This window comes from Coccinella septempunctata, chromosome 3 (assembly GCF_907165205.1).
Source record: "Coccinella septempunctata chromosome 3, icCocSept1.1, whole genome shotgun sequence".
Taxonomy (NCBI): Eukaryota; Metazoa; Arthropoda; class Insecta; order Coleoptera; family Coccinellidae; genus Coccinella; species Coccinella septempunctata.
Window position 1 is genome coordinate 1,384,991 of NC_058191.1, and position 72,089 is coordinate 1,457,079.

At 35.0% G+C, this 72,089-nt stretch overlaps 4 protein-coding genes across 4 annotated transcripts; all 4 read left to right on the plus strand.

Annotated features, from left to right (window-relative positions):
• Nucleotides 1–30,769: 30,769 nt before the first annotated feature.
• Nucleotides 30,770–32,778, plus strand: LOC123310140. Its single transcript, XM_044893541.1, has 2 exons — nucleotides 30,770–30,926; nucleotides 32,063–32,778. The coding sequence occupies exons 1-2, from the start codon at nucleotides 30,882–30,884 to the stop codon at nucleotides 32,675–32,677; spliced, it is 660 nt and encodes a 219-aa protein (XP_044749476.1). The 5' UTR covers nucleotides 30,770–30,881; the 3' UTR covers nucleotides 32,678–32,778.
• A 2,051-nt stretch (nucleotides 32,779–34,829) lies between these two features.
• On the plus strand, nucleotides 34,830–37,062 carry LOC123309249. The gene is made up of 2 exons (XM_044892249.1): nucleotides 34,830–34,984; nucleotides 36,262–37,062. Exons 1-2 carry the CDS (start codon nucleotides 34,943–34,945, stop codon nucleotides 36,940–36,942), a joined length of 723 nt encoding a protein of 240 aa, XP_044748184.1. The 5' UTR covers nucleotides 34,830–34,942; the 3' UTR covers nucleotides 36,943–37,062.
• Nucleotides 37,063–39,596: 2,534 nt separating this feature from the next.
• LOC123310087 lies at nucleotides 39,597–42,509 on the plus strand. Its single transcript, XM_044893466.1, has 2 exons — nucleotides 39,597–39,751; nucleotides 41,838–42,509. The coding sequence occupies exons 1-2, from the start codon at nucleotides 39,707–39,709 to the stop codon at nucleotides 42,420–42,422; spliced, it is 630 nt and encodes a 209-aa protein (XP_044749401.1). The 5' UTR covers nucleotides 39,597–39,706; the 3' UTR covers nucleotides 42,423–42,509.
• Nucleotides 42,510–42,548: 39 nt separating this feature from the next.
• Nucleotides 42,549–44,795, plus strand: LOC123310086. Its single transcript, XM_044893464.1, has 2 exons — nucleotides 42,549–42,751; nucleotides 44,147–44,795. The coding sequence occupies exons 1-2, from the start codon at nucleotides 42,674–42,676 to the stop codon at nucleotides 44,789–44,791; spliced, it is 723 nt and encodes a 240-aa protein (XP_044749399.1). The 5' UTR covers nucleotides 42,549–42,673; the 3' UTR covers nucleotides 44,792–44,795.
• Nucleotides 44,796–72,089: the final 27,294 nt, after the last annotated feature.

Here is a 72,089-nt window from a genome sequence, read left to right on the forward strand (position 1 = left end):
GCAAGGGGTAAAGTTAAAAAAAGATTATTCAAAATATCTTCAATTTTTGTGCAGAAACGTTGTTTATCTGATGAATAACTCACAGGATGTGCTGCAATACTTTCACAAGTTAGCAGAGTTAATGGAGAAGAATGAAATAATTCAAATTCATTGCACGGCGGCACCTAAATTCATGTGTGCTACGTCAATACGAGCTCAATGTCATGGAATGCACTAGGATGACAAGACCCGAATATTTTCGATCTCCTTTTGCACATCCTTTGCTGTATCTTTTTGGATTTCTGTGAAAATTCATAATCTATAGTCCATTCATTTTTATAAAAACTCTCGAAAGCAGTCGGTTGGCCTTGGAAATTTGACAAATTGCCCACTGTATAGCATAAAAATGTGAAGTTTTGACGAAAATACGAGGATATATTGAAAAATTCTTAGCCTACTAAAGAACCAAACAAAATTTCAATTTCCAAATCATTTATTACTTAACATATTCTCCTCTTAATTGAATACATTTATTACAGCGAATCTGCAACGTCTCTAGAACTTAAAAAAAAAATGTTTCTTCTTGCTCTTTATACCGCCTCGTTAGAAGAAAATTTACGACCTTTTAAACTTTTTTTCAGTTGAGGAAAGAGATGATAGTCAGATGTAGCCAAATCTGGTGAATAAGGGGCGTTTTCCAGTAATTCCAAACCTAAATCTCGAATTTTTTGCATGACAACATGAGATTTGTGTGCAGGGGCTTTGTCCTGCAAAAACAAAACACCTTTGGATTGCTTTCTGCGTCTTTTCTCTTAAATTTTTTGCCGTAGAATGGTCAGTAATATCGAATGCTAATCTCCGGTTTTTTTTTACCTTTATCCAAAAAGTCAACCATGATTACTCCATGGCAATTCCAAAAAACTGAAGCAAGAACTTTTTTTTTTGGATACGAAACATCTTAGACCTTGGAGAGCTTGAGTGTCTCGATTCCATCGATTGTTGCTTTGTTTCTGGATCGTAGAAATGTACCCAAGTCTCATTTATAGCAACAATTCGGTTTAAGAAGTCTACATCGTTTTCAAATCGAGCACAGATCGAAAGCGATGCTTCTACCCTTGCACGCTTTTGGTCAACATTCAAATATTTGGGGATCCATTTTGTAGCAATGTTTCTCATATCCAAATTGACGTGAACTATATGATGAACGCGTTCGTATGAAATATTCAGTGCTTCAGATATCCGTTTTAGCCCAATTCGACTGGCTGATAAAATCATGTCATGAACTGCATCGATATTTTCGAGGACTGACACAGAAACTGGCCTTCCCGATCGGTAATCATATTCAATGGAAAATTTACTTCTTTTGAAGCTTGCAGTCCAATTTTTCACGGTCACATACGAAGGACATTGTTCTCCAAGGGCATATCTTCGTGAATCTGCTTACCTCGTAACCCTTTTGAATACAGGTACTTGATGATGGCTCAATATTCCAATTTTTCGATTTTCACAATTTCGGTGGACATCTTCTTTCTTTTAATTGAGAAGTATATTTATCATCGCAATAGAAGAAAATTGAATTATCAACACATTTTTTGCATCATATTCTTGAGAAGAGTTAATGTTAACTATCCTTTGGACAAAGAAAAGTTACCTGCATCAATTTTGGTGAATATATCTGACTCATGTCCGAGATTTTCATGCAAACATTTATATTGTGAACATTTTCACAAGAAAATAGTTTTGGCTGCGATGATATGCTTTTGTTTACATGAAACATAGTGGACGATTCTGAAGTGTTCTTTTTCAATTTATATTTGTGAATTTGTCGTTCCGGATCTTTTCTGGAAATGAAATCCTCAAATGGATACATTTTTTTTTGGGTCTCTCAATAGTATCTATCTTCTGATGATTGTGGAAACATGAAACATAATATCAATTTACCTGTATCGAATATATTTGATGCAGTCTGATGAATCATCCATTTAAAATATCAACGTTTTTATCAGAATGAGCAGATTTAAATTCAAAATAACAGTGAATTTTTTCTGCGTTTTAGCAAACTAGGAATTGGTGAATGATTGTGGAAACTTTAAACTATGATTATTGTGTCCTTCACGGTTAAACCAAAGAGAAATCTTTTAGTGGGTACAAGGACAAACACCGAAAAACTCTTAGACTATATTTGGCAACGTTTCGTAGATTTTCATCTACTTCATCAGGCCTGAAAACATTAAGAATGACTGCACAAATATACACAACAATAGTATAAATATTACCTCTGAACCTCTGTAAATTAGAGTTTTTAAAAAGCATTGAACATAAATTAAAGACAGAGTAGAATTAAACAACACAAATATGATATTAGAGACATTTAGAATAGTGAAAGGACATCTTTGTGTTCCCATTATTTCAAAGATGAACACAAACTTGATTTTTCTAATGTAAAAATATTAGATAACGAGCAACATTTTAAGAAAAGAAACATCTTGGAGATGATACACATTAACATCAATAACTCTGTGAATTTTAGGTCTGATACTGAACACCTAAGCAGATTTTACAATTTCATCCTGGCTATATACACGAATTTGAGATGAGTTCATCGTTGTGGTTGTAATATAGAGAATTGGTGTTCCGTGGTTAGTAGCTGACAGTTCATGACTGGGCCTCTTTGAGGTTGATATTTTCCGTAACCCTTGATTCTGGAATTTTCTAACCTTGTTTGTTTAGGTGTGCTTTTATGTGATGGATTTTATGATTGATGACTGATGTTACCTTTTAATTTATGTTCAATGCTTTTCAAAATCTTTAATTTATAGAGGTAATTTTTATACTATTGTTGTGTATAGTTGTGTAGTCATTCTTAATGTTTTCAGGCCTGATGAAGTAAAAGAAAATCTACGAAACGTCGCCAAATATAGTCTAAGAGTTTTTCGGTGTTTGTCCTTGATCCCACTAAAAGATTTCTTTTTGATTGTGGAAACGTTTGGATATTAACGACATTTCATATATGCTAATCTTACTCCTTTTTTGTTACAAAAGCTTGAGAAAATTGTTACATGGTTAACTGACTGCATTTAGAAAAATATCATCGTTTTCCAAATAACCTGAACCTATTTTGTTTACCAATTCTATGATCCTTATTCTCTTAGTTTTATTTACTGATAATGCGTAATATTATGTACTGATGATAAGTAATACTGCAGCCCCTGTAACTTCAGAACCGTTTGTAACATTATGTAAAGGACCATTTTTGTCCGCAACCCTATGCAGCAGAGAAAAATCCAACGTCTCTTGGTACTTATCTTTTCCTACGGTGGGAGATATTCCTTGATTCTAGAGATTTATTAGAATCTTCGACAGGCACTATTCGTTGATGAAGTGGTATTTTATACGGCTCATAAATGTACAATTATGCACATGATATCTGTGAATGAAATGATTGAAAATTACAGCAGACAAACTGTAGAGAAAGTCACTTTACGCGTGAGTCGAAAACTTAATTTTTTCTAGGACCTTATTTCAGTTTCTGTTTTATCACTACCCGTTTCTACTTCAATATTAAGAGGGATCTACACCGTTTTAGTGGTAGTTCAAAAATAGAAAATGAATATCTTACGTCAGAAACTACTAACTTATATGGGGTTTTCATTATAATTCAATTCAATAAGTTTGACAACTCGGAAAGTCAGAAATTTTTTTATTCTTCAAACGGAAAAAAAAAACAAATTTATTTCACTGAAGAGCAAATATTCATTCATGTTATTAACTTTGCGAGGCGGAATTATCTCTTCTATAAATTTCCAAATGAAAACATTTCTCGAAAAGCCTCACCATTGGCTACAATTCGTATCCTGCTGAAATTAAAAGTGGAAACTATTGTAATATTCCACTTATCGTTTAAGTGTTCTGGTCGCAGCCCACATAATTCCAAAGCAAAGTTAGTACAAACATTCAAATTAGAAAAGTTGAGAGTAATTTTGATGAAGCTGATGCAAGAACCAAGAAGAGTAACATACAATGCGTTATGCTTGGCTGTCAAGCTTCATAAAAGTCATTCTTTCGTCGTTAAAATATTTTCTGTATATATGAGGAATATCCAAGATTTACCCTGTACGTGTAATGCAATGGGTTAACAAGAAGTTGCAGCAATCGATGTCATATCCTTTCAAATACGATATATTGTTAGAGAAACTCATTTTCCCATCAAAAGATATTCCGGAACCCCGAGGCAGTATTCACCGTGAAGAGCAGCGCAATTGTTGCCCATCAGGAAGTGAACCGCATCATCTACTCCTGGACATGCCAGAAGTGGCAAGCGGCTGGTTCATCATAACACTTTCTTGTCCCGCCCCCCCAAGCTCATGAATTGATAATAAGCCAGTCAGATGGGCAATTAAAACACGCCCCCTCGTCATATCCGACCACGGTAAATCACTGCACGGTTCACAATAAGTGGCCGTCATTAACCGAGGCTATTTTTTACCACGGTCTCAAAGGTACCGTGACTTCACTTAGAGGCGACTTCAATCAAATGAATTAAGCAGGCCTTGAAACAATAGCCGCCTACTGTCTTGTCTGTGGTCGCTCGTCTTAAATGTCATGAGTAAACAATTTCGATCTGTACGAGATGGGCCGAGATGAAAGCGTATCAACAACCCCTCATTATTTTAACACTTGAATCGTGACGAAAGTGTTAGCGGTTCGTCTTTCCGTTTTTTTTCTCGCTCTTGGTTTTGATTCGAAGACTAACAGACCTTTTTTTCAACCATTTATTGGACGCTTGGATGCACTGACAGAGCTCTCCCTTATCCAAGGCAATATGCACGACATATTTCGATCTGGTAATCTTGTATGTCAGTTATTGTTATTGTTGATCTGTTTCTGATAGGTTGAAGTACACGCGAATCTCAAACAGCATACTCATTGGTTAAACCATCCCTCCGAAGTAGAGAAACTTTGGGTTTAGGGGTGCGTATTCTCTGAATAACTTTTGCATATAACAGTGAAAAACAACAAAAAAGACATAAAAGTCTAAACTGAAGAACGTTCTTTGTCAAATAGCGAAGCGGATTCTGAAAGAATCTGCTATATCCCAGATGACCAGTCACATATCTGTTATGTCTTCTTGAGAGATCTAATAAGGAACTTTGTTATGTGATATTTCTTATGTAACCATTACGTGTCCGATACGATATTTGTGGGATGTGCCCGTGCTATATACTATATCCACATTTTGTGAATATCAAGTTTTCTCTCCATGATGTCCACGTAACATACTTGTAACTTTGTTCTATATTTGAAATGTCTCAGTTTAAGATCATGGAGAGAGTATGACATCATTAACGTTTCACCTACCGTCGAGGGCGCTTCAAGACATAAACAAATATGTAGGATTGTGAGAAATGCTAACACCTTTGCCTTTACTAATGGATTTGTCTTTATTATCATTTATTTTTTTGAGATATATTTTTTCAGTTGAACAGTGGATTACGGAAATGGAAGTGCAGATATTTAACATTTAATTTAATTTAGTTATTTGTGTGCCTCAGGGATATTTTCGTCGTGAAATTGGAAAGCGTGAAAAGGATCTGCCATGGATGTCGAACTCTAGGTCGACAAATTATTCCCTGTGTTTTCATATCAGTCCATATGAGACAGGCTTCAATTCTATTATATATCTAGCATATAAACATTATATTTGAATATATGATGAGCTGTTTGGTGCAGAATAGATAGGTTATATCTTCATCTACTGCATATAATTTGTACAAATAAATGACTAAATCTTATCTTTCGAATTTTTTCGAGAAAAATATACATAAGTATATAGTATTCTACTTTTTCTCACATAACATAGGCACAATTTTTCTGAAAACTCTATTACCTTTACCAACATATTAGTGAACTGTTGATTAGTGTTTTTATGGAATGCATGAAAGTGCAAGGATTTGTTTTAATTTTTCTTTGATAACGGTTATAAACCCGGCATGATGTGATATATTCTTTCTGGACCTATTACATTGTGCACTAATCTTTTGTCATAAATTTTTTTATCTGAAACGTATGAGAAGGTAGTTTTTGAACATGAGTCATTTCGGTTACATACCTCACGTAACTGATGTTAGATGATTTGGAATTTTCTTTTCAACACATTGTTAAAAACACACAAATTGAAGATACAAAATTCGAGTTCAATATTATAGCAATAGTGGATAGGTATTAATTTCCATAATTCGATTTGTTTTTGTTGAAGCGTTCTAAAGAACACTTTTTTTTTCGTATCACATTAATGATTCACACATTGATCTCATATGGAACAAATATTTGAATGATCCATATTTGAACTATTCATGCTCTCTTCAGAAAGGAGATGTGTTCCTTGTTGAGGTGGACACAGTAGCATAGCATATAACTAACTGTTTTATATTTGTGCTCTTCATGCTATGTTTAGGTTACAAAACAAGGAACACTGGATATATTTCTGCTATATAGCTGCTCAGTAAAGTGGTCACCTGGGATGTTTTCCTTGAAAGTTTATTAATATCGCTCAATTATGCTTTAAGTTAACGTAATAAATGATATAACACATTTTCCACATTTGCCGAATGTGGTGTTACAAGCTAAAAATTATTGACGTTTGCATACAGAACATGAAAATCAACTTTCAAAATTCAATGATTCACGCGGCTATGAACGAGAGATATAGAGGGAAGGCTCAGTAGCAGATCGGAGGTAGTCAGTCGCACTTGATTTTTGTCACACTCTACGTCACTATTTCCAATCGGCTCTGAACTGAATTTCTCCTCCTTTCAACATCTTCCAGTACAAAGATTATAGACATCTTTGCTTCCAGTAGGTAGTCAATGCTAGCGTCACTTTCGAACGCATATAATGCGACATGACAAATTCAGAAGTTCAGGAATTTTGAGACTGTTTCCAATTTTCCAAATATAAGACATCTAAATTTCACTCACTTATCTATTGATATCCATTCTTTTGCCTATTTCGCTATCAAATTTATAGTTTCAGGTGGAAGTTTATTTTCAGTATTTGTCGTACCTACGACAACAGAACAGTGAGGAGTTCGCAATTTACAAACATTCAAAGGACAGTTCATTGAGTACCCCTCACTGCCTGAATGATCAATGCTATACAAGATATCTACCTATAAAATATTTCGGGGTTAAGTCACATACAAATTTCTAATAGTATAATAATATTAAGCACCGGTTTCGCATCACAATACCCTATGTATCATCAGACCAAATCTGCATATGCTTTTACTATTCTCATCAATGTCTTCGATTCCAAACAAATATCCAAACTTAAGCACAAATATTTAACTAACTAAGTTTAAGCTCTAACCTAACGTCAAAACGACAAGAACTTGCCTGAAACTGTAAAAGTTATAAAACGAGGAGCAATAAAAATCAGTAATAATTCTTGTCCACCAACTGTTGGACAATGAGAATGAAGAAAAACTTGAATGAAGAAAAGAAAAATTTTTGAAACGGTCACAAAATTCTGAAACTTTCTTTTGTGAATTTTTATCTTTTAAGGGATTGTGTTTAAGGCATTAGACCCAAAGTACAGTTATTTTTGAGAGAAAATTCAATGTTCATTTTTAGAACAAGCATAAAAAAAAATCATTTGATACCGTCTAATTACTCATCATAATTCTGTTGGATTGATTACATCCCTAAATCAATAAGAGCAACTGAAGCTGATTCAAATCCTTTAGAACACAGGGAGATACCTATCCAATTAGATATCCTCCAAAAATAATTGTAGAAAATCCAACTTTCCCACACATAAATAAGCTCTCTGACGGATGAACGTTACAACTTCCCTCGACTCTTTCATCCATTCTTTTAGCGGTAAGTACACAATTAATTGAATTGTTTCTTATTCATGATTGGCTCGAGATCTGCTGGATGTGAATCTTGGGAATGAACATACACACCAGGATTTGCAGTACGGTGGTTCTACGAATTTGACAGTTAAGTAGTGAAATACTCATCCTAAATGTTAACAACATTGAGATATGTAATGAAGAAAGAAGGAGCACAAAAAAAACTTTGACCAGTACAAATGTTCTAACAGTAGATTCTTGGGGTCAAAAGAAACACTGAATCGGCTCAGTTCAAAAGACATATAGGCAGTTGGAAAACCATCAAAAACGCTATTTTTAGTTCTGTTTTACGAACAGATTTATCGAATGAAATGAATTTCGAAATATAGTTTTTTATCTTTTTTGATTAATCTTTTTTGAACATAAGATATCACCCACGTCTTCCACTTTCCTCATTATGACCATTACGTACCATAAAAATATCCATAGTAGTTTGTTCGAAAATTAAAAATATTTGTAAAATTTGAAAAATTGGGTACTGAATTGAATAAAACTGTGTTTGAAAGATCCACAAATGACTAGTGTCACAGATAGAGCTTGTTATTCTTTAGGTATTTTTGTCTTTCCAGGGGTGGCACAGCTTATTATGAGAACTCAAAATGGATATACCTGTCTATCAGAGCCGAATCGGTAAAATGGTATACAAAAAAAGTGTTTCTTTTGACCTCAAGAATCTAATATTAAAATATTTGTACAAGTCAAAGATTCACCCGGTATAATTAGCACTGGATTGAGGAAAACTGCAAGGACGATTTTTTGAAGATATTGAAACAAAAAATTTATAGATAATTAACATAAAATGCGGGTAGCCTACCAAAAAGCAAATATATCCAAATTTCACACCTTTGACAGTATTTGAAAAAAATGGAAAAACATTTCGAGTCATTCTTAAAACAAGTAGGTACGAATGTTTCCATTAGTTTTACGTAGGCGTTGTCTTTCCCTGTTGAAAATGATCTAAAATGTGGTAAACCAATATTTTCACTTCGAGCTTCACCAATTTCATTGCTTCTCAACTTCTGTACTATCTCAACTCTTCTACTATCAACTCTGCAGTTCCCTTTCACGATACAAAAAGTTTTTCGAGTGGTTCCAAAATGAAGAAATTTTAGTGATTCAGACTCAGGCAGTCTTCAGGTATCAAAATTGTAGGAAATGTAGGAAAATTTCCATCTGCTATCCGTGAGAGTTCAGAAATAATGGTCTTATTTCGCAAACAAACATTCAATGATTGTGAAAATTGCTTCATTCAGTTTGAGGGTTTTTTGCAAAGTGTAATTCTGTTTTCTGTTGCTTCATTCCTAAGCAAAATATAGTACGTGAGGTTCTCATTATTTAGGAGCCACAAAAAATCTGTTTTCGAGGTATAATCTTGCACCTTTGAAGCTTTTACCTGTTGATAATAATTGGGGTGAATCAAACAGAACGAGAAGTACGATAGTGTGTGGAAGACCAACCAATCGCATTGTTTTCCGTAATAGGTGGACATCGATGCGAAATCCTCGAAGCTCACTTGATTTCTCGTTAACATCGACATTAATTACCTACTCGTTGAGAGGTATTTATACCTTCTGTCAAATGTTCGAAGTAATCAACGGTTAACAACTTCATTTAGCAATGATCGTAAATAAGTAACCAAAGTTCTTGTTTCGGTGAATGGCAACAATGTAATAAATATCGATTTGATCGTACACCGCCGTGTTGATTTGGAGTGAATCGATCGAGAATGTTCGATATACGAAAGGATTAAAATCGCTGTCGAACATTCAGTTTATATTCCGATTTCCCTAATGAGACTGGATGGGAACGAACGATTCTGTTTTGTTGCAACAAAACCGTCCGAAAATGTTTGGATCTTTGGCGAACGACGCATACTTGATGCGATTCAACTTTCACCTGAGGTGCGTTCCGCCGGGAATGAAATATTTTATGATGTGAATTTACTGCAAGTTATTCAAAGCTCGAATCTTCTTGTTTCATCATTGTTCGATCATTGTTTGATTTGATTTGGATACAAATACACTATGTATAATGAACCAATAGATTTGAAAGGAAGAAGCTGAACTACTTCGAGTCATTTAGATCCCAAAAAGATGGGGACAGCTGAAGTTTCGCCAAAACTGAACTGGGTAAGATTTTCATCTTGGAAATGGCATTTTTCAAAAATTGCGAATTTCACTTGAGAATTCGTCAAGACCGAACGGTGGCGCCGAGATGGATGAAATCTTGAGATTTATTACAAGAAGTGTTGCTCTTTCAGAATATGTATAACATTCGGATCTACGATCATTTATTTGGAAGATACGCGACTCGGAATTTGAGCTCCGAAAAATTCCCAAAAAGATGGGATGAGGCACAATCAATCCTGGATCGCCACTGCTTACGGTTCATATAATCGGTCAATATGATATGGTTTCGAATCATAGCCATCATAAATTATTAAATTATACGAGGATGCTGCATCAAAATTTGTCACATACCTAAATGGAAAAATTTGAATTTGATTTCGCTACCTATACTTCATTCAAATTTATTTTAGCAGTCGGTTGGCCATGAAATAATTTTCTCAAGTTTTTGTAACTAGAACGAAGTTAGGTTGGCACTCATGAAATGTCGTTAATGTCATAACGCCGTTGCCACAACTAATATCAATTTTTATTACGAAAATGCCGAAAGTGATTGAAAAAAGAGACAGGGTTTCAGGAAGTGCTATTTAGAATTCAGGTCCGCTCATTCAAATAGTTATACCCTGATATTCTAAAATCCACAATACGTAAGATGATATCGAACATATTCAATGTAAGAGAATTTATATTTCAGCTGGATATTTCCACAATCAGAAAGATTGTGAATGAAGAGGATGACAAAGAATTTCCTTCTATTGGGAGACCCAAAAAAGTGGTGGCATTTGGGAATTTTATGTTTGAGTGAATTAATGCGAAAAGTTTACTACAGGATTTTCGAATGTCATCGTAGAATAATCTTCCGAAAATTGATTTTTCAATTTTTCATTTGACTTGTCCTATACAATGTAAATGTCTTAAGGTACTAATAAATACCTAATTATTATAATTACATCAATGTATTAAGATGAATAGCCACAAATACGCGCGAGTTGCCCTGTTACTTGTTTATTCATGTGAAATTTTTGTTCAACGGTGAAGTTGCATCTTAACTTGAAACTTCCTTCAACTACTTTTACTTATATTGATGCAAGATGATTTTTGTTGAAGAATTTAACATTCTTGTAATTATCTGTTAATTCCTTCGGGAGATACCCATTCCCAACCACTGCATCATATGCATTTCATCTTCGGGTTAATATTTTTAAAATCTACAATCTCCAAATGATGTAAGCCAAAGAAGATAACGAACATTAACTCTCCTCAAGCTAGTGCATATTATGATATTATACTGATCTCTTGTATTTTCCATGCAAATAATTGGATTTGGTATGTCTTCAATCAGTTTGTATAAACTTCAATTATGTTCGTCACATATTTTCCGAAGAGATTCGACATTGTGATAAAATACGTAATAACAGAAACTTTTACGTAGAACGGGCAACAAAGCGTTGATTTAAAACCCAAAAATGTTTTGACAAGCTTCATAACCCCACATTTTCGTACTATACAGAGTGAAATGTGTCAAATTTCCATGGCCAACCGACTGCTAAAATAAAGTTGAATGAAGTATACCTATCAAATTTCAAAACTTGGATAGTTCAAAACTTGAGATTTCGCACATATTTCAATTTGAAGTGAAGTTGATGCATAGTCATAGAGAAGTTAAGTGGAAAGATGACAGGGAGAAACAGAACGTCAGGCTAGCTAGTTGTCTTCATAGACATATAAACATGGACTGTGCCTTCCCTTTTTATCTATGCATGAAATACGGTCAAAAAAAGTGACAGAGAGAAACGCATGTCGGGAATGCAGTTGTCTCTTTCTAGAATATTGATTGGTCCACACTCACCTCTATGTGAACAAAAAAGAGAAGGTAAATGCCCGACCATCATTTCTCTCTTTCTATAAAAGAAGCCAATTTCATGCTCACATTGCTCAGTCCATGTCTCTATGTCTATGGTTGTCTTGTTCTAAAATTTAGATTGGTCCACACTCACGTCTATGTCAACAGAAAAGAGACAGGTATGGGCCTGCTTGCTGAAGAATTTAACATTCTTGTAATTATCTGTTAATTCTTTCGAGAGATACCCATTCCCAACCACTGCATCATATGCATTTCATTTGGGGGTTGATTTTTTCATTCAAACTTTAGCCAAAGAAGATAACGAACATTAACTCTCCTCAAGCTAGTGCATATTATGATATTACACTGATCTCTTGTATTTTCCATGGAAATGGATTTGGTATGCCTTCAATCAGTTTGTATAAACTTCAATTGTGTTCGTCACATATTTTTCGAAGAGATTCGACAGAAACTTTTATGTAGAACGGGCAACATAGCGTTGATTCAAAACCCAAAAATGTTTTGACAAGCTTCATAACCCCACATTTTCATACCATACAGAGTGAAATGTGTCAAATTTCTATGGCCAACCGAGTGCTAAAATGAAAGTTAATGGAGTATAGGTATGATGCAAAGTAGACATACAAAGCAAGTAAAAATTGAGTTACTGACTCCGCACCATCAAAGTTGATAACTAGAAAATTTAGCTTCTTGCAAAATGGAAGCTTTGGTCTTGATATCTCTATGTCCCACATATCCCAATTGCCGTAATATCGGCGTAAAAAATGGAAAAGGCCGAATCGAACTAATTGACACCAACTTATGCCAGAACGTAAACGTCTTCCCTAGGGGGAAGTAAAGAAACTTGAGTAGCACGAAATGGTACATCTCCACCTCGAAAATTGTTCTTACACGACTTCATTGCTTTCGGTCAGAATCAAAAGCGTAACATACAGCATCCGCCTCATACGGAGCGCAATTCCAATAACATATCGATATTTACAGTTATCGACGTTTTGAGTCCTGTTCGGCAAGGATAGGAGCATCTTGAGTTATTTTTATTGGGAGTTTCAATATGTCAAGAGCTAATGTCGTTTGGCTGGTGGTACGGAGCTTAACAGAAATTATTGCGGGCACCAGTTTTAAATAAATGCCAACCGCTAACGAATTTATTCTCATTCCAGTTGAAATTCAAATCAGATGCTCTCTGGCTACCGATCTGAGTCCGATCTTTCTTACTCTCTCGAATAAACCAGCGGTGATTGGATATAAACAATGCTATCCTTGATTAGGGAATAAATACTCGTTGATCCGAATACGTTTGACTTGTAGGTGGTCTTTCATCTAGAGACAATTCAATTAAGTGGGTTCAAACGTCGCTTTTTCATCTCGTATGTATGTGGCCAAAAAAGCGACGTGACGTTCTCGGGGGAAGGAATTGAGATGTCCGCTGACTTTGGGGATAATTTAGTGGCAACTGTTCGCCTACTTGATCGAAATGGAGGGACAAGTTGCTATCCGACTTCAATGGACTAATGAATTGAGTTGGGAAGAGGCTTGAACGGTCTTTCCCAGAAATCATTACGTATCGTCGAATTGGTTTCATATTGATGACGCAAGTTTATCTTCTTCTCTGATCGAAACGATTCAAATGTGTATTGAGGATTCCTCTAAAGCTTACCGATGACTCCTACAACAAATAAGTCAGTTTGACATTAGAAAAACATTCAGTATTGACAATTTCTCTGAATAAAAATTTGAACTCTCATTGTATAGTCCCTTCAATGTTGTAAAAGTAGTCGGTTATCCGTAGAATAATTTTTTACCTAGAAAGGAGTAAGGTTGGCACACATGAAATATCGTGGTTGTCAAAACGATGTCTAAACTATAACTAAGATGTCTAAAAACATGGTGTATGCACTGATTAGCTTTTTTTGTTTTTCCATTCTTGGAAATAAGATATAAGTTTCGTTTTTTCCACTGTAGGTAGCGCTGTTTAGAATTTGACAGAGAAATGTCAATTGATATTTGAAAATAATTTGAATACATCTCCACGACTTGGGAATGTGCTGCATTTATAAGCGATTATTGGTATGTAAAAATGTATTAGTTTCGAGAAAGGGTGTACAACATTCATTTATTCAACATGTCGTTCAGTTTTCTGTATGGACAATCAAGAACTACAGCTAAGAATTCATGTGTTGTTGGACCATCACCCTTTGTTGTTGGAATTTAAGGCAGAACAAAATCAGATGAACGAACATTTGGGACGGCTACAACTAAGAGTTTTACGGCAAATTCAGTGATATTCAATCAAAGGAACTGTATTGAAAATATGTAATGTGAATTGTGAGCATGTATTAAGAAACAGAAGGAGATGAATCTATTCGAGTCCATTCTCCAAATATTCTTCACGAGTATACTGAAAATTCCGTTTCCGTCAAGTGAATATATTGGATATTTCAATTAACTGTGTTTTATTGAAATGTTGAATTACTTATGAATGCAATTTGTCAAACAGATATTATCTTGAAGTAGAATAGTAAGTACTCCTTCGAATCCTTCGATAGTGTTGAAATATCTGCAGATTCGTTTTTACAATTCAAGTGTAAATCTCAAATATTCGTTAACAGCTGACATTTGACAAAATAGTCCAGTTCATTTTTTTTGGATTCGTTGATCGATCGGGAACATAGATTACTGTAATTTGTGATCGATATCAACGCAGAACAAAATAAAACGAGACAGTATCATAAGACCTTCTTTGATAGAAGAAAGATAGAACATGGTGGCGCCGCCACGAAACAAATCTCTTATTTTCGATTTGGACTAATGTCATTGCATTCAAAAATTGACGAGTGCATTCACTATGTTTTTAGACATCTTAGCCATAACCATTTTTCCACTCCCATTTGTTTACACTGCAAAACAGCAAAAAAAGCTTGTCAAAAAACATATGAACAGCTATTTTGAATTGAAATATGCTCAGTCCAATAGTAATCCTGATATTTTTGAATCGACGTTTTATCAGACGGTATATCCAGAAAATATTCGATGTAAGTAAATTTCATCTGAATCTGACATTTAAGCTACAGGTTTCCCTAATCCCAAATACAGTGAGTATATAGAGAGGATGAAAAAGAATTTTCTTTTATTGGGAGAACCATAAAGATTGTGACAGATGGGTATTTTATTTTCGGAAATTATCTGCCATAACAAGTTTTTAATTATAGTTTGAAAAATTAGCACATCTTGGAATCAAGTCATTAAAAATACAAAAGAGTAAACGAAAACGACAGCAAGTTGTTGCAACAAAAATTACTTTCTTGATAAAAATTTTATAATATTTTGAATGAGAAGAATAATTTTGTGTACCTTGATGAAATTTGGATTTACCAACACTTAAGTAACGTCTTCTAGTCCTAGAGGATAACCAACATTAATATTCAAGCATGTGCATATTATGAGAGAAATAATTCAAATTTCTTTCATAGTAAAAATACATACATACAGGGTGAGTCTTTGCCTCGTACAAATATCTCAACAGTAGATTCTTGAGGTCGAAAGATACACTTTTTCCTTTACCTTTTTTTTTTCGATTCGGCCCTGAAAAACTATTCTAAATTTTCATTATGAACTATGCCACCCTTGTAGAAACTGGAGGAAGTGGGTGATATCTTGTGTTTGAAAAAGCTTCATCAAATAAATTTAAAACTACATTCCGAAATTCATTTCATTCGATTAAACCGTTTGTGAGATCAAACTAAAAATCAAATAGTAATAGGCACTCGAATTTGGACACCCTGTATGTCGATATATTACTGACATCTTCAAGACAAAATAAGCGTGTACTTGTGACAACCTGTATATAGTTTCATCAGATACTGTGCGTTCAAAACTAGAGAAAAACAGTTTCAGAACAAATACCACAGGGTTTCTTATGTCATCATCTGCAGCCTACTACAATTAATCGCAAGAAAAAAAGAATAAGGTAAAATCCAATTAATATGACACATGAATAAAAGATATTCTAAACAAGTCAGCAAAACTAACGAATAAAGAGAAATTTATATCTGATCCCTATCAATTCTTGAGCAGTGTAATAAAAGCCTGCATTTATCTGATAAAATTTCGATAGAAAAAAATATGACCAACACCACATAATGGAAAATTCTAAGTGGCCAATTGTAACCATAACTCGGTGATGACAGGAGTTAACTCAAAATCTCCAGACCACCTATAGTGTATGATATTGCAGAAAGTTCATAAATCGTTTGGACCGGATAAAGGGAGCGTAGTAAAAATTCAAATTCGATGACGATGAAAAGGAGATAAAGTCTTATTAGTCAGTATGAAATGAAATACAAAGTCAGATCCTTCCGTCGACGCAGTGTGTCCTATTAATCATAAGTCTCCAGGATCTGTGGAGACTTCCCAGCAGTTGATGCCTGAGTTAAGATCCTGTCGATCGGGAGATTCTGACGATGCTCCACCTCGATCATTTCAGTGACACATCAACATTTGCTGCAGGTCCGTAACGTTGATTTTCTCTCTACGCGAGCTTATCCTGATGCTTTTTGCAGGTATGAATTCTTCATCAACCATCGTGAATGATGGTAGATTGCTATAATCCTTCAGGTAACACCTACGACAGTCGACAAGAGAAACCTGAGGAATAAAATCCAGAATTTCTGGAACCTCATTCAGAAACATCCTGTATATTTGACCAATCCAATCACTAATTTCGAGTTCTCGATTTTTCTCCTTATAGTGCATGAATTAGAAGCATTTAATTTCATATACAAGCCTTAGATGACTTTTCTGAGCTCTCTCAAATTTTGAATTGTATTGTGTGCTGTTAGGGTGAATAAATTAAATTATTTCGACAGAAAATTGGAAGTTCTATACGTATGCTTGAGAGATAGTGGGATAAATAATCACTCATGAGGCAGTAGTCAGGCACGCCAAAGGTTAGAACAACATTAGGAAAACCGTCGACAAAGTACAAAGACTGGCATATCTGTGTACTGTAGCTATGAGAACATAGGGCACTCGAGGTCATTACAGAACTCACACATCTTCATGTAGTCATAGACATACGAGGATATATTGAAAAATTCTTAGCCTACTATAAAACCAAACAAAATTTCAATTTCAAAATATTTTATTACTCAACATATTCTCCTCTTAATTCGATACAATTATTATAGCGAACCTGCAACGTCTCTAGACCTTTCAAAAAAAATGTTTCTTCTTGCTCTGCAAACCAGACCTGTACAGCTTTTATTACCTCCTTGTTGGAAGAAAATTTGCGACCTTTTAAACTTCTTTCCAGTTGAGGAAAGAGATGATAGTCGGATGGAGCAAAGTCTGGTGAATAAGGGGGGTGTTCTAGTAATTAAAACCCTAAATCAAGAATTTTTGCATGGCAACATGAGATTTGTGTGCAGGGGCGTTTTCTTGCAAGAACAAAACACCTTGGGATAGCTTTTCGCGTCTTTTCTCTTCAATTTTTTCCCGTATAGTGATCAATAATGTCGAACAGTAATCTCCGATTATTGTTCTACCCTCCAAAAAATCAATCATGATTGCTCCATGGCAATCCCAAAAACTGAAGCAAAAACTTTTCCTGCAGATTTTTGGACACGAAACTTCTTAGATCTTAGAGAACCAAAGTGTCGCCATTCCATCGATTGTTGCTTTGTTTCTGGATCGTAGAAATGTATCTACCCAAGTCTCATCCATTGTAACAATTCGGTTTAAGAAGTCTACATCGTTTTTAAATCGAGATCGGACGTAATGCTTTTACCCTTGCACGCTTTCAGTCAACATTCAAACATTTGGGGATCCATTTTGCAGCAATTTTCCTCATTTCCAAATAGAGGTGAACAATATGATGAACGCTGTCGTATGAAATATTCAGTGCTTCAGATATCCGTTTTAGCCCAATTCGACGGTCTGATAAAATCATGTCATGAACTACATCGATATTTTCGGGGACTGGCACAGATCGGTCATCATCTTCAATGGAAAAGTTATCTCTTTTGAAGCGTACAGTCCAATTTTTCACGGTCGCATTCGAGGGACATTGATCACCAAGGGTATTAACTTAATCTGCTTATCTCTTAACCCTTTCACCTTCACACTTCTAATGAGTTATTGTTCGTTACTATGGTAACGCAATATTTTTTATGGCATGGAACTGGTCTAGGCTAACTAGATATCAATACATTCTCGTATGTGAGAACATGAGATGGAGTTGATTTTTCGAATTAGGAAAAATTTCCCTTGAAGCTTGAGAGGCAGCTGTCAATTTTTCACCCTCCGGACTCTCAAAAATTCCTCTTGAACTTCTGGATCTACTGATTTTGAAGGAATATTAGAATCTCTGGAGACATTCCGTGTAGGTCCAGATCTATCAAAACATCCTCGTATTAACGAGTACATTCTCAGGATATCTGAGGAAGGTACAAGTAAAGAGAGAATTTGAAATCAGACAGCCTGGTCCTCTCTGACTACCAGCGAATCCAGTGATAAAATATTCGGCAAAAAGCATCGAAACATCTTACAAGCAGCGGAGTACACACACATATTGAAAAATAGATTACTATTACAAAAAAATAATATAATCAATAGCAAATTCCGTAGAAGTGGCAATCTTTAAATCAGACTTAATTTCAAATTCCTGATATTCTAACAAGTTGTTCTTCGATTATCTATGAATTTGTGACTGCCATTTGACCATTTCTCGAGATGATTTCCTTCTGATAACATCTGATCCTCACTTAAATTATGCTTTTTTACGAATTAACATGAATGAAACTCTTCATTAAAAATCGAGAACATATCTCTTCCGAATGTGAGAATATAAATTTTGAAGGGATACCTCAATAGATCCAGCCGAGATAACGTTAGTGACGAAATGAAAGAATACATTAAAAATGGGTAGTCTTGTCCATAGTAAAGTTCACCGAGCTTCTTCAGTAATCAAAACGTTTCAACGCTCACAGCATCACGTCTGGAACGCTGTCTTGACTAGTGGTAGTTTATGATTGATGACTGAACTGAGACTTATGCCGTTCTTTCGGCATCAATTTAGAATTCGAGTGGAAATTATGGGAATATTACGAGGTTTATGATTTTAATATTCTCTCATATAATTGACTGTTTATTTTGATTTATGAGGAATAGATCTCAAACATTACTCATACATTTTATTCAAATGATACTGTATATGAATAGAGTCCTGAATACCACACTTACACTGAATATTTACATTAGTCAAAACGTTTTGATAAAGACAGTAACAGAGAATGTTTTCTAAATGTTCAGTAAATTATGACCAATTCATCTTTGTGTCAATTTAATGACAAAATTTGAATATGTATATAGATGTTGAAAAAGAATGATTTTTATTCGTGAGATAGTAGGAAAACTATCATTATTTTTTTTATTTTTATTCTTCGTAGAATCCAGCGAAGTCATAGAAAATTAGGGTTCTGATTTGAAAACGGAAAGCTGTGGGCAAATCTTGATCGCAATTCCAAAAATTTGGAACACCCTGTACCAAAATTCAGGAAATGAACAATATTTCCATTTTCTTTAACTTAAAAATGTGAAAGCGGTTTGTGCTTAAGATATTTATGATAGGAATGACGAATATAATACTGAATACGCATCACTTTTTTCTTAGTTTTTCTCGAAATTTTGAAAACCATTTGGACGAATGCAATGATTTGATATATATTCAGAATTGAATTTTTGAAAGATTATAATTTTCATTCCCTGTATACCTGAAAGTGCTCAGGCTTCGAGAATATTTTAGCTCAGTAAAGAATTTCGAACAATATCATAATCACAATTTTCAGATTTCAAATATGTCTAGTTCTCCAGAAACGTCTATTAGGCACTCGAACTTGGGACACGCTGTAGAAGGCGAAAACTAAGTACGGAAAGTTTCATATAAACAACATTTTCCATCAATGCACTCGAATGAACTTTCAATTTAAAGCTACCGTTTCACCGTTGAATGTTTCTGCCAGGTTTGTTGAAAAATTCGTGATTCTTTTCGATGTTGCGATATCCACGTCTCTCCTATATGTTCAACTGACGCCTTCATTCGATTAAAAACCGAAGTAACCAAGAGTATTACCAACCGAACCGGCCGATTTTCCTATACAACGTCAATAAATCTCTTCCCTATCAGCAGATAAACAGAATGGTTGTAATACACTCTTAATTTTCGATTAAGAAATAAATTGCGTTTTAATTTAAATCACATATCGATCGCCTCGGGGCTTAAAAAATATATCATTACCTCCTTACCAGCTCAAAGTACGTACCATCGATACCTGTAATAAACGTTCTTCACTCGCGCTACCAGTGATTAAAACAGTAGATGTAGATCACTGATAAGATTGTGGACCAAGGGAAGCGTTTCTAAATGCAGAGATGCCACTGCAAGTGTCGAGATGAAGAAGAATAACTTGCTACTTGTCAAATTACATCGGAAAAATTTGTTGAGTCGTTTCCGAGAACGAGTAGGCGCTAAAAGCTGAATTAGGGTTTATATTACTATACTATACTATATATATATATAAAATAGGTACTTAGGGTCAGTCGATACCAATATTAGTGTGAACTTCTCTGAGTATTCAAACTTTACGAATTTTAATATACAAAAAAATATTGTCAACTGAGGTGTGTTGCATACTTATGAATTGCGAATGGGCTGAACACATACATGAAGCTACTATATTACACTCACTTTTATTTTAGCACTAGGTTGGCCATGGAAATTTCACTCTATATAGTACGAAAATGTGGGGTTATGAAGCTTGTCAAAACATTTTTGGGTTTTAAATCAACCTCATGTTGCCCGTTCTACGTAAAAGTCTCAGTAATTACGTATTTTATCACAATATCGAATCTTTTCGGGAAATGTAAGGTATCTGTTTTATATACCCCTGTATGTAAATAAATATTGTAATTATCATATAGAATGATAGGCGCATGTCTGTTGATATTGTGAAGACCTCGCAGATATTGTATGATCAGATGAATAGAAATTGCTATCGAATAAACATTATACGCTGTGAATAATAATTGATTTTTCTAATAAAACTGAAACTATTACAGAAATATGTGACGAGCATAATTCAAGTTTATACAAACTGATTGAAGGCATACCAAATCCAGTTATTTGGATGGAAAATACAAGAGAACAGTATAATATCATAATAATATACACTAGCTTGAAGTGAGTTAATATTCGTTATCTTCTTTGGCTAGTTTGTATACGTTACATCAGCCGCATTTGTGGATAAAGGGAGTGCTCCTTCTTGAAGACAATGCACCTGATTGCAAATCAATGAAAATGATGGCAAAATTGCATGAATTGGGCTTCAAATTGCTTCCGCACCCACCGTATTCTCCAGATCTGGCCCCCAGCGACTTTTTCCTATTTTGAGACCTCAAAAGAAGTTCTGCGCCGAAGAAGAGGTTCACGCCGAAACTGAAGCCTATTTTAAAGCTAAAGACAAATCCTACTATAAAAATGGTATCGCTTGCTTATGGACTTTTCAGCCCCACGGAATAGAATAAATGAAATATTGGGAAAACCGCATTTTCTATTTCAACATTAACTAAAAACTAACATGTGAACACTGCATCTCGCTTATGCTTCGAAACGAGGTATACAGGGTTGGGCATGAATCTGGAATGAAATGATCATTTCTTCAACCAATAACTAGAAATGAAAACTCTGAAACCCTTGAATTGACATTAATAATTATCCTCATTTCCTTGTGATAAAATGGAGTGTTTTTTTTTAGCTATTAGTCACAACCCCATACAAGTTTTTATTAAATAGGCTCAAATTTGTACCTATTATCATGTGGAGGCTGTGAAACTGACGAAAAATGGAATTTCACCATCATTCTTTTACTATTTTCGTTGTTGAGTAGGGTTACAGCTAAAAGGTTGGAAAAAATTATCAATTTTATTGCCAAAAAATTAGTACAATCAGAAACCAATTGACGTTTTTGATTCAATTCAAATTATTTATTGGGAAACTATTAATTGTATTTTTTTATATACCTACCTTCTTGTTTCTTTCAAAAATGAACAAAATGAAAAGAATAAACAGAGGTAATTGTGGGATTCCATTTTCTGTGAGCTTTCCATTGAGCCCACTTATGGTATATGTTTCAATTTGAAAAACGTACGTTGGATGGCGCTTCGGTTAATGTGTCAATTTAATAGCAATGCAGGAAAATACCTGTATGAATTACATATCACGAAAACTGAAATAAGAATCCAGAATGCCATTTCCTGTAGACCCACAGTTCAGGAAACTTAAAAAATTTAGGTATAGAGTGGTATTTAGGAGTATTAATTCCAGTTAAGCAAATGTCAAATCTCATTTAATATTTTTTAAATAAGGAAGACTCAGGCGTTTTTGAAGGTAGTCTAAGTAATTCTCACCTCCTCTTCTCGATACTAAGTCCAAGACTTTGTATCCAGATTTACTGGATGAAATGAAATGAAGATCCATTTCAAAATCCTTAGGAAAATTGAGTGATTATTCATGATTTTCGCATTATGATCAGTTCCTATATTCATGGTTAGTTATTTATTATCAAAGAAGGTACAAATTTCAGATCGATACTTGATATTATGTCTGATATGCGAGAAATTAAATGCAAAAATAGAGAATCATGTTATTTCATTTAAATTTTAAAGAACTCATGCCGTTGAACAAAACTAGTGAAATAAGCATAAATCTGTAGATCCTTATATTGTCTGGGTTTCCCTAAACACAACAAGAGAAATAAAAAACAGACTCGTACTCGAAGAAAACATAATTTCTAAGAATACAATAATGTTTATAAACAAGGCAATGCAACTTCCTATCAATCATTGGGTTATTACCTATATGTACTCCACAATAAATGAGTCAGTGGATTTCAGTTCGAAAATGGAAATTAGATGGTTTACTATTTCTGGCGAATCGAACCCTGCACAGTTATTTCAGATTCTAGATCTATCCGTTTAATATTTCTGCTTCAAATTTCAATCAGAATTAGAATCGGTGACCACATAAATCAAAACTAGACCATATATGTTCCATTATATCTTCGATAATTTGAACAACTTCCAAAAGAGAACTATTTAAATATTTCTGCATGGTCAACGACAATAATTCTTTAACTGAAGCAAAAACGCTTCAGATTAAACATGACCATTTCAATTTTTTCCAGTTAAAATTCAAATCGAGATTCACTATGTCAAATCAAAAAAAACAAAACAACTACTTGGGAGGATCAAAACCAGGAACTCTATTAAACGGATCACTAACAAATTCTGGCTCGAAAATAGTGCACGTATTCCATTCAGACTGCCAAATATCCTTGTTCGAATTAAGGGAAGAATTAGGGTTTACGCGACTTCAGTCTGAGAATAATATTTTGTGGAATACAGAACAGAATTGGAAATGTGTCTGGAAAGGAGTGAAATTCATTCCAAAAATTTACAATTGCACTCTGTCGACGAATATGGGGCGGAACAATGTTTGAAAGTACTGTTAACCATTGATCTGAAAGTTCCAGTAATAATTCTCATAGAAAAATTTAGCTGTGGGTCACTTTTTACACTATTAACACAAACGGCACAACAATATTCAGCAATATTATGCAAGATATTATTCCTAGTTTTCAGCTTCGAAAGCATATTTTCCAAATACGCTTTGAAATTCAGCGAGGAATCCAGCTTAACTCCTAGATATGTTGGATTAAAGTTATGTTAAAAAAAACTGAAAATGATTATTGAAATAGATCCTTATACGACCCTAGATCGTTCGTAGCTGAATAAACGCAAAGCAGTGGGAAAAAATTTATATTCTGATTCGACCATGTGGTTTCGTTTAGGATATTGGCTCGTTCGATATTTACGTGGTTATGAAAATGGAAACATTGGATTGCCTAACTGTTCTCGTTATTTTTTAGTAACTCACACGATTTTATGAAATGGCTCATTTCGATACCAACTGACAGAAGAGACTTGGGACACAAGTGTGAAAAAAAAAGAATATTATTCAAAATCTCACCAATAAAATTCGTCTAAATTATTTACGAATTTTTTCACAAAGGGCATCACAATTTTCTTGTTCGAACATTCCACCAATCGTCGTAAAAATGATATGGGGGATGAAATGGGAAAACATCCCAGCACTTTTTCAACATAACTAACATAAGCACTTTCAAGAAACTGCCTCGATTTTCTACATTTTTTTTTTACCCTGAATTGTACGATACGATAATTATGATCCTCTCAAAAGTGACCTGATGTATCTAATCCGATGAACTTGGTACTGAACCATTTGTGGTCCAGCCATATGTTTATGTTTTGTTTCGTTTTTGCGATACCGTCACCTTCCACAGTCACTTCTGTCAAAAAAAAGCCTCACCTTCGAAAACACCCTGTATAATTATTATTAATATAAAATATTTCTGAGCACTAATGAAACGAACAAATAGCACATTGTGCTCAAATGAAGCATGTTTGGAAAATAATCTTCACCACTGCAAACAATTAAATCTATTTAATTGCTGCCCTCAAACAAAGTGATCGAGAAGTGTCAGATCGGGTGATACAGCCGGCCTCCTTTGGGATAATCCCCCAGAAAGAATATTGTTCAAAAATCATTTTACATTATTAGACCCCAAATTGTCAACATATATTTCATGAAACAGACATTCATACAAGGGGAAGGAATAAATATCGCAAAAGGATTCGCTCATTCATAGCTGGGAAGATCTTATTAGAATTGGCAGATTTTAAAAGTTCTTCGAAGCGATGAGAGGGAAGATAAGTCGTGTATAACAATATACAAAAATCATTTGAGTGCTTCCCTTATATCTACCTAAGTAAAATCGTCCGTTTCCTGCTCACCCCATAGCATAAACAACAATGAGGAAAAATTCTCCCATAATTTTCTCCGAGCAAACTGGGGAATTGACACGTGTACCACCAAACAGAAAGTCGCTCTATATTGCATCGGCGGCGATGACATAAAACGCTAGAATTACCCCGTGCATACGCCCTGTGTAATTACATTTGTGGATGCACGTGCGGTGTTAAATGGGCAGCTACCGAGTAGCTCACAGAGCGAAACCCAGACAAAATTGCTTTGTTTTGGCGCTAGACGGTACTTGACCTCTCGCTGACCATTTGTAATAATAGCGTAAAGTTACGCGTTCGTGGCGTGTTACCTTGTTTTTTGTTTTGTTACGAAAAATCGGAACCATCACTTAAGGTACATGCCGAACCTGAAATAATACAGCGCCGATTGATGAGATGTTCTGTTACAATGAAGAGCAGAGTTCACATTATCTGGTTATTCTGTTAGTAAGTTCCCAACAGGTATCTGGAATGCCTAAGTGGTGAAGAAGTAAAGAGGTAAGGTAAATGTCCTCATTTTGGTCATGTTCAGGTCCTTAAGGGGAAGTAATACCTCAAGAATCTCCATTGAAAAACGGCATTTACTAGTTCTTAATTTACTCTTTCAATTTTGTACGTGAAGCCTTGATTTTTTTTATTGGAACTTTAATGTCTATAAAACCTGATTTCACAATCATCATTCGGCAGTTTCTCAACATATTTCGATATAAATAGCGGTGGGGAAAAACGGCATTTACTAGTTCTTAATTTACTCTTTCAATTTTGTACGTGAAGCCTTGATTTTTTTTATTGGAACTTTAATGTCTATAAAACCTGATTTCACAATCATCATTCGACAGTTTCTCAACATATTTCGATAAAAATAGCGGTGGGGAAAAACGGCATTTACTAGTTCTTAATTTACTCTTTCAATTTTGTACGTGAAGCCTTGATTTTTTTTATTGGAACTTTAATGTCTATAAAACCTGATTTCACAATCATCATTCGGCAGTTTCTCAACATATTTCGATATAAATAGCGGTGGGGAAAAACGGCATTTACTAGTTCTTAATTTACTCTTTCAATTTTGTACGTGAAGCCTTGATTTTTTTTATTGGAACTTTAATGTCTATAAAACCTGATTTCACAATCATCATTCGACAGTTTCTCAACATATTTCGATAAAAATAGCGGTGGGGAAAAACGGCATTTACTAGTTCTTAATTTACTCTTTCAATTTTGTACGTGAAGCCTTGATTTTTTTTATTGGAACTTTAATGTCTATAAAACCTGATTTCACAATCATCATTCGACAGTTTTTCAACATATTTCGATAAAAATAGCGGTGGGGTGATATCGGCGATTCAATTATTCACGAATTGCAAAAATTTTCATAGTGATATATACCAAAATTACGCTGAATTTCAGGAATAACTGAAAATTATTCAATATTCCTAATATCACCTCCCGCGTGGTTATTTATATTTTTCAACTGTATTAGTACGTAATTCAGGCTAATGCTCAAAGATGTGGCACATTTCCGTATTTGGGGTAGCATCCGTAAAGCAACCAATGCCCCTTAAAATATTCAATTCAAACTTTGATGAGCTCTAGTAAATAGAACATTGATTCGTCGATATAATGTTCCCAACCGTGTTATGACTAATTATTAGGCTACTAATTGAACAAAAAAGCAGTTCAAATAATGACAAATTTAATTCCTGGACTTGCTGATGAATAAAAATGGATTTCTGAAAGATCAAAATTAAAGGAACGTTAGCCAGTTTGAATGTATGATACCCCAGTAATATTAATTTCTTTTATTTAATCGAGATAATAAAAACTGAATACAATGTGGTCACATGAAAACTTAACATCTCGATTTTCCGACTTCAAAATGAAAATTTGGAAAGAACCTTTTAAACTTTTTTTCAGTAGAGGGAAGAGATGATAGTCGGATGGAACCAAATCTGGTGAATAGGGGAGAGTTCTAGTAGTTCAAACCCTAAATCACGAATTTTTTGCATGGCAACATGAGATTTGTGTGTAGGAGCGTTGTCCTGCATAAACAAAACACCTTTGGATAGCTTTCCGCGTCTTTTCTCTTTAATTTTTTTCCGTAGAGTGGTTAGTAATGTCGAATAGTCCGGTTATTGTTCTACCCTTATCCATAAAATCAAGCATGATTACTCCATGGCAATCCCAAAAAACTGAAGCAAGAAATTTTCCAGAAGATTTCTGGACACGAAACTTCTTAGTTCTTGGAGAACCAGAGTGTCGCCATTAATCGATTGTTGCTTTGTTTCTGGATCGTAGAAATATCTCATCCATAGTAACAATTCGGCTTAAGAAGTCTAAATCGTTTTAAAATCCAGCACAGATCGAAAGCGATGCTTCTACCCTTGCACGCATTTGGTCAATATTCAAACATTTGGGGATCCATTTTGCAGCAATTTTTCTCATGTCCAAACTAACTATATGATGAACGCGTTCGTTTGAAATATTCAGTGATTCAGATATCCGTTTTAGCCCAATTCGATGGTTTGATAAAATAATATCATGAACTGCATCGATATTTTCGGGGACTGACATAGAAACTGGCCTTCCCGATCAGTCATCAACTTCATTGGGAAATTTACATCTTTTGAAGCTTGCAGTCCAATTTTTCACGGTCGCTTACGAAGGCCATTAATCACCAAGGCTATTAAGCACATCTGCGTAAATCTGCTCACCTCTTAACCATTTTATATACAGATACTTGAGTATGGCTCGATACTCCAATTTTTCGATTTCCACAATTTCGGTGGACATCTTCTTTGTTTTAATTTATTGCGTAACTCTGGTTTACTTTTTTGACCTCAAACTTCACACTCACACTTCTAATGAGTTATTGTTCGTTGCTATGGTAACTCAATGTGTTTTTATCCATGGAACTGAACTAGGATAACTAAATATCAATACATCCTTGTATTTAGTGGTTATCTTGTTAATTTTTTGTCCAAAAAAGTAGACACATTGTATATACAACAATACTTTCTGTATCAACCAGGACATACCTTCAATACCTAAGTCTACATTGTTTTCAACTTTTTTCCCCAAAACCAAGTGCAGAATCCGAATAATACATACCTACTATTCGGACTGTCTGCATATTAGACCAAGTGTCGAAATTCAAACCACAAATCCAATTTGCTCAAGAGAGAGCTTAAAACCCGCAAGAAAACTGCTAGTATTACACATATACAAAAAAACACAACATATACAATGAACATTCTGTCGGCGATGTGTTAACTGACTGAAGGGAAGGAATGTTTCGTTGTATTTCAGCACGTCATTCATAACTTGCACAATCTGAAAAGATTTATGCGCTTTTGTACTTCTGGAAGCCATTATTTCTGGGATTTTGTGGTCAGCGTCTGAAATACGAAGCGGTCAGTTTCATCGGGTATAAAGTCTAAAATCTGACCTGCAGATAACTTTTCATATTATTCATTCGACGAATCTTTTGTGTGTGAATGTAATTCCTCATGGACGGTTGGTTCGTATTTAGGTTATGATGAATATCTTTACAGATATTGGGGTGATTGTGGTTGGGATCCGTTGCTATCCAGCGCTTCGAGATCTCCTCGGATTCTGCGATAAGATTGCAGCTATTTCGTGGATGGGAACAAAAGAAGTTTGGTAGGTATCATAACTAACCAGTCAACAGTAGAAGCAAATCGCTGAAAACCCCAAACAGAAGTGTGACATGACAACTTTCATTACACTTTATCAATAAAGATATACCTATTTTTCAAAAAAAAATGAGCAATTGTTAGAAAGGCTGATTCGTTGATAAGCAGGAATCAGGGCAAGAAGGTAAAAAAGAATTATAACTGAAAAAGGTAGTTAAGCAACCCCTGAAATTTATTTTGCAAGAAAGTTGTTTTTGATAGCATTATTCATTTTGAACAAATATGGTCTCTTGTAATTTCTTGCTAAGAGCAATTGTTACTAACAACACTTACTAAATGAACTCTTATAACTATGAGACTCTTAGATGGGCTCTAGAATCCCAAATTATGTTCAGAATTTTTTCTCAACTTCAAAATCCTAATTCAAAATGTAGGTAAGATCTACATAAGCATTCGAGAAGTGAGGGAACATAAAATAATTCCTTTCATAGTACCGACAATACTATAAATTGCTGTTCAAATCAACCAATGAAACTCCAAGTTTTCCCTTCATATATATAGATACAGAATGTTTTGATCTGAAAAAATAACATATCCTCTTGGGTAATATGAAAGTTAATAAATATTTGAAATACTATAAATCAAAAATGCAAGGCAAATATTCATGATTAACATCCATTGTTCTGTTTATTTGAATGCTTACATTTTGTTTAGAAATATTCAGTATTGTTACGATTAGAACTTATAATTTGATCAGTCCGATATCTTCTTCATGATACACAGTTAAAAAACTCATTTCAATGAAAAAAATTCAGGGGATAAAATATACAATTTTCGAATCTTTTAGCTTCGTCCTCTTAAATTCATTTAATTCTACCTACACAAGCAAGATCTTATATCGACATCATTCTGTTTCATTTAATTAATTTTCAGATTTGCTAAATTAGTTCAATATAACGCAAAAAAAATCTTCAGCAAAAATTACACTTTCAGTTACAATTAACAACATATTTCGCCGTTAGATTCGCATAAAAATGAACCAAACCAAGATAAATGGGTCAAATTTCGTTTGAAAATTTCAAAAAACGAAAAATATTATGATTTATCAAAATATCATTGGAATTTGTTTTTTTTTTCTCTTATGTGAATCCGAAATTCTGTTTGAAAATTCATTGTTTAGATTTAAATGTGTTGTTCATTTTCAACAAACAATCAGAACCGATACCGTTTTCAAACATTTCTGTTAATAATAAAGTTTTTCATATGGTGCAGTATTTTTTGCGGGCAATATATGTACTGTATGCTAAATCTGTTTAATTTTTTACAAAAAAATTTAGTTGTTTAGTTTAGTTGTCGATTCGTTCCTTTTTTCAAATAAATAAAATTCATATAACAGAAATATGAAGTGCATAGGAACCATAACAATTTGGCGCCCAGTATGGAGCATACAATAAAAACTGTGTTCATTTATTCTTATTCATTAATGAATTGAACAAAATAATGCATGAATGAAATACTTGAATGTCCTCTCCTGCGATGGAATTGAAAAGTAAGAAATGCGAATAAAAATTGAAGAACAAGAGCTGAAGTTTACTGAATAGGAAGGAAGCAAGGAAGTAAAGAAAAAGTAATTAATGCAAATAATGATGGAGGAACTGAGACAATAGATAAACTGACTAAGAAGATCGAAGAACAAATGAAGAATGGACAAGAATCGAAAAAAAAATGAGAAAAAATTAGGTGAAAAAAAGAGACTGAAGAAAAGAAGTTTCAATAGATTTTGCAAAATATAAAGAAATATCTGGGAAAAAAATAGAAAAGCAAATAGAAAGAATAGATAATAATCAAATAAAACAATAAATTTTTTTGAGATACTCAATATTAAAGGGTTTTTTGTTATACCTACATATTAGTTGAATTCAAATTATCACCAGGCATGACCAATTTCGAAATAGATCTTGATACTGGAGAATTTGTAGATATAAATATCATCAGGGATATCGTATGAGATAAGAATTACGCGCAATATTCAAAATTCATTTTGAAATTCAAACAAATTCAGTTGTGAATATTTTTTTATAACAATTTTCTATTAATCATTTGGACTTCTTCAGCTTCCTGAGCAGATTTCATATCGGAATGATAGTTACACTGCTAGATGCTGCTATTCTGTGAATAATTGAGATTATAAGGTAAACAGAGCATCCTGAAAAATATTTATATCTCGTCATCTAAAGCATACGAGACTGCCAGAAATTTTCCAATGACATCATTTTGATAAACATTACATAAGAATTAAGGAGGATTGTTATTTCTGATATTTTAGGTATGGATTATTTTTTGTATTCATATAAAACGGAGTGAACAGTGCATGTGTGTTATCCAGGGTATGTGTATAAACGAAAATGAGGCATTTATCGATAGTTTTACTGGCAATCGCCTTTATACAAGTGAGTTCAACTATTAAAGATCGCTAAACGTCTTCTTTGAGATTTCATTTTGTTTAATAGGTACTTGTTAGTTACTAAAAGAGACATTCTTTTTCGTCTTTCTCTATAGTGTTATAGGTGATATGTATGTTTTATCGAATTGAATTTGAATTTAAAGCAGAGATCAATAAGCAAAGCTTAAATAAAATCGGATCTCGTTGTCCGGCTGAAAGTAGAGAGAATGAAAGAGAACTAAGAACAGTGTGTTAGGTATTTGAGTATGTTTTTTAGTGTCTCGGGTATGGTTTACTTATTGGAGAACATAATTTGATCTAGAGGATATTTTTTAATCAGTATGCCCACGTTACAATACGAGTAAATACAGAAATAATTCAACTTTCAAAACTAAATTCGAAAATTCAACTTTATACGAGTACAGAAATAGCTAGCTGATTGAATCAAGTTATCAAATTAGGCAGCAATAAAATGTAGATGTATATTATTTAACATTCAGAATGGATTATAATTGAGATAAACGCAAAAACTAGCAGAGCAGGAAAAATTTTTAGTCGTATGAATCCGACAAAAATTGCTATAAATAGGACCCTATAGATAAATTTTGAATTTGAAATATTCTTCATTCTGATACAAATATACCTCAGAATAAATTAGGTTGTTCAACAAACAGAAGAATATAATCTACATAATCAAACCTTAATTAAGCATATTAAGATGCAGTAACCTAAACTAATATACAGACGAAGACACAAAGAAAAGCTCAAACTGAGGTGCGAATCAGTTTTTATTTTTTTCAACTTTTTGCAGGGTCTTCATAAATTAGTGTTACGTGATAGGCATCAATTTTGGAATTCCCTGATATTCTGTTCAAAACCTTTGAGTAAGAAACAGTAAAGAATATATATTTTAAAGCCAACCACGATGTCGCAATAATTTATGAAGACCCTTTATGTACCTAATGAAGCGCTTATAGAGAGGCTCGAAAAGAGTGTAAAAAATGTGACAGATACTTATTTGGTATATATTTGAATGCTCTGAATGGTACTTTAACCTCTGAAATAACACTACTTATCGTGAAAATTAACCCTACAAATTGATGCAATTGAAATTTTAGTCTGATTATACCTTTTTTCTTTCAGGCAGTTACTGCTGAAACCATTCCGGAGGTGGTTCAAGAATTCTCAACCGTCATCGATAACAGAACGTCAGAGGTTGGCCAGCTTATCGGTATCGTAGGTAGAAATGTGGGCCAAATATTCGGCCAGATACAAAAAAACGTCAAAGAAGTCGGCCAAAATCTGAACGATTATCTCGAACATCTAAAAAATTATATAAGCGCCTCAGCATCGAGAGCTGGCAAGTTGGGTCAAAACATCGATGACTGTGTTTCAACCGCAACCTCCAGCCTGTCATCTCTGAACTTGGACGTCCTCCAGAAGTGTGCCATCAGCAACGAGCTCACTGACGTCCAGAAAATGATCCCTCGGGTAGCTGATTTGCAACGTCAACTCCGTACCTTGATCCCAAGATGCATGGTCGGTACTCCAGAAGACGAGACAACCATCAGAGCATGTCTGAGCGATGGACTTCAACAGATCGACGCTTCTGCTGAATCTCTGACTGCAGATGTGAGAACCCTGATAGATGGTGCGCTTGACACTGCTGAAAATTGTGTGGAAGGCGTCAGATCTGATCTCCAAAATTCCATGTCTTCTGTTAACAGCGCATTCAATGATTGCGTTGGTATTCTTTGAGTAATTAGTTATTAGATATTAGAGAAAATAGTTTGGAGATGTATTTATTTCGTTTTAATTGTACAGGTTATATGTTCAACATTAAAGCAATGTTCAACAATTGTTTGCAATGCTATTTCTTCCTTCACAAACCTACTCAAAAAACCAAACCAAGAAGTTCAAATGATTTCATTGAGCTGTACTTCGAAAGCTGACATAAAATTTGCACAACTGAAAAAATTATATGTCAATAATTCGTAGAGAACTTGTAATATTGTGTAATTTTTCTACTAAAATGAAAATGAAATTTTGGTATCCAATTGAATAGCCAATAGGGTTCATCCATTCATTGCTGTGTCCCGTTACCCAGAATAAATCTACAAAAAGACAAAACTATCGGTGCGATAAAACTTATAATTTCTTAGGGCTACTTGCGAATGTGTGCCCTCCTGTGACTGAAGAGACCCAACCGTGACCTACAAATCCTTCCACACTACGGGCATGGATAGTCACCAACCAGATCTGGCCGCCGCTGTATTCCTCTTGAGTCTTCATTATAACTGTGGACCAAAGACCTCCACTGTGATCTGTCTAACGCTAGTTGTTCCCAGTTATGATTGGCATTAACTGATTTCAGGGATTGATGCAGTATATCTTTAAACCGCTTATACGGGCCTCCTGGTTTTCGAGCTCCCTCTGTGAATCCGCCATACAGACCTATTTTGGGGAGTCTTGTGTCTTGCATTCTCAGAATGTGGTCGCTCCATCTGAGTCGGACCCTCGTTACTTGAGTCTCAGTTGTTATGAAACTCGCGCGCTGCAAGACTTCTGCATTTGAAACTTTGTAGAACCATGTAATGTGCATTATTTGTCTTGGATAACGTTGTTGCGTTTGTTCAAGTTATTTAATATGTCGCCTATAGGGCATCCATCAGCTTTCGCTTCCGTGAAGAAACGTTGGGAGGACCACTGCTTTGTAAACAGCTGCCTTGGTCTTGAGATTGAGGTCGTGATTTTGAAACACTCTGTCCTTTAGCTTCCAGAATTCCCGTGATGCCGAATTGATACGGTTGTTCATTTCCGTGTCCAGGATATCCCTCACTTATAGTTAGCCAATAGGGTTAACACTATACAAAAAGAATACCTCAAATCAAAATTTCAGATAGAGAATGACTCAAATTATTCGGAAGCGGAGCAAATATAAGAGAAATTATGAAGAAAACTTTTTTTTTCGAAATGATCTAATAATCCTTAGTCAGTGTTCAACTCCCTTTTAATAGTTTAGTTCTTTGAATTTCTGCTATTTTCATGGTATGTACTGGTTTTAATGAAGAAACTGGAAGATGTTGGTGAAATATTGTGTTCGGAGAAGAAGAATGACATCAAGGAAAAACTATATTCCGAAAAATCATTCTTCGTTGAAACCGTTTGTGAGATGAAAGTTAAAATTACAAACTTTAATGGATTTTCAACAGTCTTTATCAAATTGGATCTGGATTAAACAAAAACAAAGTCTGTTTGTTTTTAACACAGAAATATTGTGTAGAAATATAATATGTAGGTGGATACCAATAACATAGTGTCACCCTTTCTACTCCTTGACCTATTTTGTGTTCACGATCTACCGTGTATTTTCTTTCTTTCCCTGTTTTTCGAAAATTCGTGTAATTGGCAATTTCTGTTAGGATTCTTGTTAATGCTAAAACAAATTAAATTGAATAAATAACAAACAACCGTTAATCTACCAGTTTTCAAGAAAGTCATGGAATAATAGCAAGAATAATGACTTTCATCTGAATTTTCAATATATAATTTTTTTCACAAAATTCAGCGCAAAATTGTTGCAAAATCCAAAAGCTCGAAATAATAGTTCGTACAGAAGCAGAAAACAAAATAAACTTCAACATTCCATAGCCTGCTAATCAACGATTTTAGCTGTATTCTGTTTGTTTCCCATATTTCGAAGTCTTCAGAAGAGGAACTTTTTTTTTGTGATCGTGCTAATCGAGGAAATGAATATAAAATGGAGTTCCATCAAGATAATTTTCTAATTCAGAGAAGAATGTCGTTACGTTATGAGTCATTCGGAACTATAGACTTTAGCAGAGTGTGAGGGGATTGAAAAATATCTATAGCTCTCCATATTTCCTGAGATAAATCAGTATCTGTAAGGATTGATTAAAACACTCAATATTATGAACCAAATTGAATATTTTAGATCATTTGTATCTGTTCTCGTTTTCCGAGATTGAATTCGTTTGCTGGGCTAAACTGATCGTTTTCGAAATGTGGAAATTTTTTTGCTTAGTCCTATTTTCAATTGCACTTGTAAGTATTGAAATTTTTTTTGCCTTTTCTCAGCATATGATGCATTTAAAGATTTACTGAATGGAATCTACTACTGAATACATTCATGTTAATATTTTCTTTGAAATTTCTTCAAATGTGCTACAATTTATTTTTAAAGATTTGTTCAGTTGCGATGCCCCACAATGAAATTGAGGATGAAAAATATTGTCGAATAACAATGAATCATCCAAACAAAAATTGTGCTCCGAGATAACTTCTATTTGAAATTTCTAATATTCAGAAGTCTAGCCGTTTTGTAACAGAGGGAGATAATTGTTACATTGTACATTATTAGTAGAGACAATATATTTTGTTTATCAGGAGAACCTACCTTCCTAAAATACATATTTATTCGGTATTGTTCAAGTTGGTAGTAAATCCGTCTACATATGGGCATAAGTTAGAGATCAGTTAAAATGAAATGTGAAGTTTTAGATTATACGTATATTTTATTACTTTTGACATTTCAGTTTGACGTAAGTTATTTAATATCAGGGACAGACTTGCATTACTAATTTTAATGTAGTACGCTATAGGTACTTTTATCCAAATAATAGATGGATACCCAAATCGTATATTCAGATTTCATTAGACCATTACTGTATTCAAAATTTCAACGAAATATCTCTTCTTTCCTATATTTTATCATCGCAAACGCGCTAATTTATTTCTGAGAAAGGATGCGTATTCGACTTTATCAGTACTCAAAATACGATACATATTCTGAAAGACCAACTCTTGTAGTGATAAATCTCAAGACCTCGATGAAACCGTTCGGTCTTGACAAATTTTCAACTAATACCAATGGGAATTTTTCAATTATCACACTTCTACTCCTATATCTCCCAGAAAAATCATAGTAGGTATGAATATGATACAAATTCTGGAAGGGCATTTCTTCTAGTGATAAGTCTCAAAATTTCACAGACCTTGGTGCAACCTTTTGGTCTTGACGAATTTTTAACTAACCCCATATTTTTAAAAACCTTTCGATAATCACCCTTCGATACGCATGCCTCCCAGAAGAATCATCGTAGGTCCAAATATCGTACACATTCCAAAAGAACAACTTCTCCTGTGATAAATGTCGAAATTTCATTGAACTCGGAGTAACCATTCGGTGTTGGCGAATTTTTTTCTAACCCCATATTTTTGAAATTTCTCGAAAAGCACTCTTCAACAAGCATATACATATCTTCAAGTTAATTATAGAGTCAGCACTATGATTTTTGTTCTGAATTTTCCACATATTTCAGGCAAGTGCTGCTGACAGCAACCTTGAGTCAACATCTGGAAATGTAAGTCCCTCAGGATTATCGGAGTCAAGAGTCCGTATATTACTGGAAATGACAAAGGAGGTACTCAAATTGAAATCCTACGCCTTGAAAGCCGCCTTCCAAGAAGCATCTAACATTAACCAATACAGAAAAGGAATCAAATCCATCGTCAATGTTTCTGTACAGAATATAAACGAGCAACTGGATGATTTGGAAGCTATTGTGAAGAATGCCACAAAAGAGGCGAAAAATCACAAAAAAAGTATTTCTAGTTGCGTCCGAAAGGAAAAATGGAGCAAATGGTTGAAAATACGATCCGGACGTATACTCCAATGTAAAAAAACATTTTCCTTCGAAGTTCTGAAATTGAAACTTGCGAAATTGGCATACGTGAAAGTAAAGGCCGCCTCTGTGATACCCACATGTCTGCTTCTCCATCCGATCAGTAACAAAAACTTGAAAAATTGCATCCAAAACCAAATCGATCAGACGTATTCCACGGCCAACCAGATCAAATCTGAGATAGATGATAATGCCGCCAATATCTACGATGAGGCGAACAATTGTATCGAAGATAACCTGGGCAATCTGGATTTGGATATAGAGCAGATTTCAGACGATTTCGCCGAATGCGTTAAAAATAAATTGAAGGGAAACTAATCGATATCTGATTGATTTTTTTGAGAGTTCCGACTGGGTACTTGAACTTGTACGTTCATTAATTTCATGAAATGTCATATAATATTATAAGTTGGAATAAAAACAAGTCCAAAATCAGGATTCACTTTTTTAATTTTTTATTGAAATCACTTTGTTCCTTTCGGAAGCATAGATGATATCTTGAAAATCGAAACACAAATATAAATTGCTTGTTCGATTTCATTTAAGAAATGGTTTGTTTTTTTATACGGGTGATAAAATGGAAGGAGAAATGGGTAAATTCTCAAATATTACTGAAAAAGAAATAGAAATACGGCAATGTTATGAGGGGAAACAGTTTATAGTTTTGAAACAGCCTAACTCTCAAATTATTCCATGAAATTTCAGAAATTGTGTGATGTAGGTATGTTGGTAATCATATGGAATAAAACTCACCATTCATTTTTATTTTATTGGTATAAAATAATTCACAGTGTGTCCCAAAATGTATGCAATTCAACTCGTCAACGCCTTCTGAAGTCTGTTTCTTGAAAGGGTGGTCGATTCCCCAAAAAAAATTTATATGAACTACCAATGCTAATTTTCATCGAGGAGTCATGTCTTTGAGTCTTTCGTATTGATTTAAAGCCACCCTGTATATATTGAAACATCTTGGAGGTATTTTTTATTTCTTCAATACATCAGACATTTTGTAACGAAGCTAGTAGGTCTGTGTCAATATTCTGCTAAATACGAAAAACCTCTTACAAAACACCAAATTTCATTCGCATATCTCGACCGGTTTCAGAGAAATAAATGAATAGTCAGCTTTTACAAAAAAATTAACATCCGGTACTTATCTCCTGAAACAAAGTAAACTGCTCCACATGAGTTAGGGATATTGACTCAAATTGCAAAAAAAATATGGTTAAAATAAGATTTTTGTGATGAAAATTTATATTAATATGCAAATTAATTTAAGCCTGTAGGTCTGCAGCGTATACAGGATGGTTAAGAAAAATCGAGTAAAATAACGAAATTTCATTTACAGAGAATTCAAGCATTTTAAGACTATCAATACAATGTATGGCCCCCACGGGCAGCAATAACAGCTTGATACCTTCCTTGCATACTACACACGAGGTTGTTGAACATTTCTTGAGAAATTTTGTTCCATAAACGGGGCAGAAGCTCTCTCAGATCATTTGAGGATTCTGGGGTAGGATGATGATTATCTAATCTTCTTTGGAGCATATCCCATGCATGTTCTATGCAATTCAAATCTGGTGAATGCGGAGGTTTTGGTAAATGTGGAATACCAAGCTCCTCGCGAGCATTCTCAACTATGGCTGCACGGTGCGGTCTAGCGTTATCGTCTAGAAATTGAAAAGTTTCACCAATACCAGCGTGAAAATTTAGCACAACATTGTCAATGACATGCTCCCTATAGTTTAAGTCATATTCCCAGGACAAATGTGTAGATCTGTGCAATCGTTGAAACATATCCCGGCCCATACCATAACACTACCCCCTCGGAATGGATGGACTTCTTGGACATAGCGACGATTACGGGGTATGCGTGGGATTGTCCATACCCTTATTCTTCGAGAATCTGAAAATCGTCCATATCTGGATTCATCAGTGAAAAGGACATTACGCCATTGATCGTTCCAATTGATATTTTGCCTTGCCTATTCCAGTCTTTGACGCTTATGGACGTCTACAACCTAGGTTCACACGTCGTCTGATGGTTTCTAGGGAAACTTGGACCCCATCTGCATTTTGAAGAGTATTCCGTGGCATTCTACACGTAGATGTAGGGTTTCTTCTCGCCGAAACGGCGATGAAACGATCCTGAGCAGGTGTTGTTTTTCGTCGCCCACCAAGCCTTGGTTTTTCCAACACGGAACCTGTCTCCCTGAACCTATTCCAAAGTCGAGATATCAGACTTTGGCTGACTTGGAGCCTTTCCGCTACAACAACCTGAGTTAGGCCACCCTGTAGCATTCCGATAGCCCTATTAGCCTCAGCGTTTATTAATTTACGACTTGCCATTTTCAGAAAACTCGTTTCAAATCGAAGCCGTTGATAAACTGACTTCATTTCAAAATAAGAACATTCATGAAGCCTATGCAAAGAACAAAGAACCAAACTTCAGAAAGAAGGCGACCAGATTGAGGAAATGCATCATTCTGATTTTTATTGGATCGATTCAAGTTGTTATTGAGTTTTAAATGATTTTACAGTGATTTTCTCGAAGATTACATATTTTCAAAAACGATTGGATACGATATCCCTAACTCTTGAAGCAGTTTATTCACGGCAAGGGTAGTATTTTTTCATGCATAATCACCCTCTCAAGTTTGTCGCACTTATTCACTAACACCCTTTCTACATGATCTGATGTTAATAATATGGTTCATAGGGAACCATTCATTCCATATCTCCACATCTTGCATTCCTTATTTAGGAGCCTATATAAGGACTTCGTTGTTTCACAATAATTGACACACATCTCAAAATTGCAAAATGCGACTTTTACGAAATAATGAGTGCAAAATTCAGCATTCCTTTGTTCCAATGTTTTCGAACAGCATTTGCGTTTACGAGAAGTAGTGTGATATTGGAACAATGAAAATCTGTGTGCTACTTACACAATTTTAAATTTACGAAAAGAAGCCTCTGGCAAATAAAGGACTTATATGTATTCTATTATATTCGTGATGTTCCCGAAAAACGACCAAATTTGGTTGTTGCAACGTTCGCAGTACTCAGTGCGATCAAGATGAAGTATATTTCGGGATTTTTTATTTCCGCATTTCTGTTAGGGGTAAGTAAACAGTGGAATTTTCGAAATTTCTTTTTTTATTTTCCCATTTCCTATCTTTCGTTCAACTCATTCAAGGTATATATAAACTTTAATTGAATATATTTTATAGATATATTCTCTACCAACTAAAAAAAATTAGCAGTCTCTATGCATTGTCTGCAGGAAAAAAATTTCTAGATTTAGTCGAAAATTGCGTGGAGAATTCTGACATCTCTGCGTAAGATTTTTACTTATTCAATTTCCTTGAAGCACAACATTCTGAGGAAAACACGTCTCGTGTTTATTACAATAATTTAAAGGTGTGGATTTGTTTTTATCCGTACCACTTATAATTATACTCTGTTTGATTTTTTATATTTGTATTCCTACTATGGGAAATCTGTCTTGTTTCTCTCCACATGCAATGCTAGTTGTTAGTTTCTTTTTTCAGTAGATGGGCAGTTATAACATTATTTCTTTAGCATTAAACAGCTCAATTAGCAAGTTTCCTAGCACACCAAAATCGAATTTAAAATTGTTAATGGGAACCATTTCCTTTTCATTGCTCAACACCTATATGATTCGTCTCAAAATTCAGTTAAAAAAAAACACACCCTTCGAAACTTATTAAATATTCGAATATACTTTTTGTGGTACTTATATTTTTGTTGTTTTTGTGAAGTTTATATTTGATCCGGTTTTTTTCACATTTTGATACTCGAAAACCAACTTTGGTGGAAAAAATGATGTTTATTTTGTAAGAATTTTTTGGTGATAAACTTTTTGATTTTCTTTATAGATTTTTTTTCACATTCATAGCACCGAAGTATTGTTCTGAATAATGAATGGTGGTCAAAGTTGTGAAATCAAGTCTCCAAAAAGGATTGTTGTTTTAGAATGTGCAGTAACGATAAAAGATTTGCATTTTTTATAACTATATACAGGGTCAGTCTTTAACTCCTACAAATATTTTAATTATTGAGGTTTCAAAAGAAACACTATTTTCCTTTACCATAATTCAAAAAGATACCATATTGAGAAAAAAACGATCTGTCAGTGTCCGATTGACAAATTCGTAAATAATGCAATTCTGGAAATGTTCCTGTAACTATCGTCTTTACGTTTGAACTACTTATCGTAAAAAGTTACGGATTCCTTTAAGCTACAGATCACTAAAAACGACCAGAATTACAATTTTCCTGTAAGCATATGAAATGTTATAGATTAGCTCACAGATGAAAGCAGAATACCACCGTAAGTTGGATCAATCTAATTAATATTTGAACGTTTTGTAAAATAAAAGTATTCTATCTAATAGTTCTCTTTTGTTGAATACTCTATTATATATATATTTTACATATATGTAAATGAAATGTAACTGTTCCGTAGTGCTAATGATCTGAGAAATCGAAGCACAATAAACTTTAATAAAAAAAAAAGTATTCTTTATGTTTTCTTGTATAATCCGCCGTTTTCGAGTAATTTGATTTTCAAAAATTAAAAAATATTTGTGAGATTCGAAAAATTGGGTATTTTGGCTAAATACAACTCTGTTTAAAAGACCCGCAGGTTTGTAGTGTCAACGATTTACAGATTTATCCTGAAGGTCATTATACAAATTTAAAATGGCTATATCTTTTCATCAGGGTTGAATCGGAGAAAATGGTAGGTATTGGAAAAAATTGTTTCTTTTGACCTCAAGAATCTACTGTTCAAATAGTTGTGGGAGTCGAAAACTCTTTATTTATTTTTAGAAATTTAAGCTATATTTGGGTAGGTAAGCTGCTTGAAGATGTTTTGACAATCGCGAGACACTATTAGACGAAATAAGATTGAAAAAGAAAGATAATGAGGAAAATACTAAGAACATAAGAATGTTAAGGATGACAATAGATGAAAATTTAGAAAATATATACTGAAAGAAAGTGAAAATAAGCTGATGTGTACAATTGGAAATGTTTTCCATTGTAGTTTCATCTTTTCCATATAAAGATTTGACATCTTTAATTTTCTCCATCTTGCAATTTTGTTGGAGAATATTCCCGGATGATGACAAAACGACCACTCTTCTCCCGAGATTAAAATGATTGATGAAAATTTCTTTCAGGTTACTCATGGCCACGTGTTAGGCATCCTCAGGGAGTTGTCCCCCTGGATCACCGAATTATCCGACACCATCACCCACGTGTTGAAAGATACAGGGGGAGTAATTGGTCACACATTCTCTTCCCTCGATTCCATAATTGAAGGAGGCGAGGATTCAATCGTGCAATTCAGTAATAACATCGAGGACATCCTAAACGGTTGCCCGGACGACTCACAACATCAACAATGTGCTGCGCAACTCAGGGCTGTATCTCAAGGCATAAACAGTACCATTCTTAGAATCTGCATAGACGAGACAAGAATCAGAAACACCCTATCTGAGAGACTGGTCCAAATATCCAAACTGAGGACGCAATGTATGACGACGTTTACCAGATGTCTGAAGCAACCTCCGATTGACCAATGCATCAAAACTGAAATCAACACAGTAAAATCCAGCATTCAAGAAAATGAACTCACTCTTCATAAGGACGTGGAAAGTATTTGTGCAGAGGTTAAGCAATGCGTAAGTGACAGGGCACAACAAGTCTGTGGTACTCTGCAATCTGCGATAGATGATTATAAAAAATGCAGTGGAGATGACTGATATATGTAAATAGATGGATGTGAGCTCTTTCAATAAATAAACTCTACGTGACTAAATCGAAAACAATAAACAGAACGTTCCGGAAAATTGAGTTTTATTTTTCAGAGGTGGTATTTCTTGATTTCAGAAACGTGTTCTGTTATCTGGGTTTTCGTGGGAAATTCTACAGTTTGCATTTCCTTCTTCATGTCAATTATATAAGGCAGATACATCGTTTTCTATGAGAATAACGATTTGGTGTTGTAAGCACGATGCGGTCTATCAAATTGATGTTCTTTTTACTTGTTGAGGGGGTTTTTGCGCAACGAAATGTTCCTGGAAAAATAACGGTAAGTTAATATTATTTATGAAATTATAGACATGTTCAAACTGAAACTGATAATGAACTAAAACTCATTATTAAACTAAAGCAGAACTTCCTCATCAATTATTAGATTTTAAATGAAAATTGAACAAAAAGAAGAACTTTCTGCCTACTCCAGAATGTAGAAAAATGTGAAAATTTTATTGCGAAAATGAATTCGGCTATAATAAAACCAAAATGGTAACATTGCAGCATTTTTAAAATTACAATAGCATGTAATTCAGCAATCATTAGGTCCTTTCGTTTGATAAAAAGTGTAGCACTTTTCTACACTCGCTTCGATTTACACCAGTGTAGAGAAAGTGTAGTTTATCTACACATACTCAAAAGTAAATGTAGATAAACTACACCTCCTCTATACTGGTGTAAATTCAATCAGCAAACGAATACTGAGATCGAGTGTAGAAAAGTGCTACACTTTTTAGGCAAACGAAAGGACCTATTGAATGATACTCATTCCATATACAGGGTGTGGCGTAACGAATTGATAATATGGTACCTGCGGTTAGGGACGTTTTGTTTTTGTGGGTTGTTTTATGTTTCATAAAAGTTCCCTCGTTTTCCAGGATATTCATATAATTTTTGTTTGTTACACTGTCTGAAATGTTTAATAGGTGCGTGGTATTATTTAGTTTATTTGTTTTCGTTGATACATATTGTCTTACAAACGATGAGCCTTTTTAATAAAAGTTGTAAAAGTTTCGAGAAAACATCTGTTGAATAGACTAAAAGGGAGTGCGGGAGACTTGACCAATGCTATGGTCGGGAGTCATAATCAGTGGTCCAAGTTTTCCACACTGACCTTAGATAATAGACTGCTTCAAAAAAAATATACAAAGGTTCAAAAAAGTTAAAAACATCTCGGAAATGAGTGCGAGTGACTCTGAAATAGAAAACATATTTTATACGCTGATACATTTGATAATGAAAACCTTAACAGAGACAATCGTTGGTAATTGGAAATTGTTTTCCTTCAATGTTTTTCCTGATAAACTTATGGTCAAGTATCTTTCGCCCCCTGTTCAACTCTCCCATGGGTTAGGGAGATATGAGCCAATTTTCGGTTCCTAAAAAAAATTGCTGTACTCCAAATGTTCATTCCACCATCACACAACTATTATCTATCGTTACCTATTTGGGCATGATATCTTCACGCAAAAAAATGAGTTGCTACCATTTACAGATACAATTTAAGTGGCCTCAGAGTGAAAAGGGGTTCAACTCTCCCGGACTCCCCATACAAGTCAAAGACTCACCCGGTATAACATATAGGATCTCACTTAAATCTTGCCCAAAAGAAAAACGATTATTCGAATCAATAGTGTCATTCTTTCGACATACAATCATTTTTCTTCTATAGGGAATTCCTTCTCATCCACACGAAGTTGTTCTGCTAGAATTCACTCCAAAACTCGAAGCCATGAATATTATATTGGCGAAAGAGATCGAAAGCTTCGACAGACTGATTAAACTCGCCCAGAACCTCGTGCAGAATAACGCTGCGATTTCAAGAACCATCGCCTCTCAAAAAGTGAAGGAGTTAAAACAAGGGATCGCTATAGGAAAAGAAGAAGCGAAATATGCCAGTGGAGATGTTAAAATGTGCATCAGTAGACAAGAGTACGACATTCCTAGGTCTGTGATGAATCCATCTTCCAACTGTTACATGAACAACACAGATATGGCTGCAGTCAAGAACAAACTATTGAAGTTACAGACCATAACGAAACAACTGTTCCCAAACTGTCAAAAACTACACATGGACGACAATGAAAAAGAAATTACCCTGTTCAGGAAATGTTTGACGGAAAGAACTGACGATACTTTTCGTCATATAACAAGAATAAGGGATGAATTCGATGCTGCTTTCAGCAATGTTATGAAGAATTCTCTGGAATGTGTTATAGAAGGTAGTTTTGAAACTTTCAAGAGCATTGGCGAAGTGATGAGTTCCGTTAAGAATTGTAAAAATATGTATAATTATAAAATAAAGAAGCTACCATGAAAAACAGCATTATTATTTATAACTTTATTGATCTCTAATTATATACAGGGAGTTTTTTAAAATTTGAACGGAAATTTGAACAGTAGATTCAAAAAGACTGCAACAGGGTGTATTCAAAGGTGAGGTTTTTTTTGCCACAAGGTAGAACTGATCAAAATGAGTCGTTTAACCAAAAATTGTCTGCATAAAATATCCAAGATGGCTTAGATACAACCCCTAGAATTTCGACAAAATTCGACAAAAAGTACGGGACTGTGAAAGGTGACTCCGGCATCGCAAAAACGAAACAAAACAAACATATGACTAGACAATGAATGGTTCAGTATCAAGTTGATCGGATTAGATGAATCAGGTCACTTTTGAGAGAATCATAATTGTTTTATCGTGCAATTTAGGGTGAAAAAAAATGTAGAAAATCGAGACAGTTTCTTCAAAGTGCTTATGTTAGTTATGTTGAAAAAGTGTTATGATGTTTCCCCATTTCATCCCATTTTTACGACAATTGTTTTAAAGTTCGAACAGGAAGATTGTGATGACCATTGTGAAAAAATTCGTGAATAATTTAGAAGAATTTTATAGGTGAGATTTTGAAGTTTTATACTATTTTTTGCACTTGTGTCCTTAGTCTCTTCTGTCAGTTGGTATCAAATTGAGCCTTTACATAAAATCGTGTAAGTTACTAAAAAGTAATGAGAACAATTCGGCAATCCTAAAGTTTCCATTTTTTTTCATTACTACGTAAATATCGAACGAGACAATATCCATCCCAAAGGATCTAGGGTCGTATAAGGATCTATTTCAGGGATCATTTTCAATTTTTTTTTTACTTTGTCATTTTGAAAGTTTTGTAGAGGTGATTTTTGGTGAAACGCTTCATTTTGATCTTCAAATACACCCTGTGTTATTCGATTGGCAGTACTGTGTTTGAAAAATTCGGATATTTAACGTTTAAGTCCACGAAATCGCCCTGTAGAACAAATTTCATTATTTTTTCAATATCGGCATAATCTGTAGCATTCATTTATAGAATTAGTCAAATAAAATCGCATGGCACCAGACTTCTTGATTCCTGGTCGTCCATTCTTTCATGATTTCAAGATATTGACATTTTCTTGTATTTTTATTTTACTGCCCTTAAATAGATTCATCAGAATAGGCATCTCCTAAGAAAATGTTCTGACTATCAAAATTATGACACAAGGCATGGCAACAACTTATACATATCTAAACACCATACTGCTAAGTATACGAGTCAACACCAAGTTTTACAGAAATCAAGCTTTACAACAATTTGGACAATAATCTCAGACTGATGAATGTAAAAAAATTTAAATGTGCAGTAACAAAATTTGTAATCGAGGGTTCTTTATATAGTGTCGAGGAATACCTCTCTGCTGTATTTGCCTAGTGGTATAATATTCTTTCGATATTCAGTTTGCCAAATTCAATGTTTATTTCATTTCATTTTTTTTTCTTTTTCTCTCTCAGACTTTTCCTACACATTGTTTCTGATGTCTTATAGGATTAACAATGTAATTCTGGATTGATTCGATATTTTTCCTAACAGAAATTAATCAGATGATATTCCACAGTTTTAACATAGCTTAATTGACTTTTCCATAATGTTTACAACAGGTTGACCTTTGCGAATTTTTTTCAATATTTCCCAAATAAAAAGAGAAATATTGTATATTATAAAAATGATTTTTTATATCTTTTGTAAGCTGTTGTGAATTTTATGGAATATTATTATTATATCGAAGATCACGCAGTTCAGTTGGAGTCTTGAATTCCGGGTATTTCTTGAAATATAAACCCGAACTTTGCGAAATGATCACAAGTGGAATTTCTGATCGATAATTTCAGTTAGATTAAATTTTCAAATCGATTTCAACGGATTTTTTCGAGTGCCCCATTGAATAGAGCAGTCACTCGGTTGCCAGTTCAATCTCATCAAGTGTAATTTCCTTGCTCAACCCCCTCATCATTTCAGTACCCAGAATTAAGTATAGCTGGAACGTGCCACCAAATATGATGCGATATTGTTGTACCTTTGACCGTGTGTTTCAAGGCATGGGTGCGTTTGGATTAGGGGTGGTTTCTTCTCTTTGTCGATTCACGTGCATAACTCTCCGCGCCGGACGCTATTGTGAATTAACTGCTTTGTTCGGGGGTTCCGTAATGACTATTCGAGGGCAGGATCGGACCAGGCAATTTTCATCCTCACCAACTTGGTCAGAGTTGACTAGTGTACTTATTTCACGATTTTTAGGTCATTAGGAGTAACGACTCACAGTTATATAAGCATTTCATCTTTATTTTATAATTGAGCTAAACTAGTGTAAAAAATTAAGGGACAAAAAAATGGAACTATATGATTTTCAGGTCCTTGAAGGAAAATGGTTGTACAGCAATAGTTGGGGAGCCGACGATGCTAAATCGGGATTTACTCGAGCGTCGTGGAGATCTACTGAATTTTGAAGATTAGATGGTAGAAAGAAGAAAAGGTCCTGTGATGTATGCACTTTTAGCGGTGGGGAAAGCGTCTGCAGGTTCCCAAATATGTGAAACAAATCATTAGGTGTACATACTCGAGCGTGTCAGATTAAGATAGTGTATATGCCCTACGTGTCTCTGATATGAATTCATATTTATCTGACAGTTTGCGTGGTGGGGATGACCGTACGAAAGAGTTGAAAGTGGTAAGAAAAAAATTTGTTTCGGGCGTGTCAGATTTTCAGAGAATATGTTAATTGGACACAAAGGAAGCTACTTTTCAAGAAACTAACAATTCGGAAATGACGCAAGGTCACAGCGGTCCATTGAAAATGCAAAAAAAAATCGTTACTTGTACTTACTCGAGCGTGTCAGATTTTCGTACAGATGGTTAATCTCGGTGATGCATACGTGTTGACACATTAATCTGACATGTACCTCTAATCGTTTCTGTATTCATTATGAAAGTTGTAGATAATAAAATGGTATACAACTTTTGGCTGAAGCAATTTTTCATACGCTCAACCGTTTTAGAGCTACAAAGTGATAAGACCGAGGAGCTTAGCCACACATGGGAAAGGCCAAGGTCAAGGTAGAAACCCAGTCCAATAAACATTCTTCGCCATATATCTCAAAAACGTTCAAACGCAGAAAAAATTGCTTCGGACAAAATTCGTAGAAAATGTTGAGCCCTACATTTTTCATAATAGGCTGCTTTAAATTGTAGTTTTTTAGACAAACTACAATTTAAAGCAGCCTTGTATCTAATTTTAACTGTTCTGTATTTGTTACTAGTTGCATGTTGCCTGTTCACACTCATGCCGCATTTTCAGATTGTTCAAGATGGTTGCTCTTTGTGTTTCGGTATGTATCATGTGAGTTTTCGTGTGTACTTATTCTAATGTAAATTTATTTTAGAGTCCTGAAGAAGACCCTAATCAGGGTCGAAACGTAGACCTAAGATGAAATAAATAAGAGAGAAAATCTTACTATCAATTTCCCTACGCACCTTAAACTAATGAAAGAATATACACCTTACTGGGAATTACACTTAATTTCAATAGAATATATACTTTTGATTATGTTATTAATAACATACATCTTAATCCGACATGCTCGAGTATGTACAATCATACCCTGTTAATGAAATAATATTCTTAATAGAAAAATAATACTGAATTCGATGTTCTGAAGATAACAATCAACAAAATATTTGAGAAGTCATTATTATTATGAATAAATGAGAGTACTACTCAATGTCAATGATGTCAATTTTTCGAGAAAAAGAAATGATTTGAGTAGTGTACCCTTTATTCTTGACTATCAATAGTTCCTTGATTTTTCTGTTGTTTGCATTGATGTCATCTCCTGCGTAGAGAGAAAATGTGTATTTTGTCAAAAATAATACTTTGTTGAAAACATACCAGTTGGATAATGGGGAATTTTCCTAAATTTGGGTTATCACTGCATATGCAAGTTAAAATTGAATAATTATGAGTTTCATTCACGAATTTTTCGAATTCACCGCGGAAACTATTTGAAATAAATCTTCAAATATGGGGTTTTAAAATTTAAATCGCTTTGTTTCAAGTTTGCGATTTGGCAACAGCGCCTAGCAGGAAATAAAAATAACAATGTCCGATCAGCTTGTTTATAAAATACCAGCTGTTGATTTACAGCCAGCATAAGGCGCGTACTCACTGGCGAGCCTCAACAGCAACTGGCCATAAAAATCCCATAAAATTTTACGACCTTCCTCGTTCGTCGCTGATTTCATAGACAGCCATCTTTGTCTATCTCATCAAGATAATGTATTTGTTGTCCTTTATTATCAACGCATATTTTAGTCGACGTCACCAGCTTGTGACATGGACACAAAACGGTTTAAATTTAAAATACTCATTCTCATTTTTAAGTATTTAAAATAATTTTTTTGGGCAACGGTTGAAATGGTTATTTCGAAATGTGACGTTTCAAAGATATTTCATAAAAACTACACATTTTTGTCAAAAGGAGCATTCCCAATTTTTCACTTATGTGGAATAAGAAAGAGTTCTGGGAGTTATTAAAATGAGTCCCATTAAAATGAGTCCCGAATACAGTATTATCGTTATATCTATAGGATATTATTTCATCGGGTGGATAGAATTCACGCAATACGGGCCTGAGCAACAAGTAATGATAGCGTTCGTGATTCAATAGATCCAGGAGGGAAAAAGCGTTAGAAGCAAGCTTCGAACCACCCCTATTTTTTCACATCGGAATTAAATAGTGGCTTAGAGTTTATAGTTAAACAAGCATTTCCAGCTTAAGTACTAGGACTATAACAAACACGTCCTGTTCTATTGTGCCCGATTTTTAGTGTAGAAATCCAGGTAACGTTCAACCGCGAACTGTTTTTTGTGGAGACTTAGACAAACAGTATTTCACTTTCAGTTTTTTACGATTTCCTGACTTTGGTTCTGTTGCAGATTGTTGCACCCAAGGCTTTTGACAGATTGAAAGCGAGTGTTTTAGAAGTATAACGGTTTCTCTTCTATCTCTTCTTATCTACTTGCACATATTCGAAAGATGAAAACCTCCATCATGTGCTAATGATTATACAGGGCAGCTCACAATTAAATCCCGTAGTTGGGAGGATCATACCTTTTGATAGGAGAGTGATAGAGAGCTCAAACGTTTTGCATTATATTCCTTATATCCTCAAGTTGTTTCTCAGATAAGAGATGAGCCTCATCTTATGAGGAATGGATAAGAAAATTATGATTTTCGACAATATAGTGATTTTTGTCCAAGAAAAGAAAGTTCAAGAAAAGATAACAATTATACTCTGTTCACTTTTATTTTAGCACCCGGTTGACCATGGAAATTTGACACATTTCACTCTGTATAGTACGAAAATGTGGGGTTATGACGCTTATCAAAACATGTATGGATTTTAAATCAACGCTATGTTGCCCGTTCTACGTAAAAGTTTCTGTTATTACGTATTTTATCACAATGTCGAATGTCTTCGAAAATATATGACGAACATAATTGAAGTTTATATAAACTGATTGAAGGCATACCAAATATCGTTATTTGCATGGAGAATACAAGAGATCAGTATAATATCGTAATATGCACTAGCTTGAAGAGAGTTTATGTTCGTTATCTTCTTTGACTAAAGTTTGAATACGTTACATCAGTTGTAGATTTCAAAAATATTAACCCGAAGATGAAATGCATATGACGCAGTGGTTGGGAATGGATATCTCCCGAAGGAATTAACAGATTATTACAGGAATGTTAAATTTTTCAACAAAAATAATCTTGCACCAATATAAGTGAAAGGAATTAAAGTAAGTTTCAAGTCAAGATGAACAAGATAAACAATTAACAGGACAACTGGCGCGTATTTGTGGCTGTTCATCTTAAAACATTGATATAATAATAATAATTAGGTATTTATTGGTACCTTGAGACAGTTACAATGTATATGACAAGTCAAATGAAAAATAGAAAAATCAATTTTCGAGAACTTATTCTATGATGACATTCATCCAAAATCCTGCAGTAAACTTTTCGCATTAATTCACTCAAACATAAAATTCTCAAACGCCACCACTTTTTTGAGTCTCCCAATAGAAGGAAATTCTTTGTCATTCATCTGATAAAAAACGTGAGGATATAAGGAATATAATGCAAAAGGTTTGTTCACTCTATAATTCTCCTATTAAAACTTAGGTACATATAAGCCTCGCAAATACGGTACTTACTTGTGAACTGTTCTGTATTACTGAATATATTTTCTGCTTCTTTTTTGTCAGCTCTAGATAAAATTGAGTATATTCAATCACAAAAACACAAATTCATTTGAATCGCATATTATGATTCTCATTACTGAACTAAATATGTACACCATTTCAAACCTAACCCTACAAACAAAAAAGGCATATGTAACTTGCAACGGTAGTAATCTAGTATCTCAGGCAAACCCATCTGAAATTTTTTCTGGAGGAACTCATCCTTATGGTGTTAGAAACTAATATTCCATTTGTTTCACCGGCAGCACCCACAGGGGGCGTACCTAGAAGGCGATTACTTTTTCAATTTTCGTTTCCGAACCAACAATTAATGGAATTAGTCGTATTTACATTCCAAGTCAGTAGCCTTTATTTATTTACCTTCATTATTCCCAAGATGTGATGGATGCAGTCGGTAATTAAAACCTCCCAAGATGAGCACGAATAGTATAATTTTTCAAAGATGACTGACGGCGCAGAGGGTGGTTTTGATCGATTCTAAATACTACGAGACACAGATTTTCGGCTGAGAAAAAAAAAGTTTATAATCTTCACGTTCCCTTCATGATGGCTGCTGATTATTTAATGATTGGTTCCATTTAATTTCTTTCCCATCCAAAAAACTGTATAAAACTGTATAGGGTGTTACACGGTGGATTACCTACACCTACAATGTTTTGAGAAAACGGAATTCACAATGGTATACTTTATTCACATTTATTTTAGCAGTCGGTTGGCCATGAAATAATTTTCTCAAGTTTTTGTAACTAGAACGGAGTAAGGTTGGCACCCATGAAATGTCGTTAATGTCATAATACCGATGCCACAAATTTTATAAATTTTTATTATGAAAACGCCGAAAGTGATTGAAAAAAAGAGAAGACAGGTTTCAGGAAGTGCTATTTAGAATTCAGGTCCGCTTATTGAAATAGTTATACCCTGATATTATAAAATCCACAATACGTCAGACGGTAGCGAATATATTCAATGTAAGAGAATTTATATAATGTTTCATCTGAATCTCAACGACTTATATTTCAGCTGAATGTTTCCACAATCAAAATGATTGTGAATGAAGAGGATGGCAAAGAATTTTCTTCTATTGGGAGACCCAAAAAAAGTGGTGGCATTTGAGAATTTTATGTATGCGAAAAGTTCACAGGATTTTCGATGAATGTCATCGTAGAATAAGTTTCCGAAAATCGATTTTTCTATTTTTCATTTGACTTGTCCTATACATTGTAAATGTCTTAATGTACCAATAAATATATGATTATTATTATTATTATATCAAAGTATTGAGATAAAGAGCCATACATAAGAGCCAGTTGTTCTGTTAATTGTTAATTCATGTGAAATTTTTGTTCAAAAGTGAAGTTCCTCTTAACCTGAAACTTCCTTTGATTCCTTTTACTTCCATTGATGCAAGAGGATTTCTCTTGAAGAATTTTACATCTACAACCTACAACTGATATAACGTATTCAAACTTTAGCCAAAAAATATAACCTCAAGCTAGTGCATATTATAATATTATACTGATCTCTTGTATTTTCCATGCAAATAACTAGATTTGTTATGCCTACAATCAGATTGTATAAACTTCAATTTTGTTCGTCACATATTTTTCGACTTCATTTTTATCGAAGTGATTAAACATTGTGGTGAAATACGTAAATACTGATTCTTTTACGTAGAACGGACAACATAGCGCTGATTTATAACCCAAAAATATTTTGGCAAGCGTCATAACCCCACATTTTCGTACTATACAGAGTGAAATGTGTCAAATTTCCATGGCCAACCGAGTGCTAAAATAAAAGTGAATGGAGTATACTGAAAATTTAGGTACATGGATTATCAGACCTTTTATTCGACCTGAAAGATTTCAGCTTTGCAACGTTGCCGGTTTAAGAGACAATTGACATCAAATTTTTGAAAGATAAAACATTTTCAAATGTATTTATCATTTTTACATATGTTGAGTATAATTTAGGTACAGTTATTTCCTAAAGAATCACACTCCAAAAAAAAATCTTCAGATTTGTTTTATGGATTCGCATATCGAAAATTTAAGGATCGAATTTTGATCTTGAAACTGACAATATTTTTTGTCAAATAAAAACTCCATTTTTCGTGGCCTCGGATTCTTTGTTGAAGAATAATTTAAAAATATTTAGTTTTAGAGATTGCCAACTCTAACAACGATTATGTGACCTTCTGTGTGATTATGTGATTCATTAATATAGATCTACCCATATGAAGAAATGGATTCTCAGAATCTCAGAGGATTTACTAGAAATCATCTATCTGGTCAAAACTTGACTCCTAGATCAGGAGCATGAATTTCCATTCCTTCATGAAAATATTTTAAAGGAATAGGTACCTACGTGTGACACCTCTATTTATAAAGATCTGTTAAAAAACTTTCTCTGCTTTACTGTTCCAAATTGAAATATGACTATTAAAAGTGATCTTTGTGTTAGAAAAAGTCAACTAACTAAATAATATGATGGAAAGAAGAATGCCATGTCTATCAATATGATTTTTGATGTGAATATGCATAATTTGATACAAGATTTTACTTTCATTATTTCACTAGATAAAGTGGTGCTTTATGAGGCTCTCAAGTGTAGATGAACTTCTACTGTAAGGTGATGTTGGATGAATGAATAAAATGATCCATTGATGATTGCGGCCACTGCATAGAAACAAGTTAGAAAATCGGAACCACCAGGTGGAACAAGGCACACAAGTGTCCACCATATGTCCTAAACAACACCGGTCGAATCAAGCAAATTCACGCGAAACAACCCCCATTCGGATATCAGGTTATTCGCATGATGGACACAACAAAAACACCACCGCGTGCACAAGCAGTGTAACTTGTTCCATATCAATACTTTCGGTCATTTTAATGCTCTCCCATTCAACTGACCGGCTTGCACATGGATGTCCGCCAGCGTTCTTATGCAGGGGGTGTTCCACCCCACGCCCAATTATTATTATTCATGCATTTCAATGCAAAGTCATCCGAAAATCAGGGTGTAGATCTCTCAATGTGCACTAGGTGCACGTGTGCGCGTGCCGGTCGCTATAAAATGCCGATGCTGGGGAGGAAATGTCATTGTACAATGCGATAGAAAAAGGGGTGGTTTACTATGTTTTGTAAGTTGCGAAATTTATTGTTGGGCATAATGAGAGCTCAACAGGGGACTGGTACGGAGAAAGGTGTACTTATAATTGTGTACATTTATGATTGACACGCGAAGCGAGCCTTTCAAAGGGGATATGATTAATCTGGAGAACCCTCGTTGAATTTTAATCGTTAAAAAATCCGTATATTAATCCTATCTACGTCATTTTTCACTTTCGACGGATTAGATCGTTGAAGCGCTTAAGGGTAACGCTGAAGCTCTAAAACGTTCTAAGCGCACCCCGGTCCATCAGCAAGCTTCCTCCAATCAAATTCTTTTCAACATGATAAATCTCAGGCAAGTCGTTTTCTATGATATTATTATACAATGTGACTAATGTTATTTGGAGATATCAAGAGAATTTTGGAATTTTTCTCTATAATGTTTTGTTCAACAATGTCCCACAGATTGTCTTTTGAAAAAACTTGGCTCGGTATAACCAACTCAAGTTGATTGCAAATTATCTTGAACATAGAAAACATAGGGTTGAGTTTGAATCTAAAGGATATAAATATTCACTTGATGTCCTGTTGAGATGGGGATTACTCAAAGAGTCTATAGAATTCCTATCCTCATATTACAGACAGAAGCAGTTATTGCAAATTTCTCGCCTCAAGACAATATTCAAGCAGCAGTCGAAAACTTTCATTCAACTGTGCATGGTAAGAGCAAGCAATTGGTTTGAAGGAATTCAAGTTCTTTTGCATCAAGAAAAACCTGTCTGCATTCTACCTCAACACGAAAGTTTCACCCCAAATTGAGCAAATTGAAGTACTACAGTCAGAGTTAGTAGGACAACAAAGTTTGTGAGGCTCTCACTTAATTATGTCCTAAACTGGAAGAAAGGAAAAAAAAATTGTTCCATAATTTTTTGTGTGCATATAGGTAATCTGTGATTATTGTGACTGACTATTTAATAATTATTACTGTGGTATATTTTGATAAAAATCATCGATTTCACTAAGACTTCAGAATTGATGCAAAGACAATAGATTCATTAGATACTGAATGAAATTTATTATCAAAGAGGAAAAGTGAATTCAATTAGGGATACTGTCTTCCACATCACTCTTTTGAAGTTTTATGTTTTCGATTTATTCCATTGTTAGTATTATTAAGGAACATAAACTTTATTACAATAATTTGATGCATTCTTATCATGGGGCACAGGCGTTTCCTTCTCAACTTATTCCCTAAACAAAAATCGATACTGCAAATATTGTGCAATTTATCCAGACACTGGAGTCTACAAGAATTATTTTTTTGGGGTGATGCCCGTGGCGCCTGGAGTTTATGCATAAATAAGGGCAGACATTCAGAACTTTCAGTCGTTGAACGTTTTCAACTTGTTGATTGTATCAAGATTTCTTGTTCGATATTTGAGAGCTATGGAGGAACATTGGAGTTCATTTAAGGAGTTGATAAATCGAAACTATACCATCAGGGATATTTTAAAATATAGATAGTACCACTTATGTATACTGAGAGCTGTTCACGTACAATTTCATTGTACCTATATTTGTTAGGGAACAGTCAGAAACCGCTTCAGATAAGTACTGGGATCTTAATTTTTTGAAATATGGAAAAATGATTATTCTCTCGGAGATATACCAGGATATATTGAAAAATTCTTAGCCCACTATAGAACCAAAAAAAATTTCAATGTGAAAATATTTTATTACTCAACATATTCTCCTCTTAATTCGATACATTCATTACATCGAACCTGCAACGTCTCTAGACCTTTCAAAAACAATGTTTCTTCTTACTCTGCAAACCAGACCTCCACAGCTTTTATTACCTCCTCGTTGGAAGAAAATATACGACATTTTAAACTTTTTTTCAGTGGGGAGAGAGATTATAGTTGGATGGAGCCAAATCTGGTGAATCTAGTAATTCAAACCAAAAATTACGAATTTTTTCCATGGCAACATGAGATTTGTGTGAAAGGGCGTTGTCCTGCAAAAGCAAAACACCTTTGGATAGCTTTCCGCGTCTTTTCTCTTTAATTTTTTCCCGTAGGGTAGTCAGTAATGTCGAATAGTAATCTCCGGTTATTGTTCTACCCTTATCCAAAAAATCAATCATGATTACTGCATGGCAATCCCAAAAAACTGAAGCAAGAATTTTTTCAGCAGATTTTTGGACACGAAACTTCTTAGGTCTTGAAGAACCAGAGTGTCGTCATTCCATCGATTGTTGCTTTATTTCTGGATCGCAAAAATGTACCAAAGTCTCATCCATAGTAACAAACAATTCGGATTAAGAAATCTACATCGTTCTCAAATCGAGCACAGGTCGAACGCGATGCTTCTACCCTTGCACGCTTTTGGTCAACATTCAAACATTTGGGGATCCATTTTGCAGCAATTTTTCTCATGTCCACATTGACGTGAATTATATGATGAACGCGTTCGTATGAAATATTCAGTGCTTCAGATATCTGTTTTAGCCCAATTCGACGGTCTGATTAAATCATGTCATGAACTGCATTGATATTTTCGGGGAATGTCACAGAAACTTGGCTTCCCGATCGGTCATCATCTTCAATGGAAAATTTACCTCTTTCGAAGCTTGCTGTCCAATTTTTCATGGTCGCATACGAAGGACATTGATCACCAAGGGTATTAAGCATATATTCTTAGATCTGCTTACCTCTTAACCCTTTCAAATACAGGTACTTGATGATGGCTCGATACTCCAAATTTTCTATCCTCACAATTTCGGTGGATATTGATTGCTAGTCGGCAGATTAACACGCGTTTCTGGTTTTCTCCTCGAAATTCTTAAAGAGTGCTTACATTAGTGTTTTCTTTGCTACCAGCTTCTGATACTGATCAATTAAGGTAAAATACTATCGATTACAACCACCCTCATTACATCCGCAAATTTTTGTGTATGATTGTTTTTGACTTGATTGGAAATTAATTTTCGATTTCAATTGAAATAATCGTGTTTATCAAACGATTCATTCCACCGTATGTTGATAACGTATTCTGTTATCTTTCACGTGTTGCGGTGTTGATAATTTTCCGTTCTTAGGAACTGAAATAAATTGTGATCGCTGAATCCTCGCATTTTACGCCTTTCCTTTATTCCTCCGTTTCCGAGGTCTACCAAAATCTCTGTCTTGAGTCTTCCCTATCGACCCAGGGAAGTGAAGAGTCTCAACATAAATCCATCTCCTGTACATTTATCAGCAATGCCACGTAATTGCTCTTCGTGTAGTAAGAATATAACAGGTTCACATCTCTCGATTTCCTGTACTAAATGTTCAAAAGTTTTCCATGCATTATGCGTGAATGTCACTTCGAGCGAAATTAGCTCTCTTTCCGATAAACAGGAAACTTGGATCTGTCCTATCTGTCAGTCCATGGAGCGCCGACTTAGGAGTAATTCCTCCGGAGCTCGCACTTTGTCTTCTGATGCTGCTGCTACGAAACCATCTACGTCTGGAGTTGAGGGCAGCCAGGGTTCTCCTTTGACTCTGGAGCATTTTCATCAAATGATGAACAGAATTAGTGAGGTCGCTTCCAGTGTTCATCGAATGGAAGAGCGGCAAAATGAAATTCTCAGCCAATTGGCTATCTGTTCTGCATCCATCAATAAGCATTCTGAGATTTTATCCAATCATCAGCAATCACTAACCGCTCTTGAATCGGATGTGTCAAGTTTAAAAGATTCACATAATAATCTATCTAGCGGAATAAAAAATGCCTCTTCTATGATTCTAAGCCTGGAGTCTAGATTGGACGACATAGCCGCTGATACTACCCCTGATCTGATACCTGAAATTATGAAACGAGTGGAAAAATCTCACAATATAATAATTGTCAATTTGCCCGAAAGTCCTAACGATGAAGATAATGCAGTTGCGGTTGTTGAGCATATACATAGGGCAGCGAGTAAATTCATGACCAACATCTCACGTATTCCTGGGAAAGATGAGAATAAACCTAGATGGCTCAAGATTTCCTTTTCCAATTCTGAAATCGTTAATAAAATCCTTAGGGACAAGAACTCCTTGCATGGAAACTCACGTTTCCGTGACATAATAATACGTGATGATAAAACGAAGAATCAGGTAGCTGAACTAAATGCACTCCGTGCTGAACTACGGAGGAGACAGGAGGGAGGTGAGAAGAATATCACAATCAAGTATGACAGGGGTCGACCAACTATCTCATCAACAAAGAAAAACCAACCCAAGTCTTCAACAAAAAACCGGTCACCCTAAATTCGTGGCCTATCGTCTATACTAACGCCCAGTCTCTACTGTCCAAATTCAACGAGTTGCTCACTGTCGTCCAAATGAAGGAACCATTCATTATTTTCATAACCGAAACTTGGTTGCAGTCTTCCATTCCTGACGGAACTTGCCATATACCAGGCTACACAATATTTCGCCGAGACAGTCTACGAACTATCGGCTACGGAGGTGTCTGCATCTTCTTGAGGGATGATATCGTTGCTTCCTTCAAGATATCTGTTTTTAATAGAGACTGGGACGGTATAGATAATATCTTCATGGATCTGTCTGATCCGCATATATCTTTTACTTTGGCATGCATTTATAGACCACGACCTTGCATAGATGATAGGGCCCTTGGTGAATACCTGGAGGAGCTATCACTTTCACGACGAAACATTATAATTATTGGCGACTTCAACTGCCCTGATCTGGAATGGCCCCTCATCAGGCGCCCCTCTGAGAACTCACCATCATTTCCATATGCAGACCTCATCCTCAATACGGGACTACAACAAATTGTACAAAAGCCAACGAGGTACAGACAGGGACAAAATCCTTCTACACTAGATCTCATTTTCACATCGGATAGCAATCTTCTGTCTGAGCTGTCGTATCTACCTCCTCTTGGCAGATCCGATCACGTGGTCTTGAAGTTTGACCTGCAGTTTTTTTGTCCCTCTACACAGAAGAAGCAAACCAGGGTTTTTAAGAGGACGGATTATGAGGGGGTGTCGGCAGTGCTGCGGACTTATGATTGGTCAGACTTTTTTTCCGGAGATGAGGACATCGATGTTCTTTGGGAGAGATTTCATAGAATTGTACTAGACGCAGTTTCATCTAACACTGATTCCAAGCTAGTGAATCATAATCCAAGTAAACCATGGATAACAGGCAAACTCTACGATTCAATTAAAGTAAAGAAGTCTCTATGGCAGCGTTATGTCAGAAGTGGATCTGATACTGATTACAAAAACCATCGAAACTACTCCAATCACTTGTCATCTTTAATCCGGTCTGCAAAGGCCAATTATGAGAATGATTTGGTGTCTGGGGGGAACCGGAAAAGGTTTTTCAAATATGTCCGAGGTTCCTTTGATAGCAAGGTATCTATTCCCCTGGTGAAGAATTCATCTGGAGGACAGTGCAGCACCTATTCTGAGTCAGCTGATGTTCTCGCTGAAACATTTTCCTCCCACTTCACTGATGAACCTATGTCGGCCATACCACCTTTACTTACTCCTCGATGTTCTGGCTCCCTTGATCATATACCATTGTCGTCAGACATTGTGGAAAAGTATCTTTCCAGCCTGAGGGTCGCTGCTGCTCCTGGTAGTGATGGAATTACTTGTCTTCTCCTTTCGAAATGTTCTGGTGCTTTTGCTGAACCACTTTTCCATCTTTTTCAAAGATCTTTCCTTACTTCATCACTTCCTTCACAATGGCGTTCGGCTTCGGTTACGCCTGTTTATAAGAATGGGGATAAGACCTCCCCTTCTAACTACCGCCCCATAAGTCTCGTGTCTACTGTATGCAAGGTATTCGAAAGAATAATAACCGACCACATTCTTGATTTTGCCAAGTCTAATAAATTGATACCTGATGCTCAGCACGGTTTTCTTCCGGGTCGATCAACGATGACTAACCTTCTCATGGCAGTGAATGACTGGTCCAGGTGCTTAGACGATGGCATTCCGATTGATGTTGTTTATTTGGATTTTGCCAAGGCGTTTGACAGAGTTCCCCACCGTCGGCTAATTCATAAGCTGGAGCATATGGGAATTCGAGGAGGATTGCTCTCATGGATCAAGTCCTTTCTCAGTGATAGAACTTTTAGAGTTAGGGTTGGTGGTGTTTTCTCTACAAGTGATAGGAAGGTTACAAGTGGTGTTCCCCAGGGATCGGTTCTTGGTCCGATTCTTTTCCTGCTGTACATAGCGGACCTCCCACAATCATTGATCTCAAAGTGTCTCCTGTTCGCCGACGATGCCAAATTATACAGTGTCCCATCCCTTACCTATAACCAGCTGCAGTCCGACCTGGATAGTATTGCTCTCTGGGTTGAAAAATGGTTGCTACCTCTCAACATCAGCAAGTGCTGTGTTCTGCACCTCGGCAGAAACAATCCCAGGCTTCCTTATACGCTGGCTGGAGAGTCTCTTACTGTGGTCCGGAGCCATCTTGATCTTGGGGTGATCGTCAATTCCGATCTTGACTGGTCGGAGCATATAACTGAGGCTTGTAGTAGAGCCAAGAAGGCCGCCTTCCTCATCCAACGGTCTTTCAGGGGTTGTAGTATACAGACTGCCAAATTGCTGTACACAACCTACGTGAGGCCTATTCTAGAGTACGCTGGGCCAGTTTGGTGGGTAGCTCTCAAATCTGACTTACAGCTTCTTGAGTCTATCCAGAGATGGTGCACAAGAATCCCGTTTTCCTGGTTCTCTCGACCAAGCTACGAGGCAAGAATGAGATTGTTCGACCTGACAAGATTCGAGGACCGGCGTGCCAGGGGTGACATGATAGTGGCTTTTAGGGCTACGCATGGATTCTTTGGTGTAGACCTTGAACATTTATTCCCTTTAAATACGAACCATCTTCGCGGACATAGTTTCAAACTTGCCAAGGAATCGTTTAAGACCACCTGCCGGATGAACTTCCTACCTAATAGAATTTTCGACGTTTGGAATCGTCTCCCGAATGAAGTGGTGAATGCTGATACAGTCAACAGGTTCAAGAACATGTACGACCGATGGCGAAATGCTTAAATTCATCTACTTTCTAGCATACATTGTATATATTAGTTCTGTATTGAGTGCATAGGTTTAACCTCCACTCTTATTGTAGTGTAATAATAATAATAATAATATCTTCTTTCTTTTAATTTATTGCGGTTTACTTTTTTGACCTCAAAATTCACACTGACACTTCTTATGAGTTATTATTCGTTGCTGTGGTAACGCAATATTTTTTTATGCATGGAACTGGTCTAGGCCAACTAGATATCTATGCATCCTCGTATAAGCAACTTTGTTAGAGTTCACAAACTGGATGATTGACAGCTCTAGCTACTGGCTTCAAGTCAGTACTCTCATCATCATTTCAATTGTTCTAATACACTTTGGTTATTGATCCCAATTAGCAATAAAGAGTTGTCGAATCAGAGAATTAAAAGTAAATACGCAGTCTCGATGTTAAGTTTATGAAACGGAATTGACAAATATAAGAATTCATCGTTTTCAAAATGAAATTGCCAAATCTGAAATATTTCAAATACTGCAACACAATTATTGTTCGCTTCAATTGGCTTTCAAAGGTGGAGTGTTTAGAAAGATAATATAATTGAGTTATTATTGGTAATGCGTAGATTCATTGTTCTGTTTTTGAGTTTATTCACAAAAGTTTACATCGACAATCTTGCAGAAAAAAACATACACACAGTAGAACACTCAAACAAGCCATTCTGAAATAACACAAGAAAAATGTCGCAATACAATCCAATCTAATGTCAGATATTTTTACCACGGGCAGTCTATTACAGTGTTTGTGGTAATTTTTCTATTCGCCTAAATCGTTGAGCATTTTTTGAATGAAGGATTATCATGTATCATTCAGTATTATACTTTATAGGTGAATAATTAACACTCTTTGTTCTGGTTTGCCATTTGCTGAAGTTCGTCAATCTCTTGTCAGCATCTAGACTGTACTACCTTCGCCAAAAATTAATTTATGAGTTCAGGCAAGGAAAATTAACTCAAGTTGAAGTTTTGCTATGTTTTCATTCATTTTATTTTTCTTATTTTTTCGAAATTAGGAGTAAACACAGGAAATATAATTCCCAAAGAAAATACCTAAAAAATTGTCGAAAAATTATAAAAAAAATGTTATGTTGTCTAACTAAAAGAAATAATCAAAAAAATCGAGAGAAGTCAAAATGTTTTATAACCCCACAATATTTATCAAATGAAAATTGGTATATTATGTAGCCTCTCATAAAGTAGGTAAGTATTTCAATCCTGGTTGATGAAAAAATAATGATTTTCCACTGGTTCGACTTCAAACTTCACGGTGCATTCATTCCGTACTCGTCATACCAGAACACAGAAAACCGAATTTAATTCCAGAACTTGCCCCTTCATACGTCACATGAATGCAACCCACCCTTAAGTGCACTCCGACCATGAGCAAGTATATTTTTTCCATTGTATTTTTTTTCTGGACCGGTGCATACGCAGTGGTGGAACAAGTTGAACCATCGCGGGCGCGCCGGCGGGGGTAGACGCAAGGAAAGGGTGAAAGTGGCTCCTGCCAACAGCTGCCGACACCTGGAGTTGTACCGGCTCCCCCCGATTTCTCGAAAATACAGGGCGTCTGATGGTCGCGCCAGTGGTGTATCGCAAGTTTGGTTAGTGAGCCCTGAAATCGAAGCAAGCCGATTAATTGAGTCGTTTAATTGAGATTTCCATAAGGGGTGGGTGTGCCCCTACTATCGCATCGTGGCTTGTGCCTTTAATTTAATGAAATATGCAGGCCGTTTAAGGGTTGATCGCATATCAGACGTGTCTAGGAAATCAGAAAAAGACGGATTTTTCAAATTTTTCAATGCCTGATCAACCTTTTTATTCGGTTTTCAGAAGGAAATAACTATTTTTAGGGCCGATTTCACCAAAGATATAAACCTAAGATTAGACAGGAAGAAACTAGTCCATTTATGTCGATCTCCATGGAGTGTCCCTGTGTTTTGTGGTTCCTTTACCCTACTCATTGAACAAGCATATGTTAATGTTGGAAAGAGTTTGTTTGAATTTTAATCTGAGTTTAATTTGGGCGGAGTTGATCACCGTTTGGAGAAATTGGCTCTTAGTATAAAGAATTTTAATTGCAATTTCAAAACAAGCGTACACCATAGTAGTTTGTCTATGGTTAGTTTTCGGTTTGAATAGAAAAAAGAGAAGTTTTTAGTGTATCATACGTATCTTCATGGGAGGTTTCTTAATTTGGTGACAATATCCTTATCTATCTCGTTATAATGGAAGGCGTTCAGTGTTAGTTGCTATAGTGCTAATCTTGGCTTACGACACTATTGTGAAGTTGAAGGTTTTTACTATTTCCCAAGAGATAATAAACACTCAGTCATTGTATAAGGACATGTACGAAGATATATTGAACAATTCTCAGCCTAATAAAGAACCGAGTACAGAACCAAACAAAATTTCAACGTCAAAATATTTTATTACTCAACATATTTTCCCCTTCATTGGATATATTCATTACAGCGAACCTGCAACGTCTCTAGACCTTTCAACAAAAATGTTTCTTCTTGCTCTGCAAACCAGACCTCTACAGCTTTTATTAACTCCTTGTTTGAAGAAAATTTACGAACTTTTAAACTTTTTTTCAGTTGAGGAAAGAGATGATAGTCGAATGAAGCCAAATCTGGTGAATAAGGGGGGTGTTCTAGTAATTCGAACCCTAAATCACGAAATTTTTGCATAGCAACATGAGATTTGTGTGCAGGGGCATTGTCCTGCAAAAACGAAACACCTTTGGAGTCCTTTCTGCGTCTTTTCTCTTTAATTTTTTCTCGTAGAGTGGTCAATAATGTCAAATGGTAATCTCAGGTTATTGTTCTACAGTTATCCAAAAAATCAATCATGATTACTCCATGGCAATCCCAAAAAACTGAAGCTAGAACTTCTCCAGCAGATTTTTGGACACGAAACTTCATAGGTCTTGGAGAACCATCGATTGTTGCTTTGTTTCTGAATCGTAGAAATGTATCAAAGTCTCATCCATAGTAACAATTCGGTTTAAAAAGTCTACATCGTTTTCAAATCGAACACAGATCGAATGCCATGATGCTTCTACCCTTGCATGGTTTTGGTCAACATTCAAACACTTGGGGACCCATTTTACAGCAATTTTTCGAATGTCCAAATTGACGTGAACTATATGATGAACGCGTTCGTATGAAATATTCAGTGCTTCAGATATCCGTGTTAGCCCAATTTGACGGTCTGATAAAATCATGTCATGAACTGCATCGATATTTTCGGGGACTGGCACAGAAACTGGCCTTCCCGATCGGTCATCATCTTCAATGGAAAATTCACTTCTTTTGAAGCTTGCAGTCCAATTTTTCATGGTCGTATACGAAGGACATTGATCACCAAGAGTATTAAGCATAACTTACCTCTTAACCCTATTAAATACAGGTACTTGATGATGGTTCGGTACTCCAATTTTTCGATTTTCCCAATTTCGGTGGACTTCTTCTTTCTTTTAATTTATTGCGTAACTCTGGTTTACTTTTTTGACCTCAAATTTCACACTGACACTTCTAATGTGTTATGATGTTATGCTATGGTAACGCAATTTTTTATGCATGGAACTGGTCTAGGCTAACTAGATATCAATACATCCTCATAAGTTGTTCAGCTTACAGAAAAAATTTGAAGGCTAAAGTACAGATCCGTGAAGTTGAGCACTAGTACTTGGCTATAAAATAACGCTTTGGATATAAGTGAGAACTTGGAGCCTCATCTGGGGAATAGATTCTAAAATACAGAATATTTTGGAACTTTGTTTTCTGACGATAGGACCCCAACGAAATATTTCACAAATCTAGTACATCTACTTCACAAATACTTTTCACATAGTTTCGATTCATTAGGATAAGTATTTTTTTAAACGAAAAAATACAGATTCCTTCAACTCCGAAACCATTTGTCGCATTTTGACCATTGACCAACTAAATCTCGCATTCGGTCATCCAATCATCTATAGCTCTTTTGTTTCGAAAGCAATGGTTTCTGTAGACAGCAGCATATAATTGATTTCAACCACGAACTCTTTGTCTGTGATTCCGAATAAAAAATAGCTTGAGACCTCACAGCTATATGGGATATAGAAAAAAAGACAACGCCTTCGTTACTAGGAACAAGGGCTCAAAAAATCTGATTAGTAAGGCCAGTTCGCCTTCGAACAGACGTTGCAAAATTAGAACCCTGGTCGATTGTGGTCATCAGCGCATGCTTAAGTTGATTAGTTCTCCCAAAAAATTTCCATCTGTCAGTCGGCATCTTTCAAATTATATTTGGCAGGTTTCACGCCTCGAATAGTTTACAAAACGCAGATAGGCGGCTTCAGCGATCGAACCAGGACTTAGATTGACATTAATGGGAATTTATGAACCATCTCCGAAACAAAGTCGGATATCATCGCGATAAAAACCCCTGAAATATACCCAACAAACGAAAAACAATGGTACACTTAACGCACTCAAAGAATCCGTTAATATCGCGATCGGTCAATGGTGCCGCCAAATACTGGCCGAAAGTGAAGAGCGTAGAGATAATAGAGTTGTCTGTTAGGACGGATACTCGTTTTGACTGATAAAATTATAGGAAATCGGCTAAAGCTTTCATACATCGAACGTTCGGGTAGGATAGGATCAGCGCTATTGGGAATTCAAATGTAGATTGCAGTGACATGGTGATGACAGTTCGAACTAAGAAGTTAATGCAGTTATTGTAATTTTTGAAGGGGATTTTGAAATTCTTGTGAAATGAACCTTTTTTTCTCAGTTTAAAGCTTTTTCTCAATTTTGAAAATTGGTTGTCGAAACTGGATCAAGTGTGGTAATTAATATCAATTTTAGGTCAATAATTGTAATGAAGTATTGGGAATTCAAAACAAGCGATACGCCCCCTGGTGTCAATTTTTGTAAATAAAAAGTTAATGCACTTTTGTTTGTTTACATCGAGAAACGAAGAATATTTTGGGGTTTCAATGAGATCTTTCATAAAAAATATACCTTAATCTGTTGAAAATATCTTTAGCTATCTCGTGATAATGGGGAAAGCTTAGTGAAGATTTCATAATGTATCCTTGGAGCAAATCTTCGATTACGATTTCTTGTGAAGATGTCAGGTTTTACTATTTTTTACGATGAAATGAAACTTTTAGTCAATGTTTAAGGACATATGTAACTCGTCCTTCTATAGCATAATGAAGGTTTTGTACATTTCAAATCAGTTACGAAGAATAGGAGGTGAATTAAATAACCTGGATATATAACTTCGAAATGAAAGGATTTACACAAAAAACAAATCTGTTTCCCTCAGACAGGACTTTTTTCATCTAGTAAGTGGATATACATATGAATTTCGATAACATTCACACAAAATTCATTCAGAAAATCATTTCTGATTCCGAGTTCAACTTGGACAAGTTTTCTTAGCATCAATGTTGCAATTTTAGCTATTGTATATAATGGAGAAGGTAAGATATCATAGTTAAGGCTAGCATAAATCAATTTCCTTCTTTTTGATCGTGCAAAGAGCCAAGAAGTTTGGATTAAAAAAATATTGCTCTTATTTATCAGCTGATTCAGAACATACTAGGAATTTTTTATAAATACTAATACTTCATGACATTTATTGACCTAAAATTGATAATAATCAACACACTTGAATCCAGATTGGAAAATCAATCTTCAAAATTAAGAGAAAACAACTATCAACTGAGAAAAAAGGATTTTTTGGACGAAAATCTCAAAATCCCCTTCAAAAATGACAATTACTGCATTAACTTTTTATTTCGAACTGTCAACACCATGTCGCTGCCATCTACATTTGAATTCCCAATTAGTATTTATGAAAAAAATTCCGACTATCTATGTTCTGAATCAGCTGATCATAATTGAAGGAAATTGATTATATGGAGAGCCACAACTATAAAATCTTGCCCTCTTCATTATATACAATGGCTAAGATTGCAACATTGATGCTAAGAAAACTTGTCCATGTTGAACTGGAAATCAGAAATGGTTTTCTTGATGAATTTTGTGTAGATGTTCTCAACATTCATATGTATTTCAACTCACTCGGTGGAAAAGGTCCTCTCTGGGGAAAACAGATTTGTTTTTTGTGTGAATCCTTTCATTTTGTGGTTAGATATATATTCAGGTTAGTTAAGTCACCTTTTATTCTCTGTAACTAATTTGAAATGTACAAAAACTTTACCATGTTCTGAGGACGAAATACATATGTCCTTAAACATTGACTGAAAGTACATTTCTTCGTAGGATATAGTAAAAAATGACATCATCACAAGAAATTCGTAATCGAAGATTTGCTCAAAGGATGCAAATTATGAAAACTTCACTAAGCTTTCCCTATTGTCACGAGATAGATGACGATATTTTAAGCAGATTAAGATATATTTTTTATGAAAACTCTTATTGAAATTTCAGTATATTCTCCGTTCTTCCATGTAGATAAAAAAGTATAACAACTTTTGATTTACAAAAATTGACATCATCTTGTTCATTATTTCCGACATTTTTGATGATTCACTACAAAATATGTTAACTCTTAAGATTGAGACCGTATATCAAATGTGAATCATTCGTGGATCGGCTGAACAAAAATACGAAATCAACAGGAACAAATTCAGAACAAAATATTGTTGAAAATAGAAAGAAAAAGGAAGAAAGAAATCCTGATATTTTAGCCGTTTAAGAAAAAACCTAATTTTTTTTCAAGAGTATGAGACATACCTATAGCTGTGATAAATTTGAAAACGCTGGAACAGCAGTTGCTATTTTAGTGAAAGGGGATCTTAAACCCCTGAACAGAAAGAATCACACAATTATATTAGATATTTTCACCTACATGTGTTATTGAACCACGATAAGTGTTCGGCTATCACAATAGCATCTTCATAAATTGAATCAGTGGTGATTATCGCAGCAAACAATCTACAAAGATTCGAAATTATTTCAAATCACAAACTACCCAAGAAAAATATTTTGGAAAAGAGATACCTACATATCAGATGGTTCAAATCCGATCTGATGTGTATCAGCGATTTTTGTAATTAACTGTTAATCTCCAGAATGGAAGCAAAGAGTATCAGATGATTGTTGCTAGAATCGAAAACAGCTTTCGTTCCATATAGAAGAGGATTGCTCTATTACAATAATAAAAAATTTCACCCAAGAAATTTCGAGTGAGACTTAAGAAGATGAAGTCAACCTTTTACCAGAACCCCTTGGAACTGTTAATATATAGGGGGTATAATAGGGAAGGTCCAAATAGAGAATTCCTCCAAAAATATCATACAATGCTATTTCTATTTCTATTTCTATTACAACAATTGTGCTACATATGGTCATTTGACACAGACGGAGACAAAAAATATCCCAAAGATCAATACACCAGAAGATCTTGAGTATGCAGTTGAACAACAATTGGTGCAGAAATTACTACAAGCTTATGACAAAGGCGCGAAGAAATTAACCAGAGAAGCACCTAAACATTCACGTGGTGATAAGTTCAGAGGAATAAGAGATCTTTTAAGAGAAAATCGGAGAATAATAAGACAAAGATAAACAAGAAAAATCTGAACCACCATAGACGAGTTCTGAAAAACGTCCCGAAGAACAAGTATAAATGGAAAAAAAGAATTCAATAGGTAACTGAATACTATCGATCATTTTATCTATATGTGCATAATGTTAAAATGTCTTAGAAAAAACACAGAAATTTCACCTTTGCTTGAGAAAAGAGGAATGCAATAAACGAACATCGACAAAGTAGAAGCACAGATCACTATAGTGAGAAGTCATAGAACTGATTTCGATAATAAAGATTGGATAGAAAAGTGGGAAAAAATGAACACTCCAACTAGCGCAGAAAAAATTCAGAATTTAGGCACCCTATCTTGAACAGAAAAAAGGCTTCAGATGGAGACTAAACAAGGAATGTCAAGCTGAAGAAAATGCCAAAATGAGGAGTTGCATCCTTAACAAACATAGCCGACGGAATTGTTCAAACCGATAAGTCTACTACCGGCTCTTGGAAAAGTAGTAGAAAGGGCAAAAGCCAAGAGACATACAGAAGAAACTGAATTCATAGACCTCTTAGAAACAGAGCAATTTGGGTTCAAAACACTCGACAAAACATAAATTAAAGAAGTTTAATTGTTTAAATTTTATGGACGTAATTAATAAATATATTGTTGAAGAGTTTTAAAATAAATTAAGGAAGAATGATGATTAAACTTCAAAAAACGAAGACATACTGTGAACAAATATGATTCAAACGATCAACTGTTTTATGGCCGCCGCGCTAAATTTGGATTTGAGAATTTTGAAATAGTTAATTTTCAATTATTTCCAAACGTTTGGATAATGGAGGTTTGTGGAAAATTTTTCAATATCCATAAAAACAAACTCAATTGTTAAGTTTGTTCAGGAGAAACACGATCGAGATTTGATTAACGTGTATGGAGCCCTTAACGCAGTCAGGCAAAGAGTGTGATGTTACATTAAAATCGCGCGAATTGGCCCCTCATTTAAATTATCCAAAAAGTTAGCATATTCGAGCGTGCGTCCAAATTTCTGATAAGCTGTCGAATGCGGCCTTTGTCGGCAAATCGCAATCAAGATTGACGTTCATAATTCTTCTACGCGACAACCGGTGATCTGATATTACCTTAATTTTTTGATCGCCAACTGATGCGAGTTTGATTTCAGGATGATATTCCGTTTCGAAAGTAATTTGTACGTCTGTTACCGCTATTCTTCAATTACCGAAATATGTAAAGTAATGTACAAGGATTTTCAGCGCAGATCAAATCAGTCATTGATGAAAGATTTATTTGACGTGTCTTGTTTGGACATTTTTCCGGTATGTCTGCGTCTGGTTCATGACGCATATTTGTCCATCATTTTAATAATTGACGTATCCGCCATCATTTCAGCAAATTCTTCACATACGTACCTCGAATTGGGTTGTAATGGATTAGGATTTGCAGCATTTATTAAGCCCTTTATTACTAGTGTTGCCAATTATAGAGAGCGAAATATGAAAAAAAAAAGATCATTATATTTTCTATCCTTTACATACAGGGTGTTTTCAAAGTTGAGGCTTTTTTTTGACAGGAGATAGAACTCATGAAAATAGGTCGTTTAACAAAAATTGTTCATATAAAATATCCAAGAAGTTCGACCAAATTTCATTGAATTTCAAGTATGGGGCTGTAGAAGGTGACTCCGGCATCGCAAAAACGAAACAAAACATAAACATATAGCTGGACAATGAATGGTTGAGTACCAAGTTTTAGGGTGAAAAAAAATGTAGAAGATAGAAGATAGAAGTGCTTATGTTCGTTACTTATACTTATGTTGGAAAAGTGCTATGATGTTTCCCCATTTCATGTTTACGACGATTGTTGTAATGTTCGAACAAGAAGATTGTGATGCCCATTGTGAAAAAATTTGTAAACAATTAAGAAGAATTTTATTGGTGAAATTTTGAAGTATTATTTTATTTTCTACACTTCTGCCCTAAGTATCTTTTATCAGTCGGTATCGAAATGATCCATTTCATATAATCGTGTAAGTTACTAAAAATAATGAGAACAATTCTAAGTTTGCATTTTCATTACCAAGAAAATATCGATCTTCTTTTTTATGCTCGAAATTACTCGATTTCTTTTACGCTTCCGTACTGCGACCTCATTTTTTTTGTCTATCATATCATACCTGTAACTACCTATTCTCGTTATTTGTGGATCGAAAAATATTCAATTCAATTTTTTCTTCATTTCATTTGTTTTTCATTCAATTTTTTTTCACCTCTCGCGTTATGAGCAGCTCCAAATTTGTTGAAATATTTTGCTTTGAGGCTATGTGTTTTTCTTGAAAAGATATGTGTTATTCTGTTATTATTCATTTTGAATTGCTACGTACGCTTTGGAATTACTATATCTTATTATTATATGACCTTCAAAAAATTAGCAAAAAGTTGAGTTCAGTTAAAACTTCCTCAAGACCGAAAGGTTGTGCCGAAATCGATGGAGTCCTCAGAATAATTACTAAAAGAGTTTCTCTTTCAGAATATGTAACAGGTTTAGATCTACGATTAGATTCCTGGAAAATAAATAACTCTAAAGATGCTCTTCGAAATATTCCTAAAAAGTTGGGTTCAGTTAAAACTTCTCCAAGACCTAAAGGTTCTGCCGAAATGAATGAAATTCTCAATTTCTTTACTGGAAGAGTTGCTCTTTCAGAATATGTATCACATATAGATCTGCGATTATTTTCCTGGAAGATAAATCCTTCCAAGAGTATCACAGCTCCTCATGAAAATTAAAAATGGCTATATCTTTTTATCAGGGTTGAATCGGAACATATGGTATAAAAAAAGTGTTTTATTCGACCTGAAGAATCTACTGTTTAAATATTTCTACGAGTCAAAGACTCACCCTGTATATTTATTTAAATGAATTTCAGTATTCCTTGAAAAAGCAACACATATACCTCTCAGTGATCCCTCCGTATACCGGGAAATGATCTCGTCATAGAACACTCTGTTTATGTCTTAGAACATAAATACATGGAATGGACATTGACGTGCTATGAATGTATTTATTGTGGTACAACATTCGATGCTTCTCTGTCTAGCGCGACACTAAGGCAGTGGCGTAAAATAATCAAATTTATATAGCTCCTGCCTTTTTGTACAGAAAATTGACGTGACAATGATGTCAGATTCAACTATCT

What these genes read in the sequence shown, in the direction of transcription:
- LOC123310140 (XM_044893541.1), top strand. Translation starts at nt 30,882, where the DNA reads ATGAGGCATTTATCGATAGTTTTACTGGCAATCGCCTTTATACAA. An exon ending in TGGCAATCGCCTTTATACAA is followed by an intron (nt 30,927 to 32,062) that starts GTGAGTTCAACT and finishes TTTTTCTTTCAG; the next exon opens with GCAGTTACTGCTGAAACCAT.
- LOC123309249 (XM_044892249.1), top strand. Translation starts at nt 34,943, where the DNA reads ATGTGGAAATTTTTTTGCTTAGTCCTATTTTCAATTGCACTT. An exon ending in TCCTATTTTCAATTGCACTT is followed by an intron (nt 34,985 to 36,261) that starts GTAAGTATTGAA and finishes CACATATTTCAG; the next exon opens with GCAAGTGCTGCTGACAGCAA.
- LOC123310087 (XM_044893466.1), top strand. Translation starts at nt 39,707, where the DNA reads ATGAAGTATATTTCGGGATTTTTTATTTCCGCATTTCTGTTAGGG. An exon ending in TTTCCGCATTTCTGTTAGGG is followed by an intron (nt 39,752 to 41,837) that starts GTAAGTAAACAG and finishes AATTTCTTTCAG; the next exon opens with GTTACTCATGGCCACGTGTT.
- LOC123310086 (XM_044893464.1), top strand. Translation starts at nt 42,674, where the DNA reads ATGCGGTCTATCAAATTGATGTTCTTTTTACTTGTTGAGGGGGTTTTT. An exon ending in ATGTTCCTGGAAAAATAACG is followed by an intron (nt 42,752 to 44,146) that starts GTAAGTTAATAT and finishes TTTCTTCTATAG; the next exon opens with GGAATTCCTTCTCATCCACA.